This window comes from Lissotriton vulgaris, chromosome 1_1, assembly GCF_964263255.1.
Source record: "Lissotriton vulgaris chromosome 1_1, aLisVul1.2, whole genome shotgun sequence".
NCBI classification, from domain to species: Eukaryota; Metazoa; Chordata; class Amphibia; order Caudata; family Salamandridae; genus Lissotriton; species Lissotriton vulgaris.
This window is the reverse complement of record NC_141685.1, coordinates 1,441,861,329-1,441,933,417: the sequence shown is the minus strand read 5'-3', so window position 1 is coordinate 1,441,933,417 and position 72,089 is coordinate 1,441,861,329.

Sequence of the window (72,089 nt, the reverse complement as noted above, 5' to 3'; positions counted from 1 at the left end):
GTGTTCACTTATGCAGACATTCTACTCACTTATGCAAACAATTGATCATACTTATATCTACTAAGTTACACACTTACACAAACACCACTTTATTTATTCATATAGAAAGTACATCATAGTTAGTGTGTTATAAAATCACTATTACAAGTACAAGTATACAGTTATCCATACGTCACTCATACAATCACTGAGTCTTATGCATATATATATATATATATATATATATATATATATATATATATATATATATACACAAGTCCCCCGTTCTGGAGCCCAGGACCCTTCAGAGCGGCCTCACACAATGGGCACGGAGCAGCCCATCCTTACACAACTGTAGCACAAAAAGTGAGGCCCAATACTGCAGATGACGTTTATTTTCCAAGTTAAGCAGCACCACATTCCATAGTCTCTAACGTTTCGGCTCTACGCCTTGCTCACAGAGGGAATTCAATAACACGCAGGTGTGCTAGGGCGCGCTTTCTCAAAGGTAAGTCACATGACTGGAATTAACTTACTTCAAGTCCCATAGTGCATTGTGTGGATTGTTCATAATTCAAATGGAAATCTTCCGATATTTTTTCCTCCATCTTCTTGAATTTCTCCATGAAAATGACCTGCTCGGTTCTACTCTTTCCCTGAAAGTTTGGGGGTGATTCGTCAAGTCGGGGCTGAGAAAAAGGGTCCCAAAACGTGTTTTCCCCATGCAATTTTCCATAGGGACCTTTAGCCATAGTTACAGCCCGAACGGCTGAACGGAATTACACTAAATTTGGCAATGAGGTAGAGTTTGGTTCGCAGATTGTGCTTTTTCTCAAATGGTGTAAATCTGTTCAGTAGTTTCTGAGAAAATTGCAAGTAAAATCACAGAGATATCTGGAGACGGAGTTCAGCACGCGTTCAATTACGAGCGCAAGCTCCATACTGATTGGCTGTGAACTGTCTATCAACACTCAAAACCAGGAAGTGTTGGCGACCATCTTGTGCCTCGGTAGCACCGAGTCACAAGTAAACAGTAAAACAAAGTTGAGAATTAATGGAAGGGGGCAGGCTAGAAACATTCTGAACCTATAGTCTTGGTCAGGAGGTAGTACATGGATCTTTAGGCTCAATTTTTTTTTTAATAAAAAATTGCAGGGTACTCGTGCAGTACTTGTACGCAGTGGAAAAGGTGAAAAGAAACTAGAAGTCCGCTTTATTCATTCGGTCTCAGGGGCAATTTTTTTGCATAATGGGGGCTTGTAAGGTGTCCGAGCACTGGGGAACGGCACTCCTCTGGTTTTATTTTGAATCATGCGGTGGTTACGGTCCTACTCAGGTGTTTTTGAAAAAAAAATGTTTTGAGCTGTCTCTCTCTATCGCTACCCGTACACGTTGCTGGGAAGGCCACCTTTCTAGGGCAGTAATATGTAAAATTACCTTCCAGCTCCGGGTTCCTGCATTGTATGGGTTTTTTTAATTAATGTTGGGAGGGTGGGCTTGATAATACGTCCTTGTTAATTCCCATAGAAGCCTATGTTCTGGTGTTAACATGGGCTTCTATGGGAAATAACAAGGCTGTATTGCCAAGCTCATTATCGCTGTTTTATCAGCAGTTTCCTGCCAATAAAACGGCGATAATTTTAACACCGGTCCTTGATAATATGAACCTAAGTTTACTGGTCAAAAAAAAGAGCAATGGGCCATATTACCAACAAAAGGCGATACATTATCGCCGCTTTTATACGACCTTGTTATTTTCCATAGAAGCCCATGTTAACACCAGAACATAGGCTTCTATGGGAATTAACAAGGGCCTATTATCAAGCCCATTATCGCTGCTTTATCGGCAGTTTCCTGCCGATAAAAGTGGCAATAATGTATCGCCTTTTGTTGATAATATGCCCCTTCATTTCTATGATAGTATGTAAAACTTTCCTTGTTTTTTGTGTAGCAGTTGTACTCCACGCATGCGCAGCCTCGTTTCGAAGCCCACGTTTTTTCTTACTCTTCAAGTTGAACAAGCAAACCTTTCTTTATTTCAGTTAGTAAATTTGACGCTATCTTTTCCCGGGTCGTGTGTCATCCACTGCTGTACTTTTGTAATATATTAATAAATCATATTTTTTCTATATTTATTTGAAAGGTAGTGCTGAGGCGCCAAACGTTGATTACGTACTCCGTCCACCGCCATTTTAGTAGTTTTTCACCGTTATTTGTATTATATATGTTACTTAGAACTCAGTAGTTTTCAATCCTAGTCTTGAATATCTTACTATAGTATTTCAACATTATTTTTATTGTGGACCGTCATACCCCTCCCCCACAAAATAAAAGAAGTATGTAGTTTTTTTATTAACTTTTATTAAATCAATAAATGTAAACGAAACTGAATTATAACTACATTAGAAGCAACTAGAAAAATAACTTTAACAATGAACAATATTATAAAAAATTGTTAAATGGACTGCAAAAGATGTCCGATTGGTAATCTGCAAAACAAAAAAGAAAATTAGAGTTTAGAATTATGTAGATGTGAGTAAATGAGCTGAAGCATTACAAGTTTTGGTAACTCTACGGTTTTATGTGCGCAGTGTGCCTCGTACAATTCCAATCAAAGCTCATGTTAGATGTCCTTCACATCTACCATGAGCTTCGATTGAAATTCCATAGAGCATATTTTCAAACCCATTATCGCCACTTTAGGGGCACTTTCCTGCTGATAAAGTGGGGATAATTTTGTCGCCCAGGCTTGATATTATGGCCCTCTCTAATTTCACAAATAAAGGTAACACTACAGTTTTACGAGTGCAGTGCACCTGGTACATTTCACTTGTTATAGTGCTGCCTTCAAGTGGTGTCTATATGGAAGTGCCTACTGCGTTACTGACGCCTGTTATGCTGACTTATTTCTAATGCATTGCTATGAAGGCTTTGTAGATCTAGGCCTCTGTGCTTAACGTTGTATAAACACAGCGGTGCTATGGGAATTCCCAAGGGCATATTATCAAGCCCATTATCATCGCTTTATCAGCAGTTACTCGATGATAAAACGGCGATAATTTGAACACCGGTCCTTTATAATATGTCTGTTTGTATTCTAAATATATTCCGGACATTTCAGCGATTTATAAAAATGTTACTGCTATTGGGAAAAAAAATTAAATATGTAAATTAATACATTATATAGGAGTGCGTTCGTCTAACATATTAAGTCGCATTTTTGTATGTAGTCAGCTACAACTCTTTGACTCCTTCTGATGCGTACTCAAGTGTCACTGCTCACCTTTTATGGAAACGAGTTTCTTCATGATGTAGTCACGATCTTCAACAAAGAAGTCTCAAACGTGTTGCCGAGTCTTGATACCTCTATGGCTCATGACATACTCATGCTCTCATCATCATCATCATCGCAGGTTCTTCACCAGCTCAGTGCTTCGGGCACTACTAACTCAGTGACCAAAGAGGCCATGCATGTAGTAGTGGGCCCTTTGTTCGGTGCTTTGGGAACAACTCTAAAATGGCGTACAACACGTGCTCTCCGTCTTTTTTATAGATAGGGTCACGTGTGTAGTGACGGATGCCCTGAATTGGTGCGCTGTGGGTGTATACCAGCCATGAGGGAGTGGGTGAGTCGATCTTACAACTAGACCTGCAACTAAGAAATCAGTACAATGGAAGTTTGGGCCTTGTACATTTGTTGTGTTTTCCTGGAAGCGTAAGAGTGGCCTTCTTTTTTTATGTGACATTATAGAGTCACCATGTATGTAATCTATTTTGTGACGCATTTTATTGTACAATGCGTTTGAAAAACTAGTTGTGGTAGGGTGCTTTTTAAATTAAACTGTTATGAGTTTGTTGAGTGTAGAAGTATATATATTTTTTTCTATTTTGTATTCTATCATAATTGTGCTGACTTTTCTGCTTTAGAGTGCAGTACCATAGTACTATATTATTTAATAAAATGTACAACAAACTGTTGAAATCATGTTTGAAATTACAATGAAAGCATGTAAGCTGCTCTCTATGAGGAATAGCAATGCCGGCTCCCGAATGATGCAGGGAGCCGGCTGGTACCGTGGTGGATTTGGGGCTTTACCTACGGTCTTAAACGTTATATTTAAGGCTTGATGGATGGGGTGTCCGGTGATTGTAAAAAATGAGTGATGTATGCTATTTTTTTTTTAGGGTATATTTATTGTGCGCGTACAGTGCGAATTTTGAAAGTTGTTCCATAAGTGTACGTAAGCAAAAAAAAGTCTATTAAAAATAAATCTTTTACAGATATTTATCAAGTTTATGTGTTTATATCTTTGTTGCTTGTAATGAGACGGTTTTGCTTTATTGGTACTTATAAGTGCTTATGCATAGTCTAAATTTGTTGAGGAGCAGTGTTTTATACAGTGCTGAACTTTTGACCTCTGTTGACAGTTGACTTTTGCATGATCTGTTGGGGGTAGGGTGGAAAATTATGTCAGTTGGAAAGATTTGGAATGTTAATTCAATAGAAATGTGTGTTTTGTTTTGAATTAATGTGTGCAGGATTTTAATTGGTTATTTATATGTATGTATGTATGTGTAAAATGAGAGGGAAAATGTTCCATTTGACGGTTCTGCTGCAAAAACGGAACTAGAGAGATTCTGTACAAGAATATCCAGTGTGTGAGTGGTATTCTTCTTAATCTACAAATCAATTTGAAAGGGGAGTTGATAAATTGTATGGGAGTGTGTGCGGTGCATCTTTGTACATTAAGGAATTATGGGGTATATCAAGACAGGCGATATTAATATTGCTGCTTTATGGGTAGAAAGCTGCTGATAAAGCGGCGATAACGTTATCGCCTGTCTTGATAATATGCCCCTATATTTTTCTGTTGTTAAACGTTTTATAGTAGTAAATGTGTTTTGCTATAATGCATGCTGTTATGTTTTTTTGTTTAATATCAGTTTGTGCGTCTGTGTACATTAAGGGATTATGGGCCATATTATTAATAAAGGGCAATACATTATCGCCACTTTTATCGGCAGGAAACTGCCGGTAAAGCGGTGATAATGGTCTTGATAATATATCCTTGTGAATTGCCGTAGGAGCCCAGGTTAACACTAGAACCTTGGATGCTATGGGAATTTACAAGGGCCTATTATCAAGCCCATTATCTGACGATAAAAGTGGCTATAATGTATCGCCCTTTAATGATAATATGGCACTGACGGGCATATTATCAAGGACCGGTGTTAAAATTATCGACGTTTTATGGGCAGGAAACTGCTGATAAAATGGCAAAAATGGTCTTGATAATACGCCCTTGTTAATTCCCATAGAAGCCCATGTTCTGGTGTTAACATGGGCTTCTACGGGAAATAACAAGGGCGTATTATCAAGCCCAGACGTGGCCCATGGAGGGAGCTGCGGTGGGACAGGTGGGGCGGGGGAGGGGCACGGTGGGGGGTGATAAACAACGGAATCTGGTTGATTGTAGGTAAGTAAACAATTAAATTAATAAAACGAATTTCGGGCCATATTATCAACAACATAAGGTGCTACATTATCGCCGGTTTTAGCGGCGATAATGGCCTTGATAATATAACCTTGTGAATTCCCATAGCAGCCCAGGTTAACACCACAACTTACTGAGAATTTACAAGGGCCTATTATGGCCGCTTTATCAGCAGTTTCTTGCCGATAAAAGCGGCGATAATGTATCGCATTATGTTGTTGATAATATGCCCCTTCGTTCCATGCCCTGCATCGCATTATGCGATGCAGGGTGCGCTACGAAATTCGGGGCATATTATTAAGGACCGGTGTTAAAATTATCGCTGTTTTATCGTATTCGTAGGGTATGCTGAGAATGATTAGCAGTAGAAACTATGGTGCAATCACTCTCTCACTGTCATATCAGAGCACAGGGCGCGCTAAGAGAATAGTTAGAAGTGGTCACTTATTGGAGATCCGATTCAGCTGTGTGGCTTATTGTGCGATGTTAGCAGGCATCGCTTACATGATTACGGTAACTGAGCGTGTGGTTTGCTATAAAAAGTTGTGTTTACTCCTCTGCATGGGAAGCTGGATGTTTCCATCTGGCCGTTGATTCCGACCTTGAAAGAGGAGTCAACCAAATGAGCTGTATAAGAGTGCTATTGTCTCAAAAAGAGGTCGCTGTTATATCTGCTACAGAAACATTTGTCCTTCATGTAGCAAACACCCGCACAGAAGTGTATGCTTTATTAAATACAGACATGCCCTGGAATTTTAGGGAGTTAATTTAGACTAACTTTAATGCGTCCTCGAGTAGGGGGTTAGTTTACTTTTTTACATTTATAAGCATTGGCTTTGTGGCATCTGTAGAAACTATATTTGGTGTCTTGTCTGTGTTTTTTTTATTCAATTTTTTTCCAGCATTTTTTCCAGCATGGTGAATTGTGCTTAATGCTCACATTAGTTGCATGTGTGCTTGTATTAATTTGTTTAGTTAAATATAAATGCACATCGTGCAGCCGACAACAATATTTCTCGGTTGTTGCTGGTCTGCAACCGAATGCTTAGTTACTTTGGAGCGCTGCCTCTTGAAATGTTGAGTGCAGCTTTTGACTCGGCCCTGGATTTGTGTCTCTGCAGTACGGTGTCTCCCAACGCGGATTATGACCAGCTGATGAGCCCCTTAGTGGTTCATGACTTGCTCTGTTCTGGCGGGGGGATTATGGCCTTAGCAGTGACACATGGAATAATGGGATGTTGGAATGTTTTTGCAGCGGCGCATGACTTCTTGGCACGCAGTTACATTGAAGATGATCTGAGTTTTCCTCCGATGGCGATGGAGGCTCCGGTCGTTGAGGAACATGTATGTTCATTCTCACTATTGAATTGGATGGCTGAAATGTTTTCAGATGAGAACAATGCCTTCCTGTTGGAGGCTGTTGCTACATACTGTGCTTATACGCTAGTGGAATAAGACTGTTTGCTTTTTCTACCTGTTCTTTATTATTTAGTTACTGCTTTTTATCAAAGATCAAATCATTTTTTTTGCAAAATTGAACTTGACTCTGCTTTTTTGGCTTGGACTGTGCGTTCGTAATTTGCCCAGGTTTATATTATGTGCTTTGGTCAAGGAAATGTGTTGTGGGCTGACCCTTGCACTCACACGTGTTAAGTTAGCATGGTTTTATTATAAGCTTAAACGCCATTTTTGTTTTCCTGCTCTGCTTTGCACACAACACGCACTTGCAATATTGTTTAGAGAAGGGTCTTAAGTGCCATTTCTTTGGGAATGTGTTTCTTGTGCACTATGAGTTGGGTGTCCTGCCAAGGACAGAAACCAGAGAATCTGGAGGAGAGACTGCCCTTGAACGATTGCGCTGGTTCTTGGGTTGGCCTACAGTGGGGCATTAATTGGTATGGAGTAACTAGCTCGGGAGGGTAGATTATCCCCTAAATGCAGTATGAGTTGTCTGGATTCACCAGTAAGGGTGGGATCAAGTGGTGGCAGCAGAAGTGTGTCCAGTGCATGAAGTTCCAGTCCCGTTCCCAGAGTATGGTACCTGGTGCTCAGTAAGAGGGGTGCAGGTTGAGATTCAGGGGTAGTAGATACTGTCTCACCAGTCTGGGGGGGCGTGTGTGGATGAGTGGTGTGTTGCACTGGATGATTGGGTGTGAGTTCTCTGAAATCAGGAACTTGCATGGGGGAGTGACCCTAGAGGAATGGTACAGGTGTTTTCCAAGCCAGGGTGGTGGAAGATGTCCAGAGTTAGGTGCTGTTATGGTGAAGAGGTTGCAAGGCCTCACATCATGTCCCGTGAAGAAGGTGTGAGACTGGGCCGTGTTCCGTGCCTCAACCTCAGTCTTCAGTACTGTATGGTTCTTAGATGGAACTCCAGGAAAGGACCCTAGTCTGTCCTGTTTGACTGTTCTGTGGGGGGGATCTCCCCATGTTAGAAGATCTAAAGAGGCATTGGGGAGTGATTCCAAAAGGAGTGGCTGAGGTGTCTTCCAGCCCAGAGTAGTGGAAGAGGTTCAGAGTAGCCCAGCTAGGTCCCTGTATAGTGGCAGGGATGTAGGGGCTCACGTCCTGTCTCAGAGGAGAAGGAGTGGGTCGGACTGCGTGTGTCCAGGTCCCTGAAACCTCATCTCAAGCCTGGGTGGTTCTTTGAGGGAAGACCAGTTTGGGAGCCTAGGCTGTACTAATAGGCCATTTGAGGAGGATCTCCTAGTGTCTGTGGAACCTGGAGCGTCTGTAAGCAGAGCTCCAGCGGTTCTGGTGTCTGACAGTATTGCTCCATTTGGGAGGGTACAGAAGTCCAAATGGAGGGGTGAGAGGGGAAAAGAGTCCCCAGTGGGTCATGGGCCAGCCAGAAGGCTGAGCCGCCAATGATTGGCCAATGGTGACGCCACTTCTGTCCACACAGTCAGTTGGACAGGAGGTCGTGAGATCTGCGCCAGACAGACTGTCGCGCAACACATTAGTTATGTGTCACCCTCGTGAAGTCCTGGTTCACTGGGCATCTGACCAAAGGGTCGCGTCCCTGGGTTGGGGAGCCATGTTCAGGTGATTGCCTGACCTGGACAGCAGGGCAGCTGTAATCAGTGTCCTGGCCAGTTTGCCTTCTAGGGATACCCCTGTGAATAAAGGTGGGGCCCATCGTAAGTGAAGGGACCATGTTTTTCCCAGAATGGGTGGTGCAGGCCTATCCGGGATCTTTAGGGTCCTTGGTTGAGTGTGGTTGTACTACCCTGAGAGCTGGTGGGGCCTATCTTAAGTGAAGGGACCCTGTTCTACAGTGGGAGGGTGCTGAATTCTGGGAGGGGGTGCAGAGGGAGGGAGTACTCGCCTCTGACCCCAGTGCATCCGGGGAATATGGATCCCAAGTGGTAGAACAGTTGATGGAGAGAGGTCCTGAACTGGTGGGAGAGTTGTGTTCTGGAGGGTGCTTCTCCTGGGAGAGTGCGCAACCCCAGAAGTAGAGGTAGGGTGAGGAGACACTTTGCCTGTGACCTCTGGTCAGCCTGAGGGTGCAGACCCTAGGTTGAAGGATCAGTGATAGTTTGGAACTACACTGAGAGGGAGAGTGGAGAATGGCTATTCGGTGTCAGGGGTTACTGCCCCCCACTCTGTGGATTGACAAGGACCAGTGGTATCTGGATGGCCTAGGGCCTGGTCCTGGCAGTGGACAACTAGGGAGTACCTGTGGGGTATCTAAGGGGCCTGAAAGTTATTTTTCAGAGAGAACCACATGGACTCAAAGTGGCATAGAACTGGAGGGTGTCCCTGCAGTCCGGGCCCGCCTCCGTGTTCTATTGTTGCAAGCAGGGGAGCCCATCACGCTGGTGATTGGTCTGCCCTATGTTTTGGCTGGAAGGGGGTTGAGTTGGCCCTTTTGGCAGATTGACCCCTGAACTTTTGGCCTTAAGCTCTGAGATAGTGGTAATGATTTTAGGTCTCTGGGCACTTTAGCACTGTGGCCCAGTGTAAAGTGCGTGTGGTGAGATTGGCCTGCCCTCCCATAGGAATGCATGGGGTATATGTGTGTCCATGGTAATTCCTGGCATGAGAGGAGTTCAGGGGCGAGTTAAGTACGTATGAACTTGTGAAGATAAATGCTGCACAATGGTGTGCGCAGATTTATGGTGACTGGTGGAGAAATTCCACTTTTAGAAGTTTGCATTCCTGTGTACTGTGTGTCTGCCTGCCTGATGTGAATTGCATGTCTGGCTTGTGATTGACAGGAGCTGGGAGGTGTGGGTGGGTCCAGGAGCCGGGGGGAGTCAACCCAGTGGTGAATAGAGATATCTGCATGCAGATGGGCGGGAGGAGTTGCTCCTGAGACCTGAATAGGGATGTGCCTTCCTTCCACAATGCTGGCTCCGCCCCCTGTGGTGCATCTAATCACTGACCCCCCACCTGACAAAGGAGAGAGGAGCTGAGCAAAACGAAGTGCTCCAAAGTTCCCCATAACCAGTACTGACTGGTATCCCCAAGCCCTGTGCTGTGACACAAAGGAAAAGGGCATATAAATATAGGGGCTGTGACCCCAGGAAAATGTACACTTCTTGTTCCTGACCGAGAGGGGGGCTTGCTGCTGCTGGGGCCCAGGAGGAACCACCATGGGGGCTGCCTCCCTGCTGGAGGGCCCTGTGTGCTGGCCCCTGGGCCCAGCTATTCCCCTAAACTCCTCAAGGACTTATGCTCTTTACCCCAGGACTGTTGCTTAATTCAGGGCCTGGGAGCGTTATCTTTGAAACTGCCCAGCTGATGGAGAACCTGGGGGCTGCACTGCAGCCCTTGCTGGGGGTCTCAGGGGTGCTAGGGGACCCAAGCACCCTGTGAATCCACCTTTTTCCAATTTCTCAGTACCTTCTGGACCCCTCTCACCACTACCGTCTCAGCACTACTTTGAATAAAGTAACCTTGTCCTAATGATGACCTGGAATTAAACAGATCGAAACGCCGTCGACTATTCAGTGTATACTTGGCTTCACTGTGGTCTACTTAAACAGCCCTAACAAAGATATCTTGACTCTGTATAGGATCCTCATTGTTTCATTAACCACTTTTCAATCTTTGTATGTATTTCTTGTGCCGCTCACGCTGTTCTTCACCACTTTGAGTGTTCTGGTTACTTTTGCATGAACTGTATTGTAGTGCAAATATAACTACTTACAAAAATAATTTACTTCCTGATGAATCTTTAAGTGGTCTCCTTTTTTCCCTGTCCTGAGTGATTTTTTTCTCTCCTAGTACTTGCCCCCTCAAATGATTATCGGTTGAGACGTTGTCTTTTGGTTACAAACTCTACCCGGGTCTCAGCTGGATTAACAGGTTTACTCCTGTTGTTCAATCCATGGATGGTAATACAAACATATAAAACTTTACACGCAGCTTCATATTTCGATACAACATATCCAGCTTACCTAAAGAGGAAGCTGCTGGCCATTCGGCAAGGGGTGTTGCCAACCCTGGCTGACTACCCCACCTGGAGTCCAGGTGAATCAGTATACATGATTTAGATCCTTTATCCTCTCTATTTGGTGCCCTAAAGGAAGACATCATACATCTGGTTTGCTTAGGTGCTGCTCTAAAGGACTCCAGCATTTTATTGCCCAAGCACATTTTTAATGATCAGGTGATTCAAACCTGTTGGGCGGTCATAACGAAGAGTCTAGAACCCACCAACCCCCGGATCAACTGTAAACTCTTGGAATTTCTGCAGCTACATGGTAATTGACTCAAAAACAGTGTGAATAGCACCATCTATGGGATATCCTGGGTGAAATTAGTGGCACAATGACATTAATGATCAAGAACTAGATGACCATAACATTTTAGCATTTCAAGAACTTTCAAGTGGTTATAGAATTACTAGTGGATAGCTGGTTTTGTAGCATTTTGCATAATTCGAAGTAATGTTTCAATTTTGATATGCATATGCACAATGGTGCTTTAATTACTCCTTAATGGCTCAAGAGACAATATTTATTGATAAACAACTAACATAAAACCTAAAGATTATTTGCTTAATTTAAATATTTATATTTTAGTCTGTTGATTGCCATTTAATAATATTAACATAAATCCAAGAACAGTAGTAGAAGAGGAAATTACTAGGATAACTAGCAAAAACATATAGGGCCATATGTAGGTAAATGGCATTTACCGAATCGTAAATACCGAATTTTACCGATTCGGTATTTACAATTCGGTAAATGCCATGTAGGTAATTATTCTGTAAATATTACCGAATCGGTAATATGCGGTATTTACCGATTCGGTAATTGTCATAGATTCATATGGGCCTTGAGGCCCATAGGAATCAATGGCAATTACCGAATCGGTAAATACCGATTCGGTAATTTTAACGATTTGCCAAGGGGGACAGGGTGTCACTTTGACACCCTGTAGCACCCCTGATTTTGGCTTGTGTGCAGTGTGACACACATACATGCCCTTAGGGCATGTATGTGTGCCACATGGCACAGGTGTACATGCACAGATGTGCATGTACACAGAAATTCGTTATTTACCATGCCATTGTATTTCATGGTAAATAACGAATTTCTAAGGGCCTGTGGCACTGTTTCCAGTGCCACCTACATCCCAAAATTCCGATTCTGTACATTTACCGAATCGGTACTTTACCGATTCGGTAAATATACAGAATCAGTAATTTTCAGGCCCCCTACATCTGGAATTACGAATACCAGTCAGTAACGCCGAAATCGGCCGTTACCGACCGGTATTTTCCCACCTACATATGGCCCATAGTCTATTGAGTTTTAAAAGTTTAAAGAAATCTAAGTACTGTGTGTTATGCATTATTAGAAAGGCATTCAAGTGTTTTTAAAATATATAGTGCAATGCTGTAGATGCAGTTAGCTTGTTTCACCACTTTATGTTTCTGAGTTCTACTGTCTGAAAATAAAGCACTTGCAGAGAAATATTTGGAAAAAATTAATTCATTTTTCAAACTGTAGGAGCGTAAAAACATCCTCTCAGCTCCTGGTTGAACCAGCAAAGCACATCATAATATGGCTCCTAGGCCTTTGAATTTTCTGCCATAAAACAGAGACTGACATATTTTTACAGCTGAAGGTTTTTGCAGCCCCTGATATTAATTTTCTGTTCTTAAAAATACTTAGTTCGCGATTATTTGGTTATTTGAATGTGCATGACATTTACCAAATATGTTGTGACCCATGGCTTGCTGCAAAGATTTAATGACTAAGGTGATGTGACATTTGTGCAATATCATTTGAAGTATTTATGTGAAATTCCAGAAAAAATTTGCAAAATTACTTGCAATTGCACACACTTTTAGCACAAATTTGTTTCATGTAAAGGTCTTTCTTTTGTATTGATTGAACCATTTAGTAAGAGTCGCCGCCATCTTGGGGGAAACTGGGGGGGTGCGGACTAGTTGCCATTCTTCCCGCCCTCCCAGGAAGTTAAAACCCTGCCTACATCGCTCGCGCGCAGATCCTCTGTAAAACGTTCCTGAGGCGGAAGCCGGGAGATTGTGTCCTGCAATTTTAAATATTACTTGTTTTTACTTGCGAAGTACTTCGCGCTTGCTATTTTGCCTAAAGGGCTGATCTGCCCTAGCTCCACTGCGGTCCGATCCCCTGTCCTCGCGCAGCAGATTGCTTGCTGACGCCGGACTGTGGAGGGGCGGGCCGCCGTCTTGGGGAAACTGGAGGGGTGCGGACTAGTTGACATTCTTCCCACCCTCCTCACGCCCTATAAATGTGTATAGGACCGCGTCCGCGCAGCGGGCGAGCGCAGCCGGCGCGCCAAAGGCAAGCCCGTCTGCGCCCGTGCGTGCCAGTCCTGCGCCTCTCGCCAGAGATGCTGGTGAAATTAGGCCGGGTAAGCGAGCTTATTCTAGAACTGAGCTACTTAAATTACGCCCCACCATACTTACTGACTGTCACCCCCCCTTTGAGCCCATGAGCGGCCCGTTCACCTGTTCTTGTAACCTATTAAGTCTCCTGGCCCCCACTACTATAGGAGCCTTCGCTTCTCCCCTTCCACAGCATCAACTGAAAGTACTCCAGCTAAATGTTAGATCGCTACCTAAGCACTACGCTGAATTATTCGACCTCATAGTGGACGAATCCCCGGATATCCTTTTCATTACTGAAACTTGGATGAGTGATGATCTAATGACTATTTTAAATCTAGCACTTCCGCCTGGCTTCTCGATTACCCTGATTAACAGGGCATCTAGAGGAGGCGGTATTGCTGTAATTACTAAAACTATCTACTCCTGCTCCTTTGAGAAAATGAACTTAAACGGGGCTGAATGTGGACATTTTAATATCTCTATTAACGCCCATTTTACTTTTTCGGGGCTACTTATTTACAGACCCCCCTGGACCAATGTGTGGGTTTAACACCTCTCTTTTGCAAATTGTGGAAGCCTGCGCCATGAGATCAGCCAACTTTAGCATTCTTGGTGACCTCAATCTCCATTTCGAGCTGGAGCAAGAACCGATGATCTGCACCCTGATTGCTGATCTTGCAGCTTTCCAGCTCTCCCAATTAGTTAAAGGTCCCACACACAATGGAGGACACACACTGGATCCTATTTTTACAAACATTGAATCATCCTGCTCCTACACCTATTGCTTGGTCAGATCACTATATGGTTACACTGACCTTTTGTACAGCTACCCCTGATAACTGTAAAACCCAACTAGCCGTACGTAAAAGGCCCTGGCGTAAACTTCGTCTAGCGGATTTTCACGCTCTTCTGGAAACCGATCCTTTGAATCCCTTTTCTGACATTGAATCAGGCTATGACTCGTTTTGTGCTTGGCTTACCCAGGCACTGGACAGGCTTATTCCAGTAACCTGGAGTACGACACGTACCCAGGATGCCAATCCTTGGTACGACAAGACATTGGCTGGCCTGAAAAAGACTTGCAAGAGATATGAACGCGATTGAAGGAAAGACTACTCCACCGAAAAAAAAGTTGGCTATATTAAACAACTCAAACCATATCATAAAGCCATCTGTAAGACTCAGGCATTATACTATGCCACAGAAATAAAAATTAACCCTAATCCGGCCAAAGTGATTTTTAAAATTCTAAAAGAACTTAACACAAAGAAATCTGCTGTTAATGTTGTTACCTCAGCGGCTCAATGTGAAGAGATAGCCTCCATCTTCATGGAAAAGATTCGGGCATATATCTGGCTTTTACCCCTGAGACTCAGCCCAGCGATGACTTAGACACTTCATCCCGTCCTGTCTCTAGGTTATCTACCATCCCCGAAATACCTAATGAAAGGTTCAATCAGCTTACTAAGCTCATTAAATCGGGCTCTCCAATGCACCCTCTTAAGCCTGCCCAATTTTGAGACTCCTCCCTGCATTGCTTTGCTCCATTACATAGTATCATCAATGCCTCCTTTTCCACAGGAGTGGTGCCAACTAAATGGAAACAAGCTTGGGTCTCCCCTATACTAAAGAAGCCTACCTTAGACCCTCAGAAACCCGAAGTTTTAGACCCATATCGCTGCTCCCCTGGGCCACTAAGATCGCTGAAGCCCATGTAAACACCATCCTTACTAATGTTTTAAACTCCAATAACACTCTGGATGATACTCAGCACGGATTTTGTGCCGGGCATAGCACAGAGACTGCTCTCCTGGCTATGACGGAGCACCTTCGGGCTTCCCTGGACCATGGTCAAACAGCGGTACTTATCCTATTAGACCTCAGTGCCGCGTTTGACACTGTTTGCCACCAGACCTTGCTTCACCGGCTGGAAGAGGCTGGGATCACCAATATGGCTCTTGCCTGGTTTAGGTCATTCTTGACCAACAGGTCATTTTGTGTCTCCACTCCTCCCTTCCTCTCCAAGGCGTACTCTATTGGACAGGGGGTTCCTCAGGGCTCGGCTCTGAACCCAACCCTGTTCAATTTGTACGTCCAGCCTCTAGCTGCCGTCGCCAAAGCGTGGGACCTTAACATCGTGTCGTACGCTGACGACACGCAGCTGGTGGTCGCTCTTTCGGAAGGAAAGGACATGGACCATCTCAAATTCAACTCAGGCCTGTTAAGATTGGGCTGAGAGTAATTTCATTATCTCTGATGCACAATTTGGATTTAGGAGAGGATGGGGCAGTGGAACAATGTGCGGATCTCGATTTACTTATTGGGAAATATACTAAAGCTAAGCTTGGATCCCTTTATCTTTATTTTGCTGACCTCATTGGTGCCTTTGATTTGGTTGACCACAGACTACTCCTATCTACATTGATCGATCAGAGTGCCACCAGGAATATAATTCATTTAATTGCACACCTCTGTGGAAACCTGTCTTGCACAGTGCTGTACGGCCCCAATGGGGAATGTTCCCTCTTGTTTAAAATCAAGTGTGGAATCAGACAGGGATGCATACTAGCACTGCTCCTTTTTTCACTCTTTATTAACAGGGTAGACTGCTCCTTTTAGACTGTGCATGTCGATGCCTCTGTCGTTGGTAGGCATCCAGTACCAATTGTATTGTATGCTGATGACACTGCCCTACTATCTAGGACACCCATTGGTTTACAAAAATTGCTGGACACTTTTGGGCACTTTATGGTCTCCAGGAAAATGAAAATTAATAATGCAAAAACCTTCACAATGGTGTGTGGGAACTTGCAAAAATACAGAACCTTTTATATTGAGGCAGCCCTATTTTCTGATGTTAATTAAGTTTGCTATCTAGGTGTTTTATTCCGAAGCTGTGGATCTTAGGTCTAGCACGTTCTAAGCATGCAGCTGGAATTGAGTAGCATTTGCGAGGAAGTGTTCAGATTTTCTCATATTATCAGTAGTCACCCATTCAAGGCAATGATTGAAATTTATAGGGGGTCTTACAACCGATACTTTTGGGGGAGGTCTATGTAGTTACGCGCTGAGTTACTCACTTCAAATGGAAGAGACCCATTTCTTGTGTGCACCTAGATCTGCGTCATTCTTTATATCCCAAATACAAAGACAAAAAGCTTTATTTGTTAAGGAACTCCTACGGAGTTCCACAAAATGCATCAATACAGTAAAAAAGACAATTTTAAATACAATACAAAGAATATTTTCATTTTTTTCCTAAAATACAACAATAGATTAAAAAGTGCGGCAGAAGGATGAATTAGCTTTTTATACAATAATGCAACATTTTAAATTAACCCTGCAAAATTGGAATATCCTATAACAGACCATTTCATTTGGATGGGGATAAAACAAATTTTCAGGCCTCCTGGGCTGAATGAATATTACATTTAATAAATAATGGTCTTAAAAACAGATGCCTAGCCCTTTGTAATTCCGGACACACAAATAAAACATGATTAGGATCCTGGATTTTGGTATAACATAATTCGCAAATTCTCTCCTCTTTCAGGATTTTATCCCATAATCCAGTAACATCTCTTAAGGGCAACAGATTAATTAAATTAAGTAAGGTTGTGGACTTTTCCCCAAGGCACTACCTCAAACAAACTCATTTTGAGACTTAGATTTACTTAGAGCAATATCTCTCGCCATGCTAATCGAGCTTGCAGACTTCTTTACGAATAGCTTCAATGCAGCCTTTGGCATAGGAGAATTACTATTTAAACTGAGCCCAAATAAGTCTTTTGCATAAGCAAATGATCTAAGAAATGCTGAATGATCCTTTCGCTTGTCAAAGATTTCCACAATCAGGGCAGCCCTAGGGAACCCTCATCTCCCGAAAGGTGAGCGTTCCCCCACCTCAGGACCGCTGACAAAGCTAAAATAAAAGAAGAGACTAAACCAAATTCCAAGCCTAAAACATGTGGGGTGGCCAGAGAATTTAGATTACCAATTTGGTGGAAGAACCGGCATTCAGTCTTGTCAAAGGTGAGCTAGTAATTATTATCCAATACTTCTGCAGCATAAGTTATTAAGGGCGAAATTTTAACCTTGAATACTGACAGGACATGACCAAAATGACGTCTCCCACAAATTTGATAAAATCTGTTCAGAGCTCCAGCCTGGGAGGCGGCCTTACCAACACATTATTTATTATGTTCTGAGTCTCGCCCGTTTTTTGCAGAAACCTTTCCCAGATACAAATAGGAGTCGACCAATTATAATTCCTTATGCCAAATTAACCACTTATATCCTTTATTTATTCTAAGACCTTTCTTGTGGAAGATTAAGATTTTGCTTTTGGAAATAATATTTTCAAAAAATGACCCTCCTCATATTTAGTTAGGACATCGAGTCGAAGTTGCAAGCCAATAGGAGTTAAATCAAAAATTGCAACATCGTCTGAGTAAATTAGGGACGCTATAGACAATGAACCAATTCTAGGGGCATCCCCGTCACTGAATTTAATGTGGCCGGACGATCATATATATAGAGGGAAAACAGAAGAGGAGCCAACAGGCAGCCCTGCTTCAGCCCATTATCAGTCTCGATCCTGCAAGATACACCCTGTGGCCTCCCATCATCACTTGACACCAAGGCCCCAATTAGGATGGTGGGCGGACTTTGCCCGCCCACCATCCTCACGGTACAAGGGACCGCCTGCCATAAGGGCGGGGTTCCATGGGGGATATTAGGATGCGCCCGCCACAGTGGCGGGCGCATCCCGTATTCTCAACATTGTGGCGGGCGGTGCTGAAAGCACCACCCGCCGCAATGCTAAGAATACATCTTGTGCATTTCAAAACACAACGTGTCAGGCTCCGTGCGGTGCCTGTCACGTTGTTCTTTGAAAGGCAGGGGGGTACCATATGTACCCCCCATGTGCACCCCCACCCCCCGGAGTCCAAGGGGGCCCGCAACGGGCCCTCAAAGCAGACTCCGCATCCAAAACAGCACATTGTAATATGGCTGGCGGTGTCACACAGACACCGCCACCATATTGCAGCCTTTTCCGCACCAGTCACAAGGCAACCGGGGCAGAAAAGCGGCGGACGGTCTTTGCGTCCAGAACGGACCCCCCCAGCCATTCTAATATGGCAGGGGGTCATTTCTGCAGGGATGGCGGGCAGATCGCCACGGCCAGGCCTGCGGTGGCTACCACCAGACTGGTGGGGGCAATCCGCCCGTCATCCTAATGGAACCCCAAGTGTCTGTATGTAATTCTATCAAAAGGCCCAGAAGATGGTGTGGCATTCCAAGATGATGAAGCTCTCTTCACAGCGTTTGATGATCTACTTTATCAAATGCTGTGGAGAAGTCAATGAAAACCGTATAGACCGGCATGCTTCGTGAGAAAGTATATTTCTCTACAATGGTCTGGACAGCGTTCCGTGATTCTTTCTAAATCCTGCCTTTCCCTTTCCCATAGCGTGCAACAATGCAATCTGTCTAAAACTGGTAGGATGACTCTTTGGGCCCTTTTTATACAAAGGAACTATAATGCTCCCCTTCCAGGAGAAGGGTATGTTAGTAATTTGGAAGCAGAAATAAAACAAAGGTGCTAAAAAAGCTCCCCAAGCTGCTGGCTCCTTTTTATTAACACAATCGGAATTCCATCCGGCCCTTGTGCACCTGAAGATCTACAATTCTTTATGTAACCCACTACTTCATCCCTTGATGAAGGTCCATTTTCCAGGAGAGAAAACTCCTCTATAGAGGTTGTCAAAATAGGTTCTGTACCATTGTTTTTATATAATAGTGAGATATAAACCACCCACTGCCTTTCTGGGATTGGAATAGGCAGAGCCCTCTGTCTTAAATCGCAGTATTCTGAGATCAGATGCCAGTCTTTTTTTGAGTTTTTGGCTCTGGCGGCTTCCCTTAGCCCGATCCATTTGGCTTCAAACTCCCTTCTCTTTACTCTAAATTTGACGGTGGTTGATTTCCTGTTGTTTGCCAATGGAGAATTGTAAATGTTTTCTGATTAAATGGTTAATACCTTGGTTTAAAACTTTCAGCAGTGGCAAACCCTGGTTTACAACACAAGGGCCAGTTGAATCAGTACTTACATTTTTTATCTCCTTTATCTGTGCCTCGAAAAACTGTAAAATGTTTGGGGAATCAGAGCCCTGCCATTCTACATAACCTTTCTTCACCATCACACCTAACTCAATGGTATCTTTTGGGGTCCAAAGGAGCGGCCATTAGCTTTATTAAAGACCACCGAGCCCTGGTCCAGGTTCCTTTGGTTCAATGCGGGTGGCAATTGTCAAACCCAATACACTCTGGTCACTCCATATTGACGGAGATACCACAAAATGTTCACAGGCCCCAAACATTTGGTAGGAGACAACCACGTAGTTCAATAAGCTTTGTGGATGATGGGAGTTGAAAGTAAAATCTGCTGTTTTATCGAGCAGAACCCTACTATTTAAAATGACCAAGTCTGTGCTTCTGATAGTATCAAGCAAAAGTAGACCCCGTTTGTCCATTTTTATTTTATGAGGTAGGAGAGAATCTGGAATATGCCAAATCTCCTCTTTATCTGGATTGGCATAAATCTCCAGTGCAGAATTCGAAATTTTCGCATTCAGATCTCCCACTGAAACAACCAAGTGGCATTCTTCCAGGGTAGCTATCTCATGAATATATTAGAGAAGTGTACTTAACAAATGGTCAAAGTGTCTCCCTGGACGGATATATAGATTTGCCACCAGAAAGAAAATAAGGCTACCGGATTCTCCCAAACATGACAGCTTGAGGTAGATACAAAGATTTGTTGGATTGTGGAAGACTTTCTGATTCCAGTTTATCGTATTATTAAGCAAGATGGATACCCCCCGCTAGCGTGACCCCTTTCAGAGTGCTTGGCATAACTAGAAAATACAAAAAAGCCATCACAATCTAAATCTTTACACGCGCAGGTTTCATGTAAGCATTTAATTGAAGGATTCAGGGATTTTAGAAAATTCAGTTTCTCATCTTTATGACCTAAACTGCCCATATTCCCGGACAGAAGTACCACCCCCCCCACCCTGGCTACCTCAATGAACCACTTCTTTCTACCACCGGGCAGTTGGTATTCAAGGATTTTGCGACCCAACTCCACTGAGCCAAATCGTCATCTATGTCTGTGTCCTGATAGGTGCCAATGGCATCTGACACCAGGTTTATTGAACGACCCCTTTTATCCAATGACACCTTAATTTTTATACTGTTACCCAATGGGATCTCTGACTCGGGGCCCAAAGCGTCTAACATCACAGGATTACCGGGCCTATGTACTTTTGGGTACTGAAGTGTAGGGCACAAAGTGTGATATTCCTTAGAATCTAATACAGGCATTAAATCTAGCCCTCGTTTAAAAAAATTTTAACAATTTTGCAGGACCAAATTTGCCACAATCATAGAGCTAAAAACAACCCTGGAATAAAAGAGGTTCTCATGCAAGTTAATCTTCACAGATGAGATATCCCTACTTTTTACGAGCTTTAGTGCCTTTATCTCAGAAAAGAGCTTGAGAATGAATCCTCTATTTATCGGGCAGGATTCACCGTCGAATAGCCAGATAAAATCCACAGTGGAAGAGGAGACCTTCTGCACCCCAATATCTTTCCTTACAACACCATTTGGAGGGATCCATAGAGGCACTCGATCGCCAAAACTGACAGCTTGTGCCTCCTCATTAAACTGAGTAGTTAGATGCGATACTATAGTGGTGATTTGGTATCTGACTTTCTTTTACGCACTGTTGTTGTCCATGAGAAAGTTCTATTAGATCCCATCTGTGAGTTACCCCGTGCATGAGACCCCACCATTAAACTTGCTTCCACTCTGGCCCCAATGCTCTAGGTCGTGTCTGAGGTATGACAGCCCCACCTCCCTTTACAAACCCCCCAGTCGGAGGAGCTGGCAACTCACTGGTCTGGAGTTGATAGGGTACTTGTGGAGACTGTAACACTGGGCATGATGGAATATCTGCCATTCTTGTCACCCCCATATCCCCGTCTAATGTAAGGTCACTGTAGTCGGGTCCCTGGGAGTATCCTCCTCAACTGGCAATTTAGGACCTCCCTCCACCATTGTAATTTGAGGTTCACTCTGATTATCAGGAATCTGTGGGAAGGTAATTTTTCCGTTTTACATTCAGGGATTTGTCTTGTCTTTTTATGTTTCTTTTTCATATTATCCCCTTTAGGAGTTATTGTGAAACCTCCCTTCTTCCTAGCTTTTAACCCCCCTTTCCCTGATAAAGTAGGGGATGACCCTGAGAGGTGGATGGGGTGGGGCCTCCCCTCCATCTCTTTCCTACCTTTTTGACCCACATAGCTCCTGGTTATCTCATCTTTCTTGTTTTCCATACAGCCCCCCTTTTTTCCCTTGATAAACAAGGGATAAGGTTTTAGTGTGACATTTCCCAGAGGAGGCCCCACTAAGGACTCCGTGAAGAGTGAGCTTAATCAAAGCTCTTCCTTGCCAACAAAGGTTCAATGGGGGGGGTAATAGAAAAAGGGGTATTCCGGCTTGGACAGACACATCACTCAGCTCTCCCTGGAGAGCAAGAGAAAGAGGCCTAGCATCTAACTGTTCCTCCGATTGTGTACATATCTTAGGCGAATAGTTAATGATGTCAGATTTTGTTACCTTTTGCACTACGAACAACATTACAGAGATAATTTCAAGCAAATGATCTGAACTCAATACCAATTTCTCCAGTAAAGATAGAATGGAACCTAGCGTTCTTTCAATGTAGACCAAATATTCAGAGGGCACATCATACTTCTCATTTTCATTTCCCAGTATCACTTGAGAACAATGCAAGAAAACATTGTGTACAATAAGTGCAACATGATCAGATTCCACACAAGTACCTGTCAGATAACTTGAGCTACAATATAAGAAAGGCAATAAGAGTTGTCTGGGGAGGAGCTTACCATTGCGGTATTCTTCTCCCTGAATCTACTTTTCGAATAGCCATCTTTGCCAACTTGGTCATAAGCGACTTCCCAACCCCTTGATTATACTTCTATATCAATATCTGGGAGTGTAAAGTCTTCCCTTTGATCGATTTTTCTACAGGCAGTTGCCTTCTCATCCGTAACCAGAACAACCCCACCTGAGAGCACAATTACTGTTTGATCCCTTGTCAGCGTCACCCTGTTCCGAAGAGACGACAGATGCAGCCACAGGCATACTATTAGGTTTTTCCCTATTCACAGTAATGTTTTGATTACTCTGCTGGGTAAAGAGAAGTTCCGGGTTCCGTTTTGCACAAAAAGCCTGCGACAGAGACAGCAAATGAACCATCCGTAAGATCCTCCAAATTTGATTAGTTTAAAGAGATGTGCTGTATACTCAGCTGGCTCAGTTGGGTTGAGTGGCGGACGCGTAAACCGGGCCCATATTTGTACTTAGAGGTGGGTCTGATAGCTACCCACTTGAGTAGTCCTCCAGTACTAAATTTGTCTGAGTCGTCTGGGTCGTGGCCCCTTCGCAGTGCCTTGTATGACCCCCTGTGAGGTCACAAGGAATCCTCTGTGCTTCCCCTGAGGATAGATAAGGAGATGTCATTGGAATGGGCTTAAGAAGCAAGCCTTCTTAACCCAGTATTGCCTCCACAGGAGAGGACCGGGGAGTTTTGGAGAAGTAGCCAGTGATGGCGGGTTGAACTTCATAACAGAGATGCTGTAAATGTCTGGACCCACTATCCCATCTCCTTAATCTACCTGTATGCCTTGGAGACGAGGAAAGAACACAGCATGAGCTTAATTTTTTTTAAGACATCTCACACCGGCGTACTTAAATGACAAAAGGGACAGACTCTTGCCTCCACTCAGATTGCTTGCTGGAAAATGAACCCCAGCGGTGACTTCCTCTCTCGAATCGGCATGCTGAGGATGGAAGCAGCATCTGGACGGGGGTGAAACGGAACAAACAGAACAAAAAGAGAAAGCCCAGAGACTTCAAGTGTAATCGGATTGAAGGGCTTACAGACAAAGCTTCTTACCGTACGAGTGGCGGTAAGGACCCAAAGATGAGAGCACCAGACAGGCACGGCGAGGAGGCGAGTTCCAGACGCTGCTAATCGATTCTGGAGCCAATTCCGGAGCCTCCAGGCTGCTTCTGTAGGGCGGCGGGCTCAAACTCGCAGGTTAAACAGACTAAGAGCAGCTGCTCCAAATTCCCTGCAGCCCCAGCTCCCTACTGCCTACTGCAGCCCCATCTCCCTACTGACAAACACAGGCATGTGAGGCAAATAATAGAATAGGGTCTGCCTTCGGTGCCTTCAATCCGTCCAGGGCTACCCCACGCGCTCCGTTGATCTGAGGCAGATAGAGGTCGGTAACGGAGGTGGGAAGGAACCAAACCCGTAAGCCCCCTAGGTTTGCGCCACCCTACAACACCCTGCAAAGCTTTGGTGATCCAGTGAAAACAATCCCGCAGGTCAGAGGTCCGCAACCCGTACCTGCGCCACGCTCCAAAGCCACTCTTGCTTCGAGAGCGTGCAGGAAATACCGGTCCGGATCATCAAGATTGTCTGGACTTTCTTGCACAGATGGACTGCACATAAATCAGAACGAATCTAAGATGATGAACACCAGTAGTCGATAATCAGGAAATGGGAGTCAGGGCTACCTGTCTGGTGGTTGGGTGGTTCGGGAGATCAATATTTGTGCAGTGCAGTTAGGGGGGGAAGAGGAACATCACACCCTCACCTTGTGCATACAGCTTCCAGTATCCAGCTCCTCTCCTCTCCTTCTCTCATCTTCAGCTCCTCAGCACCTGGCACATAGGACCAGGCTCAATCCCACGCTGCGGCACAGGCTGTGGCACAGGCTGGTCCAAATCCCTCAGCAGCAGCTGCCTGCAGATTCCACTCAAAGCAGGAAGATGCAAAGCAGGAACATGCCCGTGAGCCACAGCGAGGTCGCAGGGTCGCAGGGGCCAAGGCAGAATTCCGCTGAGCACCGCAAGTACCTTGAGGGGTTCGGCGGTGGTAGTAGCAGGGTAAAGGTAGCGGGGGAGAAGTGCGCCGTTCTCCCCTTCCTCGCACTGCTCGCTGCTTGCCGCTCGCAATCTCACATGCAGCATCAAGTGGTAAATAGGCAAAGTCTCAGCAAGGTCTCTAGGTCTCGTGCGCTGTGCCTCGAGCCGCTTCAAGCAGCGTTCAAGCTGCTGCCACCATGCCCACCACCTCATCTTCTCCTCCTGCTGCTTGCGCTCATTCTTTATATCCCATAAGGAGGCAGGGTTACAATTTTTAGAGCACATATTAGCCTTAACACCTTCACAGCTTTGGCTGTCCCTAAGGACAAAAGTAGAAACAATTTTACCAAGTCCATTATATCTGACTGCCAAGCCCTCGACCATGCTCTGAAAATACCTTGGCTGTTTTATATAAATATTTTTGTTGTATCTGCAGTTTGTTTAATCCATCCTGACCAACCCTGCAAGAGTTCCTTCCTGAACTAAAGAAAGGAGTTTAGAACGCTTAAAGAATATAAGGGACATACCATAGCTTCTTATGTATCAAATGACTTGTTGGATGGGTGTCAACATTACCTGATTTGTGCGACTAACACCCAGCGTCCTGTTGTGTTAACTAGACTATGATTGGGCATAGTCCACCACCTTGTGTCTTTCCCTGAAATGAAAAAGCACCCACCAACAACAATACCCTGTCCTTGTGATGCTGTCAGCCCAAAGCACACTTCACTTTATTTCATTCTGCGGTTTTTGTGAGGGTTTGAGACAATATTACTTAAAACCCTTTGTCCCCGAGGGCCATATTAGAGATTATAAAGATGCTTTTAAATTTATTTTTGCATTTGAGAATCCTTTGGTTTGTGTTAGAACTGAACTATATACATGGGGTACAGTACATTTTAGGAAAAGTACTGTAATGTATTTTTATGTGGGAGTCTTTTAAGAAGTTTTTTTATTATCAGTGTTCTTTGTAAAAACTGATGTGCATTCATGGAGGATTACTGTTAATGTGTCCTTTTCATACACTTTCATGGCCTTCTGTCTTTGTGCCGAATACAGATTTTAATAGAAGCGAATGTATAAGACGTTTCCCAAACATTATCTGACCCATGAATTGATTAGAAGATCTAGGGCCAGATGTAGGTAGGCTTTTACCGGTCGGTAACAGCCGAAATCGGCAGTTAACGACCGGTAAAAGCCTTTTCCTATTTAGTAGGCTATTTACCTATTCGGTAAATAATGAATCAGTATTTACCGATTTGGTAATTGACATTCATTCCTTTGGGCCTCCAGGCCCATAGGAATGAATGGCAAATACCGAATCGGTAATTACCGATTCGGTAAATACCGAATCTTAACGCTTCTGTATTTTTTACCGATTAATTACCTACATAGGATTTACCGGATCGGTAAAATTCGGTATTTTAGAATCGGTAAAACCTATTTACCTACATCTAGCCCCTAATGACTAAGGAAATGCGAAATGTGTGCAGTATGCTTTGGGGTACTTTAAATTCCAGCCAAACTTTATAAAATTATATGTAATTTCACAAAGTGCATATCCATCATTTTTGCACCGATTTTGGGCTCAAGTTTGTTTCATGTAAAGGTCTCTCTTTGTTGTATTGATTGAACCATTTATCAGTATTTCTAATCATAGTTTCAATTATTTTTTTGATTTCTTTATAAACTGGAAATATTAACAGGAAATGAAACGATAATTATTTTCAAGCTGTTTAGAGTATACCACATTTTCTTCTATAAATGTTACCGATCTAGTTTATAATCTGAGAATGGCATCAACCTCGCCCCCCCCCCCCAACAGTGCTTTGACTACCTCCTTCTACAGCACTTTCCTGATGCCTTTGTTATCAAACTGAAATCCAACTAAAACGTTCAACACTTTTTGTGCCAACTCATAATTTAACTCCCTTTACATCATGACACACCTACACTCCCCGCCCTGTGATATGGGGAGAGGATGTGGTCTTACGGCTAGACTGCTGACTTTGGAGATGGTAAACCAAAGTTCGCGCCTCGGGGTCCACTCCACATCCTGCGATTCTTGGCAAAAACACTTAGGGGCTTATTTACAAGCACCTTCTGCTACCTGTAAATCACTTTTCCGATGTTAAAAATGACGCAAAAGGGGCGCAGGAGGCTTGTAAATAAGCCCACTAATGTCCCTGTGCCTACCAAAAATAAATGTGTCCCTGTGTAATGTAACTTGTGCCCTTGTAAAGCGCTCCAATACCTTCGGGTCGAGTTCCCGCTATATACATCTGCAAAAAAAAAAATCATTTTACTTCTAATTAGAACACAATTAAAATCAATGATTTGAAGGTAAAAAGGTCGTCTGGAAACAGAGTCCATAATGACATGGAGTCAAGTGGCTACTCTACTTCCAAAATTCTGTACTGGTTCTTTTTACGGAGGATCCACAAAGCAATTAACAGCTATACGCTTATGGGTGAGTAACACACATGCCTACGTTTTCCCGCCTGCTTCAACTCCACACAAGGATTCATGCCACATGAAACATTTTGTAGTCAAATTCTAGAACAAATATCACAAGTGATATAGCAATTTTTCGGGTAGGATCTCCTTATGTAGGTTGAATGGTGAATGGCCTAATTAGCTCTCAAACATTATACCTGCACTTTGTATCTCCATCACACCTTTCATTTGCCTTTGCTTGATGCTTTCATTCCCATCTTTCAAACATTATTCAAGTATTAGGGAGCACTGGTCTGCTCCTTTGGATGTTTTGGGTCACTACTCCTATTTTTGAAGGATGATGCTTAAGACATTTGGGGATTCGATACTACCTCTGATAAAAAAAGGGGGTTTCCTTTATATATACTGTACCCCTTTGTAATCGTTTCATCCCATCGCCTACCATCTATATATTTATTCTCCTTTGTCCTGCTTCTCTTCATATACAGAGTTTTTACAGTGTTACGTTACATTTTGCCCTTTTGCCGTAAAGTGGAGCCAGATAGAAATGACTGAAAGAATAATTATTTCAATTGGAATGCTGCACATTTTTCTCCTCATTGCAATGCAATTGATCATGAAAGAACACTTTGTTATCCACTTGGAAAGTTAATGAATAGAGAGGGTCCCTTGCTAGGTAGACAGAGGCTACTGCAACGCATTCCCTGGGACTTTTTAAGGCTTTCAGTTAAAACACAAGTCATATAATAAATACATCCTTCAGAGGCCAGTAAGAGAGCACAAACTATATATATATATTACCTACTGGCTATCGCCAGTAGGTATATATAGTTAGGATTTTTTCCCTATGGCATTTTTGAAAATTCTATGTCTAATAACTTTGGCGTTTGTGGACGGAATCGGCTGAAATTTTCAGGAAAATGGCACATTTTGTTTCTGAGCAGCCCTTGAAAATTTGGGGGGGTTTTGTCGAGGGGGGTCCGAGAAAAAAGGGGGGTCCCAAAACACGTTTTTCCCATGTTAATTTCCATAGGGCGGTTGGACTCACTTTTAGCTCGAACGGCTGAATGGATTTTCACAAAACTTGGCAAAATTGTAGGGACTGTTAGCCCGATGTGCCTTTGCTAGGTCTCAATATATGTGCTTCAGTGGATTTTGAGAAATTAACGTTTAAATCAAGATATATATCTGTAACAGCGCTCTGGGCAGCGATCCGGTCCGCTTACTTTTCGCGAAACGGAACTTTGCGCGCAGAAAGCTGATTGGCTCTTCGGTGTCTGTCAACATTCTAAACAGTCCGGAGCGGCCGCCATCTTATCTCTCGGTAGGATCGAGAGAGAAGAAGAGGTGAAAAACGAAGGGGGAATTTAATGAAAGGGGGCAAGGTATCCCCCTCTTGACCCCCTAGGAATGTTGTTGGGGTTATTAAAGGGTCCTGTGGGGAAAATAAAAAAAAAATGATTTTTCACGGTAGAAGCGCTTCACGGGCCGCGAACTGGGCCGCAAACTGGTAGCGAAACGGGAATTCGCCATTTTGTGCTTCGTTAATTAAATTACTAGGTATAAGGGGGTGCGGGAGATGTATCCTAATCCCCTATGTTTCCTGAGGGTGGCTCAGGAGGCTCATATATGTTGATACATCTCTTCCAGCGGCTGTGCGTGAGCTTTTTTTTTTTTTGCTGCGTGACAGTCCGGAGCGGCCGCCATCTTATCTCTCGGTAGGATCGAGAGAGAAGAAGAGGTGAAAAACGAAGGGGGAATTTAATGAAAGGGGGCAAGGTATCCCCCTCTTGACCCCCTAGGAATGTTGTTGGGGTTATTAAAGGGTCCTATGGGGAAAATAAAAAAATAAAAAAATTTTCACGGTAGAAGCGCTTCACGGGCCGCGAACTGGGCCGCAAACTGGTAGCGAAACGGGAATTCGCCATTTTGTGCTTCGTTAATTAAATTACTAGGTATAAGGGGGTGCGGGAGACGTATCCTAATCCCCTATGTTTCCTGAGGGTGGCTGAGGAGGCTCATATATGTTGATACATCTCTTCCAGCGGCTGTGCGTGAGCTTTTTTTTTTTTTTGCTGCGTGACAGTCCGGAGCGGCCGCCATCTTATCTCTCGGTAGGATCGAGAGAGAAGAAGAGGTGAAAAACGAAGGGGGAATTTAATGAAAGGGGGCAAGGTATCCCCCTCTTGACCCCCTAGGAATGTTGTTGGGGTTATTAAAGGGTCCTATGGGGAAAATTAAAAAAAAATGATTTTTCACGGTAGAAGCGCTTCACGGGCCGCGAACTGGGCCGCAAACTGGTAGCGAAACGGGAATTCGCCATTTTGTGCTTCGTTAATTAAATTACTAGGTATAAGGGGGTGCGGGAGACGTATCCTAATCCCCTCTGTTTCCTGAGGGTGGCTGAGGAGGCTCATATATGTTGATACATCTCTTCCAGCGGCTGCGCCATCTTGCCTTTTTTCCAATGCCACAATTTTGTCGTGCACGGCAGCCATTTTAGATGCCAGGCTGGTCCCAGGCTATCACCTACCCCTGCGGATGTAGTTTATGGCCTCAGCTGTAGAGAATTCAGACATGCCAACCCTCCCGATTCAGGCGTGAGACTACTGATTTCAGTGCTAGTCTCCCGCCTCCCGATTTCTGCAAGCAAAAACCCGGGGGCATATTACGAACAACTAGCGATAATTTTTGTCTCTAACTTGTTTAGAGACAAAAATTATCGCCGCACATCGGCGATTTTTATCGCAGATAAACTTTGCTATTATTGCAGAAAAGTCAGCGATATTCATGTATTATCGAGCAAATGCTCTTAGCCATGTTATCCACCTCCCATTGGATAACATGGCTAAGAACTGCTCAGGGCAGGTGTTAGATTTTGGAGATATTCGCGCTTAGCGCGAATATCTCCAAAAGTTGGTAATAGGAGATAGCGATGTTAGGGACTGTTTCCAGTCGCTAACATCTTGGCACGCCACTTTTCATGTCATTAGTGATAAGTATCACTGACATGCAAAGCGGGGCCCAAGATGGTCGCTATCTCCTTTTAGCTGTCACTAACTGGTGTTAGCGACAGCTTGGTAATAGGGAGATAATTTTATCTCCGCTTTCATGGCTTTTAAAGCCAAAAAAGCGGAGATAAACCCCCTTGATAATATGCCCCACGATTCCTTGGGGGTTTCAGCTGACAGGGCTTGGTATTGTGTTACATGGTAATTTTTCCAGGAAACGTCAGAGGGTCGATGCAGGGGTTCTAGAAGAGGTGATAAACCATTTAAGCCTCATGAACAAGCGCATGGTTTTTTAAAGATTTGTGAAGTACTCGGGGCGGCGGTGTGTGTGTGCCCTCTTTCAGGAGCGGGCGGGGGGGCACTGCCAGCAACTTGCCAGGTCAGGTAGTGTTCAACACGTGCATCACCCTTTCTCTGCCTGCTATTGCGCTCCATGCTTCGGAAAGGTAAGAAAAAGAACGTGCATTTGAGTTTGAAATGTCCGATCCTGCAGCAGCACACTTCCAAAGCCCACACATGACAGTAACCCGATTCAAGGCCCCATTCACCCGTTTTTAAAAAAATAGATAACACTCCAACAAAGTAAGATTATAAAACTTTATTAACTTTTAACTATAATGAACGGAACAAAAACTGTAAAAACATTTAAACATTTTTCACCCCAAAAAGCAACAATGGTCAGAAGCTGTCTTTTGTGCGAATAGTCCCAAGGCAGCACAACGTGCAGAGTTCTGGACGGCACCCAGGTGATGTCGCCTGGGTGCCGCACTGGTTTTGGGATCCTACAATGCTGCTCCGAAAATTGGTGTGGGGCGTCCCGGGTGGTGCGGGGGGAGGCCTCGTCAGTAGCGGTCTGTTGTGCGAATAGTCCCAAGGCAGCAGAACGCGCTGAGATGTTGATGGCACCCAGGTGATGTCCAGTAAACTGCCGCACTGGTTTTGGTATCCTACAATGCTGCTCCGAAAATTGGCGTGCGGCGGCCCGGGGGGGGGGGGGGCGTGGGGGAGGCGGCGTGAACGGGCCTCCCCAGGTGGCGGCCATCCAGCTGAGTTGCGCCCGCTCTTGCGGCTACAGCGTCTCGCTCACCATGTTGTTGAGTTGCTCCCACTCTTGCAGTGCAGCGATAGGCGGCTGCAACATGACTCTTAAAATGGCGGACGGCTCTTCGGTTTTGGGCCTGGTCCACTGAAATGGCCCTGGGACACCTTGGAACTCGGACGCTTGCCTGCTAGGGCTTGGGCTCCATTCTCGAAAAGCGTCCCCTCAGCCGTGAAGATTCTACAAAAGTCTTGGGGGCCCCCGACTCCCGCAGGCTTCCGGTGGGGAGCGGCTGCCATGATTGCTCGTGGAATGACCACGACGGAGCCACGAGATGGTGGTGCTCTCATGCTGACGCCAGCTTCAGTCTGAATGATCCAGAAACAAGGTGGGGCTTTCATCGTTTGGGAAAAAAAAATGTTCTAAACCAATGAAAAGTGTTATTTTTAGGTCATATGACCAAACCTTCCATCTTTAGGAAACCAAAAGTAAAATGAACCAATGAAAAGTTTTATAAACAAGTCACATGACCTGTTCTGCGGCATAGGGCTACAAAAAGCGTAGAAAATCCGTTGGCACGTGAGGCGGCGTCAGTAGCGGACCGATGTGCGAATAGGCCGAAGGCAGCACAACGCGTCGAGATCCGGATGGCACCGAGGTGGTGTCCAGCAAATTGCCGCACTGGTGTGGCCATCCTACAATGCTGCGCCGAAAGACGGCGTGTCCAGCTGAGTTGCGGTCACTCTTGCGGTACAGTGACTCGAACGCGCCGACATCCGGATGGCACCGAGGTGGTGTCCAGCAAATTGCCGCACTGGTGTGGCCATCCTACAATGCTGCGCCGAAAGACGGCGTGTCCAGCTGAGTTGCGGTCACTCTTGCGGTACAGTGACTCGAACGCGCCGAGATCCGGATGGCACCGGGGTGGTGTCCAGCAAATTGCCGCACTGGTGTGGCCATCCTACAATGCTGCGCCGAAAGACGGCGTGTCCAGCTGAGTTGCGGTCACTCTTGCGGTACAGTGAGTCGAACGCGCCGAGATCCGGATGGCACCGAGGTGGTGTCCAGCAATTTGCCGCACTGGTGTGGCCATCCTACAATGCTGCGCCGAAAGTCGGCGTGGGGTGCCCCGTTGGCTTATGAGGTGATGTCAGTAGTGGACCGATGTGTGAATAGGTCGGAACCAGCACAAGGCGCCAAGATCCGAATGGCAAGTCCTGGATGTTGAGTGCCTCAGTTGAGATTTCTGAGCAGTGCTTGTAAGATTGTCTGAAGCTTATTTGCACCTGCTGCAGCTTCACTATTGCCCTGGTGTGGCAAAAGGTCGCACATGACATAGGCGGCCGGCTCCCGAGGTCCGGCGGAACTTTTTTCCTTTTCCTTTCTGCTTCTTTTCCTACAATCCGTTTCATCTGAAGACACGACCAGGTCCCTGAATGTGTGCAGGGGGACGCTATTGATTGAATGAAAATGGCGGCTTGACACAAAGCTGACTCAAGCGTTGCTGTTGATGCTATACAGACAAAAATTGGTTTTCAGTTTGTACATTCTTCAGGATTTTTTTTTCTATCCAAGTCTGATTGAGAGTTTGTAGAAAAATGGCTTCAGATTTTCCACATACTACTCTTCAACATTCTTCCTAAATGTAACAATGTGAAACTCACTAGGAGAACGGCTGTTTCTGTTTCCTTTCAAAATGCTGCCAACAATATTTTCTGAATGGAAGACACCATCTTGTAGCATAAAGGGCCGAAAGGGGTTCTGGTCTGGCCGTTGGTTGGTGGAGACATTTTGACTATATCTTGGACTTGCCCGGCCTCGCACAAAATGGCGCCGGTATAAATGGGACTCGTAACTCCTTGCCCGCAAATGTATATCTAGAAAATGTTATTGTAAGTGGCCCTGTCTTATTTTAATTACAAAATGTACGTCCACCGATTCCGCAACTGTTAGACACCTTAGTTCTTGCAACCTAATGGCCCGCTCGTTACGTTCCTCTACAGTGTAAATGTCTCCTCATCATATACGATTTCAGTTTGCTCCGTGGCCGGCCCACGTGGTTATAGGCCCGTATTTGTATACTGACATTTTCACAATAAAGGTTTTTAAAACAAAACACGGTAGTAGTATTTACATTGGTAAAGTTTTTACTTTTAGTCACTGTTTTCGAATCAGTAAAAGGCAAGTGAAATAAAGCAGTCCAATTACATGACGGATAAAAGGTATTATATGTAGGAACGCAGTAAAGATCAATGGTCAAGGTCAGTTGTGTTTTCCACTCCTGCAACATAAAGTGATCGATAAGAATCTGATAATCAGGCGTATCGGCGACTAAGACAGCAGGCCGAGTATCTTTTACTCAACGGCTCCGTCATGGAACGAAGAAACGCCCTTTTTCTCGAAAAAGGAATATATTTTACTTGCAGGACAGTTGTACATTTTCCGGGAAAGTACATTAGCCTGGAATATTATAACATATGTTTTAAAAAAAATAATGTTCGAAAACAATAAAAAGCGTAATTTTTAGGTCATATGACCAAGCTTTCCATCATTAAAATAACAAAAGTAAAATGAACCAATGAAAAGTTTTATTAACAAGTCACATGACCTGTTATGCTTACGTTACGCGCTGCGCGCCGCGCCTCGGATCACTTCCGGGTGCGCTAACGCGGCGTGTCATATAACGCATTACACGACAACGTAGGTCAAGAATATAGTCAAAATGTCTCCACCAACCAGCGTTCGGAACACAACCCCTTTCAGTAGTCCAAAAAGTTCTGTTAAATGACAACAGAGGGGACAGGCAACAAGAACCATCAGTCAAAGAGGGGAGGGCAAGTTCTTCTCTTCCGGGTCATGTTGGGGCGCTACCGGAACTGATCGAATTGGTAGTCTACAGTGTTTCTGGATGTTTCAGACTAAAGCTGGCGTCAGCATGAGAGCACTTCCATCTCGTAGCTCCGTCGTGGCCATTCCACGAGCAGACATGGCAGCCGCTCCCCACCAGAAGCCTGCGGGAGTCGGAGGCCCCCAAGAGTTTTGTAGAATCTTCACGGCTGAGGGGACGCTTTCGAGAATGGGACCCAAGCCCTAGCAGACAAGCGTCCGAGTTCAAAGGTGTCCCAGGGCCATTTTAGTGGACCAGGCCCAAAACCGAAGAGCCGGCCGCCATTTTGAGAGTCCTGTGGCAGCCGCCTATCGCTGCACCGCAAGAGCGGGAGCAACTCAACTACATGATGAGCGAGACGCTGTAGTCGCAAGAGCGGGCGGTAAACAGCTGAATGGCGGAAGAGGCACAGTGTAGCAAAAGCGGGCGGAATGGCAACTGAAACGGTAAAGGGGCGCCCCACTACAGCTTGTCTTCAGGTCAAACGGATTGTGGGACAAGGTCCAGAATTGAAGAGTCATCAAAAGGCAAAAAGTTCCGCCGGACCCCGGGAGCCGGCCGCCTATGTCGGGGGCGATCTCCGGCTATACCAGTGCTATAAGACTTGGGGAGGGTGTCGGAGCCAAGCGTCTTCTCCGAGTCCGTGCCATCACACCGTCCCTCGGGGGCCTCCGTCAAGCGGTTTAGGGAGGTACCATATAACATTGTTTTCAAATGCAGTCAGGTCCACAAACGACCCTCACTTACTTTGAGAATAGTGAAGCTGCAGTAGGTGGAAATAAGCTTCAGACAGTCTTACAAGCACTGCTTTTGTAAACATTTTTTGTTTTTTTTGTATTTTTGCACAGTTTTATATATTTTTTTTGTTTTTGATGGAGGGGAAACAACAAAGCACAGGCATTGAAAAAGGCTCAAACTCAGAAGTCTGAACTATGGCACCCAACATCCAGGAGCTTGCCATCCGGATCTTGGAGCCTTGTGCTGTTTTCGACCTATTCACACATCGGTCCACTACTGACATCATCTTATAAACCAACGTTATGTAAATAGTTTTTTAATAAAATGTTTTACCCTGTTTCTTTGCTGGTGTGTTGTCTATATTTTTAATATTTGCATAGGGTTTGTCGTTATTTTGTGCGGGATGGGTGATGGAGCCGAGCTGTCTTGCAGCCCTCATGGTGTGGAGCTCAGTTCATCTCACTATTTTCGTATTTCTCATGAAGGGTTGTTTATAATATTTCTATTTTAGCGAGGTCAAAAAAAGATCCAATTAGTGGCCTACTGATTTTGCTCGATTACTTTTATTTTTTTACACGATTTTTCCCGATCTGCAAAGACTAAACAGAGTATTGCGACTTTGTGCTTGTTTGTAAATAGAGAATGATCCAAAGAGAACCAATTCAAAAACAGTAAATGCTTGGATAACAATCAATCAAATGGAGAGACAAGCAGGCACGACGGATTACAACGGGGGCAAAGGCCTGCGTTAACTACCGTTCACTATCTGCAAAGAGAGAGTACTACTAAGAGAAAAGAGGGGAGGGGGGGGCAGCGTTCAAAGCACATCAGCGTGCATAAATACGAAAATGTTTTTATCTATCACGTACTTGACATTTTAAAGCTTTTCATATTTGCTATTAAAAAAACCAATGAAATTCACAGAAAAAACCATAGGTTATAGTGGATATATAGTTAGGAATTTGCATTTACAAAACCTTGAAAATTCAATGAAAAAACCATTGGTTTTAGGCCATATATAGTTAGGGATTTGCATTTACAAAACCTTATTTTACTCGCATAAAACCATTGAAATTCCATATATAGTTATAAGCGCTAACTATATATCGCGCACCCGCAATCCACTGCTGATGATGTCACATATTACATCATTCATGACATGGTTAGTGACATCACTGATGACATCACTGATGACATCTCAAATGACATCACTGATGACATCACTGAAAACATCTCATTTGACATGACTGATAACATCACTGATGATATCATTCATGTGATAATACGATGAACCTCTTCAGACTCTAATATAACCTTAGATACAATCAGTGTAAACAGACACTCACAGACTGTCTCTCATCCATGGAGTTACTCACACACCTAGTCAGTTATGCAAAGAATCAATCACACCTCCATTTCCTCAACTATACAGTTATACAAACTTTACTTATTCAAACATATACTAACACATATTTACTCTATTATACAATCCCTGATACAAGTTCACAATGATCCATACAGCCACTCACACATTCACTGGCTCTTATGCACAGTTATTTATATATGTCAACTCTCACATGTACTGTGTTTTACATATGTACTTACTTTGACATGTAGCACTGAGATATCCATTCACTCACCAATACACTCATGCACACAGTCAACCGCCCATACAGCTGTTTCCACATGCACTTTTGAAACCATACATCTAGTGAATCAACTGCTCACACATCTATGCACAGAGTCATACACCTCCCAGCCACCCACACACACACTCAGTATCCCATACAAATACTTGGGCAACCAATCAATAACCCATATAGTTACTCATATAGCTACTTATCAACACATGCAACAGTTTACGGAACAACAGACATAATGATGCACAAATTAAGACAGTTTAGTCACTAACCCATGCACTCAGTGAGACACATTTAATCACTCACTCATACAGTCAGTCATGCACCTACTAAATCCTTCATCCAGACACTTATACATCCACTCATTCTTCAATATGTAAGACATATTTTAACTTTACAGAAACATACAGTCACTGGATGTTGTCATCAGTGATGTCATCAGTGATGTCATTTGAGATGTCATCAGTGATGTCATCAGTGATGTCACTAACCATGTCATGAATGATGTAATATGTGACATCATCAGCAGTGGATTGCGGGTGCGCGATATATAGTTAGCGCTTATAACTATATATGGAATTTCAATGGTTTTATGCGAGTAAAATAAGGTTTTGTAAATGCAAATCCCTAACTATATATGGCCTAAAACCAATGGTTTTTTCATTGAATATATATATATATATATATATATATATATATATATATATATATATATATATATATATATCGAACAAAGACCATCCCTGTTGCAAAACGTAGAGGTATTAAGCTCATAACAGAGTTTCCTTTTTGTTCTGTTCTGTATTTCTATATTTATTGTGGTTTTATACTATAACATCTGTGGTGTCTTTGGAGTTGGAAATTATCGAACCATTTTGTCGCCCCATGGACTCCATAGAACAGTGACATAAATTTGCTGTTACACACAGATTAATAAAGACATGTACTTTTGAGCTTCATGTGTGGAGTAGTCATTGGTGAGTACACAGGCTCAGGAAGATTCTACAAATAGCAAAGAGTTAAGGGAAAGGTAACACGAAGATCTACAGTGCTCTCCCAGAGAGTTTGCCGTGGTCCAGGGAATCAGCTTGTGCAGGTCAGACCGTACATACAAGCACTGCTCTGCAATGCAATATTAAGCCAGATGCAATACGGAGCACTACTGCTGAAGGCAGATCCAAATAAGCTTTCAAAGAGCAGTTATCGATAATCACAAATTGCAAGATAATGTTACAATTAGAAAACGATGAAGACAAAGGGCGAGCAAAGGGCTGCCAAAAACTGTTATTTACTTAAAAGGACATGAGTAAAATGATCAGGTAAGTTCTTAACGCCAGGCGTCGCAACCCGACGGGAATTGTGTTTCACAATTGCATGACAATCACAATCATCTCCACTATCTTGAGAATAGTGAAGGGTGTTGATGGATGAGAAGACTGAGGCAATCTTTCGAAAAGCCATCAAGGATGATGCAGAGGCCAGCACATCTCAAAGCCTCAGAGATTGCTCACATGAATATGGTTGAAGATGACCTGTTGAGGGAACCAGAAAAAGCTCCACTTTCAATGTCGAATGCAAAAATAACAATGTCAGCCACTCTCAAAAATGGCTACAATACTACAGCTTTCTTTAAACAACCACCACAGTTCGATACTGCGAAAAAGCAAAATATTGGTGATAGATGGACTGGTTGTATAGTGACATTTGATGATTTCATTTATGCACTTGAAGAGACTGTTAACACAAAGATTATCAAGTATCTAAAATACCTTGCTGTTGATGGTGTAGAAGAAGTCATAAAGGAAATGCTGCAAACTAATGAAAAAGTGACATATTTTCAGATTAACGAAGTGTTGAATCTCAAGTTTAATCTGATGGCAAATGTTGATTATGAATGATACATCTTCAATCAATAACACCAGAAAGTCAATAAAACCATTGATAAATTTATGGAGAGACTCAACACACTCATCAGACATTGTAAGTTGAGTGAATGTAATGATGACAAAGCTATGATAGTTATTGATGGATTCATGCCAGATTCATTTAGAAGCGAATGCTGAAAGAAACTCTCAGGGCCTGAGCACGATGGCGGGCAGATCGCCACCGCCGGTCCTGAGGTGGCGATCTGCCCACCATCGTGACCTGATTTACCCCCGCCATTAAGGGGTATTGCAGCGGATGCAAAGTGCTTTTCTGCCGGTTGGCAATCGTTACGATTGCCGGCCGGGCGGCGCTTGGCCACAATGTGGTGGCGGTGCTTAGCAGGCACTGCCATCCATATTATGATGGGTGGCTTCTGAGGCCTTTCCATGGCGGCGATGCTGCCATGGAAAGGCCGCCATGGAAAGGCTGGTGGGAAATTGATTTGAGGGCCCGTTGCAGGCCCATGGGGGGTGGGGGGTGGGAGCTGCACTTGTGGAGTACCTATGGCATGGGAATGCACAACATGGCACTTTGGCATTGTGGCAGGTGCTGCTTCCAGCAGCACCTGCCACAGTGTCAAAGATGCGGAATGCGACCGCCAGGGTGGTGGTCACATCATAATTAGCGTGCGAGAACGCCGCACGCCTGGCAGCCGGTCCCAGCACAGCTACTAACTTAGTCTGGAGCCAGTGTTAATGGCTGCCAGAGCTGAAGAGTGTGTTGATAGATATGCTGCTGACATGGGAGCCAGAGGTGCTCAGAATAAATGTATCATGAGTGTGAATAGGAACCCAAAACAAAAGACTGAAAGACAAAGTCATTTCTACTTGTAAAATGAAGTTGTATTTTAGACGTGGCTTTTCTTTCCAGAAACAGATATATAAAGGCTATCACAAGGAGAACCACATAGTGACTGTTTGTAAAGCAAAGGAAAAAGTAAGTGCATCATGGTGTAAAGACAAAACGGACACAAAAATGTTCCGGGAGCAACATTCGGCAAACACCCACCGGGCCAAGCAGTGACATCAGTTAACACAAATCGACACTGAACAAAGAACAAACTGAACAAGACAATCATCATCTAAATAATTGACAAACAGTTGTTCTCCATCAGTATCAAGTGGAAGTGATGAAAATGATTGTGCCATGTCAATGATTACCTCAGAAAAGCATATGGTTGCTGATTTGGCTGCTTTTGAAGAATAATTTCAGCCAAAGAAAGATCGACATGACAAAGCACAAAAGTCATTCAAACATTGTCCAAAGATTACACTGAAAGTTTGAGGTTGATTGATGCCTTTCATTATTGAAAGTGGTGCATCAATAAATATTTTGTCCGAGGAGAAATACAATGAATTATCTCTATTGCAGCAACTTGCACCGTGAGGTGCCTTCCGCATGGTGCAGGGATGTTACCAAACATGCATTTTACAATAGAAGCTTATGCTGCAGCCCTTTTCCGCCCGCTGCACAAGCTTTCATTATAATTTCATTATAAAATGCCGGGTGGTAGCATTGTAATACTCAGGATGGAATCGCCAACCTAAGGTCGGGTGATTTCCAGACCACTACAGTTGCAGGCTGGAAACGCCCATTACAACGCAGGCATTATATCACAATGCCTTTACAACTCAACTTTTACAAAGCAAGTGCCTTTACACCGCATACCATTACAACACATGCCATTACAATGCATTTCATTACAAGGCATGCCATTACAACGCATGCCATTACAACGTATGCCATCACAATGCATTATAAGGTTAGTAATGGAGATTTTTAAGTTTTAGGGTGGGTATATGTCTTGGGGTAGTTGGGCATAGTAATTTGTACCCCTACGCTATCCAACACTTTCCCTACAATCGCATTCACTGGAGGGAGAATAGTAAATTGTACCCCAATGCTATCCAACACTTTCCCTACTGTTGCACTCACTGGAGTGGGGGTAGTCATTTTTACTCCTACGCTATCCAACACTTTTCCTACTGTTGCACTCAGTGGATGGGGAATAGTACATTTTACCCTTACGCTATACAACACTTACCTTACTGTTGCACTAAAAGTATTAGGCCTTGTAATGGTATGCCTTGTAATGGTATGTGTTGTAATGGAATTCGTTGTAAATGTAGTTTAAAAAAATGTGTTGTAAATAATGCGTTGTAATTGTTTGCTTTGTAACGCCATGTATTCTTTCGGGCAGACGCAAATCCACCCAACATCGTAATCAAGACCTAAGTTTTGGTGTATCATCCACTGCAGAACTATTTCAAGATGTCAATCGACATACAGCCTCTCATAAATGTGTTCAATTTCAGTGTAGACATATTGTTTTTTGGAGCCACACACAAGGACTAAGATAAAGCTCCTACACAAGTAATTCTTTTACTTGGTACTTGCTGAAGCAGGTTTGAATTTGAATGCAGACAAGTGTGAGTTCCATAAGACAAAGCTAAACTTCTTTCGCCATATATTTTCTGATGGGATTAGGACTCCAGATCCTACCAAAGTACAAGCACTGTCATATGCTGATCTGCCACAAGATGTTTCTATGGTGCGTTCATTTCTTTGTATGGCCATTTACTGTTCCAGATACACAGATACATACTAGACTTTGCCACTGTAAGTGCTCCGTTGAGAGACTTGCAAAAGAATGTTCAATTTCATTGGTCACATGAATGCAAACAAGCCATTGAGAATGTTACTAAAATGGCACAAAAACGTTTAGCTGTGGTATGGGCTTGTAAATATTTCAATTTATTCCTGTATGGAAAACCTCTTATGATGGTAACTGATGATCAAGTGTTACTTACTATATTTGGCAATCCAAAGGCCAAAATGCCTTCTCACTTTGAACGAAGGGGACTGTAGTTACTATAGTAGAATTATGCAATTGCGCATTGTCTAGGAAAGGATCAGTACCCTTCTGACTACTTTTTCAGAGTGCCTATATCAGTTCATTGTACTCCAACCAAGACGGCTGAGGCCTATAATAATTTCATTGTAAAATCAAACACACCAACTGATAGATTGTCACTGCCAGGAGCCATGATAGTGACATGCTAAAGTTGAAGGATATAATAATGCATCAGTCATGAGACCAACGCACTTGACTGCTCACCAGTGATGGCGAATATATATAATACAAAATCTCAAGGATGAACTGTCCATAACTCAGGTAGGATTTATACTATGAGGGACGAGAATTCTGAGTCTGGAGAGTGTGTGCAACAGAAAATAATTGAAGTGGCTCATTGAGGATATTGTGGAATCGTTGCCACAACACAAGCTCTCCTAGACCAAGTCTGGTTTCCTTATCTTGATGAAATAGTTGAAAAATAATCAAAGGACTGTCATCTATGCAACTGCCTTTCTACAAAAACTACTCACCACACCTTGAACATGTCAGAACTCCTGAAGCATTCAGGGGAGGGAATAACCATTGACTTTTTCTGTCCATTTGATAAAGGACATCACCTGCTGGTGATTATGGCTGATTACACATGATATCCATTATTTCATCTACCATTCAAGAAAGAGTAATTGAAAGACAAGATGGAATCTTTGTGACATGGGGTGTTGCATCTTTATTGAAGTCTGACAATGCCCCCCCCTTTCAACATTCGAGAGATTAAAGATTTCTTCGAGCATTTGAATAAAAAGCACCAAAAGAGCACACCTTAGTGCCACAGCCCAAGAGCTTTATGACTATGCTAAAGAAAACAGTGCAGCGTGCTACTCTTGAGACGCTCAATTTGAAAACTGTGTTGAATTGTACCATGAGAGCCTATCGTTCAACACCTCACTCAGCCACAGGCAACAGTCTTGCAACTTTGATTTTTGGGAGAACAATGAACACCAAGTTACCTCACTGGATCAATGAGAGAAAAACAGACGAGAAAGCAACTCATGAGAAGGACTTGGTTAACAAGCAAATGCTGAGAGCATATACTGAGAAGAGACGACATGCGAAAAACATTGTCTTTAAGAAAGGAGGTTGAGTGCTCGCATGGCAGATGCTGAGAAGAAAATGTGATGAATGTTTTCAAGTGGAGTATACCAATAGACATATGATGACAGCCCAGCATCCTGGAAAGCCTATTACCAGAGACTCTTACCATTTCAGGCACTTAACTAATCATGTATTTGATCCAACTTTTGAAGGAGAAACTAAGTCTGTGTTGGAAAATTGCCCTCTCTGAAGGGTCACCCCAAACTTTTTGCCGTCCTCCTCTTTTTGCTGCACTGTTTTTGTTGGCCTTAGGACTCTTATCTCTTTACCACTTTTAATGAGTGCTAAAATGCATGTGCTTCTCCCCTAAGCATGACAACATTGTTGGATACCTGACTGGTAAGTCACTTCTAAAGTGGTCTATTATATACCCAGGCCTGTCCTTCAAATGTTACAAGTGGGCTGCGACACTAACTGTATCACCCAGTGAAGTAGCTTTTAAAACCTGTTTTAGGCCTGCTACTGCAGTGCCTGTTTGTGCAATTTGCTGCCACATCCACTTTAAAACAACTTGCCAAGGATTAAACTCCACTGGTAGTGACAATCAGCCTGTTTAATTGTTCACTACTTTTAGACCTACCCCTCTCATATGTCCAGCATAGGGAATTCCTTGGTATACTTTTGAGCTGTAATTCCTGAGTAGCCTTTTCATGTTTCTAATGTTTGGAATGGGAATAATAAATCGTCCTTACTAGTGAAGGTAGACTTAACATTACTATTTTAGAAATGCCCCTTTTTGAAAGTGGATATTTCTCTGCTCTTAGCTCTTTTTGTGCCTTACAGCCTGTCTCCAATACACGCCTGGGTTGGGTGACAGCTACACTTTGTGCCTTCCTTCTAGACAGCCACAAACACAGGAAGGTGATGCTTTTCCACATTCTGAGCACTGATCTGCATTCTTATGTGTCTTCCTAGACAGGAGAGGCTGACAGTTACAGTTCAACAGGTAGTGTCCTGTGTATACACAAAGCACTGATTTACAACACAGACAGCCTGGACGAAAGGACTAGGTAGAAAGTGATCCTTGTGCATATTGGAGAGCTGCTTTGAAGTCACCCCCTACATCAAAGGTACATTTAGGTAGAAGTACTGGGTCTCTGACCCACTAAAATCAGACACTTCTGGATCTTGAACTGATCATCTGTCAGAAGAACTGCTGTGCTGCTTAAAGGATTCAACTGGGCTGCTTTTCTGGAAGAACTGCTGAACTGCTTTTCTGCTTGTTGATCTTCTGCCAGCTGCTCCCTGACTCTGCTGAAGGAGATCTGGACTCTGCCTTTCCACCAAGTGATCTCCAAGGGCTTGCTGGCTTACCACCTGTTCTCTGAAGTCTCAGGGATACAAAAGACTTCCTGTAAATCTGCTGGTGCTGCTGAACTATGCCTTCAGTGTGTCTTACCCTTGCCTGAGGTTCTGCCTCCACACTCTGGGCCTCAGAAGTGAGTTCTGCAGCTCCTTACATCAAAACTGACACATTCTCACCACTGCATAGATTGGAACTGACAAATCACCCTTTGATGCAGATGCTGTTTGATGACAGTGGTTCTACAGCTTGTGCAGCCTGATGACTATGCTCTGTGTGGCTCAATGACTATAAATTACCTTCTCTTCAGCAAAGCTCAACGATGACACAGCGACTCAACTCCGTTCAAAAGATCAAAACACCGAGCCCTCAGCATCACCTTTTTGCTCCATCCAAGGTACTTTCTTATGACACCTATTTTACACACAAAGAGAGCGAGAACATTTTTCTTGTTGCATTCTCCCACAATAGACAAATAAGCACAAAATAGCAACTAGGCTCAGAAAGAATGGGGGCGAAGGATAGGAACCACTATTAAAGTGTACCTCGGGTATCCAAAAAGAATTGGAATAGACTCCCCACCCACTAATAGTGGCATGCTTTATCATCTACATCTATCTACACCGGGGTAGGATGATATATCCACGGCACACTCAGCCATACATGGGAGTTCTCGTATAAATACTGGATAGAAACAGGCATCCAGGAAAGAAAAGGACTGTTAAAAATGCCTCCTGAGTTCCAAAGGATTTTTTTTATTCTAGTGTACCAAGGGTATGAAAAAAAAAACAGAGTGGGGTTCGTTAAGGGAATTAGTGTCCCATAAAACCTCTCAATACGCCAACATATTTCAGGCCTCGCCAAGAGCTTATCCGGGTCTGGGGACTTCATGCATAGTTGTGAGGCCTTGTGCTCTTCCCTGCGCTTGATGTAACTTCTCATTTAGAGGTACCTGAGGAAATGCAAAGTAGATTAAGAAAAAGACAAACATTGAACCATTAATAGTGTACATATTGTTAAAATACCAATCATGCCAGAAGTCATGAAAGGGTGCTGAAAGCTCTAGGAATATAGAAGAATTCATAACCAATGAAAGAAAGCTATATAAGTGTTAATTATGATTCAAGTGCTGATTTTGACCCTCTTACAGACACCTGATCTCTCAAAATTTAGGGGCATATTATCAAGGGATTTATCTCTGCTTTTTTGGCTTTAAAAGACAAGAAAGTGGAGGTAAAATTATCTCCTTATCAGCAACAGGGTGCTAACACGCAAATTCGCATGTTAGCACTCTTTTTCTCTACGCTTCCCCTTGCATCTCTAATGAGATGCAAAGGGGGCGTTCCATAGAAAAATAATAGGAGAAATGTTGTTAAGCGACATTTCTCCTATTATCAAGGATAACGCTAACCCTGTTAGTGATAAAAAAGCAGCGCTAACCGCGGTTAGCGGTGCCTTTTTTTACACCTGGTATTTTCCTGACTTAGCCATGATATCCGATGGAAGGTGGATATCATGGCTAAGATTGTGAGCCCCTATCATCAAGCTAACACCAAACTTCGAGAGATTATCGTTGGTTTTCCAGCGATAATCTCTCATTTGGCAGCTAGCGGGAGGATTTTTATCACTTCTGAGATAAGCGTTGCTTATAGCACGCTATCTCAGTGATAAAAATCCACGCTACCCGGCGATAATTATCCTAGCGATAAGTGCTCTTAGCGATAATTATCGCTGGAGCTTGATAATATGGCCCTCAGTTGCCTATTTATCCAAAGGAACTAAATAGTGGTCCCAATTACCCAACTATAGTGCTGTGAAAGTGACCGCAGTGTTTTGAAATTCACGTTGTATACCACTCTGAAATTGCTGTAAAGCTACCATGTGTGTGTGTGCCACAGCAAACCAGCTGTAAAGCTATCAAGCATGTGTGTGTGTGCATGATACACTCGTACCTTTCCAATGCATACACATTCATGACTCAATCACACAGCAGGTTTCCGCTGCCACTTTCACACCTTACTCTATTATTGGATGTGTCGGAAATCATGCGTGTCTGGCAGGGGATGCTGTCCTGTAGTCAAACACTTAAAAACAATTCATTATAATGATGTGTAACCTAACTTTTAGTGATGATACCTGGTCATTATTAGCAGTTGTGTGTGTTTTCCTGAGTAATATTTCAGTGGTTGAATACACACTCTTTAATACGCTTACTCTTGGGATTGTAAAACCCTATGTGGTTATTCTAAAGCTTCATTAGGACCGCAATTCAATTCATATCATGGAAAATCCCATGATGGATGTACACTTCGTATATCCTATTTGTATTTGTTGCTCTATTACTGCTAAATAAGTTTGGTTCTGAGAGATTGCTTCAATGTTTACTGACCCCATAATCCGAGCTCCCACCAAAGTTCACAATGTAGATTAATCGTGATTGCTACGTGGTCGAAGTAAATACTCATTGGTCTCCTGTTACACTGATGTCACTACAGTTATTTGTGAGCGTTAAATTACACCTGAAGCGTAATCAATGAGGCATACCACTATCAGTGAGTATAGTTTACAGAGTGCCTCTAAAGTTGGTCAGAACTCCCGCCAAGGAACTGGGATTCAAGAACAAGGTTACTATGTAGTAAAGGGGACTCGCCGTGTTCGTAAACTCACCATTAAAACCATTTCAAAGCCCCCACCAAAGTATTATACATATGTGCTAATTGTCCACCCAAGCGGTAATAGTAATGACATTCATTTCCTGCTTCCCCCAGGCCCTCTGGCTAATGTGGTTCATTCCTTTCTTCGAACAGTTAGTCATGTTAAAACTGCTCATATCTGATCTTCAAAGGTTTGTTGTCAGCAATTTTGACAGATATTTTATCATTCAAACTTAAGAGTAAAGCTGTGAGCGAAAAACATATAAAAATGGAAGCAGCGGTTCTTAGGGGGGAGTTTATTTCCATCTCCTCCGCAGAAAACAGGGAGAGACAGCACAAGAAGGAGGAGCTGACTTCCCAGGTCCGGGAATTGGAACAGGTCCATCGCCGTACCGGAGCTCCTAGGGTGTGGAGGCAGTTGAAGGCTGCCAGGAAGCTCCTGTCGGCATTGGACATGGATAGGGCGGAATACGCGGCGCTGCGTCTAAAACATGCGTTTTACACGGGTGGGGATAGGTGTGGCAAACTTTTGGCAAATAGGCTCCGTATCGCGCACCAACGTAACGTGGTGAAGGAACTGCTCGGCGCTGATGGGGTGGCGGTCTATGATGACGCCGCGGTGGCAGAAACGTTCTGTAGTTTCTATGAGGCGCTCTACACGGGGGAACCCCCCTCGTCGCAGGATGCCACGGAATATTTGGAGTCAGTAGCCCTTCCGGCGCTGGACCCAGCACAGGCGGAACACCTCGAGCGCAACATCCATGTGGAGGAGGTGATATCAGCGATAGCCAGGCTCAAACACGGGAAAGCTCCAGGCCCGGACGGTTACACGTCCTTGTTTTATAAAACCTTTAGCCCGGTCGTGGCCCCTATTCTCACCCGCCTGTTTAACTCCTTTTTCGAGCCGGGAGCCATCCCACCGGACCTGTTAAGAGCAACGGTCTCAGTGATCCCGAAACCTGGGAAAGACCGGGCCCTCTGCGGCTCATACATGCCTATCTCACTCCTGAATGTCGACCTTAAATTATACACAGGGATTCTAGCATCTAGGTTGGCCCTGCATCTGCCGGGCCTGGTTGAGGCTGATCAAGCTGGCTTTGTGCCTGGCAGACAAACCGTTGATAACACTAAGAGAGTAGCACACATTTTGGAGAAAGCTTCGCGGATCCCGGGTGAACAGATGCTGCTGGCGGCGGATGCCGAGAAGGCATTCGATCCGGTTCACTGGCCTTATCTCGAGCAGGTGCTCCGGAAACTGGGTATTGGAGACAAATTCTGTTCGATGGTCTTCAATTGCTACAAGTACCCTTCGGCGACAGTGAGAGTAAACGGGTGCAGCTCCCGTAGCTTTGCGATCGAACGGGGTACTAGGCGGGGATGCCCGCTTTCCCCACTCCTCTTTGCTCTCTATATGGAGCCGTTTGCCCAGAGAATTCGCCAAAACCCGGATGCGATTGGGATCAAGATGGGGCAGTATATCCACACGGTCAGTCTTTATGCGGACGACGTCCTGTTGACCTTGGACGATCCTAGACGGGCCCTCCCCGCTTGTATTCAGGAACTAGACGCTTTTTCGAAAGTGGCTGGTTTTAAGATGAACATGGGCAAGTCGGTGGCTCTGGATGTGTCCCTGGCCGTGGATACTAGACAAGATCTGCAGTGGCTTTTCCCCATGCAGTGGTCATCATCCCTGGTGCCGTATCTGGGGATTCTGCTAGCGCCAACGTTGCCAGCGATGGTAACGGCCAACTATGCCTCTCTTAGCAGGAAAATCAAGGAGGAGCTGGGCCGCTGGAGTAAAAGCCTGCTGTCCTGGCTCGGCAGGATTGCAGCGGTCAAGATGACGGTCCTGCCCCAAATCCTGTACCTCTTTCGAGCCTTGCCGCTCCAGCCTCCTGTGGGCTGGATTAGACAGACACAAGCCGACATTGCTCGCTTCGTCTGGCAAGGCCGCAAGCCGAGGATGAAGAGGGTTCTTTCCACGCTGGCCCCGGAGGCGGGGGGCCTTGGTATACCGGACCTCCGGAAATACTTCCAGGCGGCGCAGCTGCGCTACCTGGTGGAGTGGAGCAGGTGGGAATCCGACAAGCATTGGCTCTTTCAAGACCAGGCGGTGGCGGGGCGCACCCTCCAGGAAGTTCCATTCTTGCGTCGGATTCATCGCCCCCCAACCTCTACGCTTCCTTCGTCACGCGAGTCCCCTTGAGGGTGTGGGACACAGTCAATGAGGTTCGTGAACTCACCACGTTCCCTTCGCCTTTCACGCCGATAGCGGATAACCCTGATTTCTCCCCCGGGATGGAACCAGGCGCTTTCTCCCACTGGAGGGCAGCGGGCTGCCGAGCGCTCTTCCAGATATATGGACCGGAGGGGGTGGTCCCCTTTCAGCAATTGAAACAGGAGTTTCAACTGCCTGAGTCAGATAGATTGCGATATATGCAGGTTAGGCACTGGGCGCTTCAATCTCAGGTGCGGGGCACTGCTGATCGCCAGATAACACCATACGAACGGTGGTTGGTGACCCGCGCCTCTGATGCTAAGCTAATCACCGACCTTTACAAATTCCTGCAGCCCCCTCCATTTCATTTCTATAACCCGGGCAGGAAACGCAGGAATAGGGAACTGGGAAGGACGCTTAGTCATAAAGAATGGGATCAAATTGCGCACCGAGCGAGACACTCTGCATATCATACAGGTCTCACAGAAACACTCACCAAGGTGTCCACGTATTGGTATTATACCCCGGAGAGGCTACACGAAATGAATAGGCATATCGAGAAGGAGTGCTGGAGGGGTTGTGGTCGGGTGGGGACCCTTACACATATACTTTGGGACTGTCCCTTGTTAGAGGCTTACTGGAAGGAGGTTCTCGACGAGATTGATGTTCATTTTGAAACTGAATTGCCACACTTCCCGGCGTATGTATTGCTGGGCCTCCCGAATGGCCTGATGTACCCGCTAAAGTCCCGCAGGGGCAGGCAAATTGCGATAGCGCTGTGTTCAGCGATACAGAACATCTTGATCCACTGGCGTACCACCACGGTCCCCTCCATCACAGGCTGGCTGCACAGGCTTTGGCATGTGCTGGGTATGGAGAAACTATCGCTTATGGTGGCGGGGGACGTGGACCAATTTGATGAGCTATGGCAACCTTTTCAACTACAGAATTTAGGGAACTCACCTGCCCGAGGTACCTCAGACTTCTGAGATTAACACCACCGGTGATTTCAACTGACTAAGGCGACACAAGATCTGGGCCCACGGGGAGGGGGGCGTGGCGGGAGGGCAGGTTGCGTTATAGCCAAGTATTGGACGGGGGGGAGATGGGGGGGTGTTGGGGTGTGTTGGGGAGTTTGGAGGGAGGGGTTCTGGGGGTTGGTGGGGTTGGTTTCTTGCATTATTGCCTTTCCTTTTCTGGTCTGCTTGATGGTGTCGACTGTATTCAGCCCTTCTAATTTTGCCATTGATTTTTCTTTTGCAGTAGCCTTGTCCACCATCGCACTCATAGATTTATGCTCAGCTCTTTTCACCTGAATGTATGTAACCCTAATCCTCATGTTCCCTTACCTCCTATGTTTTTTTGTCTTAATAAAATGCTTTAAACCTAAAAATGGAAGCAGCTGGTGTTACGCTTAGCACTAAAGTCAAGTGACCCTCAGGCCTTCTGGTTACTATAGGCTGTTTGGTTATTATCATATCTTGTATTACAATACCTGTTGTCAGACATTCAGAGAGGTAATCCAAACTCATATTTAAAAGGTTGAATAGAAGACAGTGGGTGGATACCTAAAGCGGAAGCAGAGAGTGCTGTTCTTGGTCCTAAACACACTCAGCTTTATGAGGAATTATGTCCATTGGACAGGTTCATATCTAAATTTTAGCGGTATTTACATCATAAAATTCAGATAGTGGGGTTGCTATGCCAGTTATGTTTGACATTCAAGTACTATGCCAGAGCACCATCAAGGGGGAGATTTGTTTTGGGTTAGGTATGACTGTGTGGAAAACCCACAGGCTAGGCATAGTTGGAGATAAAGCTTACTCATTGTGTATGAGTACTTTAATATCAGCACAGTGCAAATTATATAAGCCAGTGTTCTTTAAAACTAGTACTCAAAATTGTATTCACTACTATTCACTCATATCATAGTGAACCCATCATGGACCACTTCTGGGGATAATGTTTCAGACCAACTGTTCACAAACTCAATCAATGTAACACCTGTTTGTTAAGGGGGACATTAGTATATAAGGTGACATACATAATGTACATAGGGGCTTATTTATGAGCCCTTGCGTCACATTTGCGTTGCCAGTGCGTCACTTTTTGTGATGCACCAGCGGCATAAAAAAATGCACCTTGTTGCACCATATTTACAAAGTGACGCATCTAGGTAGATGCTTCACTTTGTAAACCCCTGCTCCACATTATACCTGCACGAGGTATAATTTATGCAGGGGGGCATTCCAACGTAAGAAAGGGTCATAGAAGTGGCGCAGTGAAATCTATAAGATTTCACTGCACCAGTTCTAGGACGCAAATGCGTCAATCTCTGTAAGACTGACTCAGGGACATTTCACATGGGACTTGCCCATGTGAAATGACCAATTGCTGGAGTTGCGTCACTTTTGTGACACACTCCAGCAATGAGTCATTTTATTGCCTACAGATACGTCAGAAACTCCTTGCGACATAATGTGTCACTGTAAATATGACGCATCCAGGATGTTGCAAGTAGGGCGCAATGAAAAGTGAGGCATCGCTGTTTTCACGCAGCGATGCGTCACTTTTCATAAATGAGGCCCGTAGTGTGCCGAGCCCTGTGCATTCAGATGATTTGGAAGAATCTAAAGTGGTGCGATTCAAGAACAGCCAAGAGTAACTGCCACTCTTTGATCATACACGGATAGCACATGGCTGCTATAGACTCTATGATTCATCGATCATTCAGTTGTGACCATGGGATTTCATCAATTAGACCTAAGCTCATACTCGGCAGCCTGCATATCAATCTCTGCTCACACCAAAAAAAGGTATTGTTCTGTGGATGTTGGTATCTTCCCAATAATGTACCATGTACAGTCATTTTCGGCGCTAGGCACTGAATTGACTTTAGGCGCCATCTTGGGTAGGGGAAGGATCGCGGTCTAGATGATCGCTTATCCCACCCTCCTCCCTCCCCTCACAGTGGATAAAAACATCAGACCCGCCCATCCGCGCAGCGGGCGGGCGCAGCGGGCGAGCCGGGGGCGCGCCGAAGGCGCGCCAAAGGCAAGTCCGTCTGCGCCCGTCCGCGACAGGACGGGACCAGGGGCCACCCCCCCTGTCCAATGCGGAGCAGAACGCAGCACACCTATGCGATATGACTCTATTTCACTGAAAAACTTAATGCCACCAATTAATGATACCTGTCGGCACTCTATACATCCCAACACCTCTACCGGAACATGTTCCCACTGCAAGTTCCTCCTGACCAGCCATGAAGGTAAATTGCACTCTGCTAAAACATATCAAATGTTTCTTTTAAACTGCCGGTCACTTACTAAACACGCAGTTCATATGTCACTTCTGTTAGAAGAGACCAACCCTGACGCAATATTCTTGACAGAGACGTGGCTAAAAGATGTGCCTGACCCGGACATTACTTCCCTTATGCAGCTGGGATACTCACTGCAGAGGGTGGATAGACCGGAAGGTAGAGAAGGAGGCTTAGGCATTCTCTTCAAAAACCAATATCTCTGTAGGACTACTCCGTACGCAATCTCCAACTGTGAGAGCATGTATTTTACTTTGGATTTCTCACCTACAGTCTCATTCTCCGGCGTTCTTATCTATCGCCCCCCTAACCAAATGGGAGAATTTGTGGACTCACTCCAATCTATTATCGCGGAGTCAGTGGCCAGTAGACCCTACTTCTCTTTAGTAGGAGACATCAATATTCATCTAGATGACCCTAACATCTCAACTGCCAAGGCGCTCCTGGATAGTCTGGCGGCTCTCCAGATTACACAGAAGGGCTTTGAACCCACACACGAAAAGGGCCATCTCCTAGATGGGGTATTCAGTAATGACCATAGACTGGAAGTAGGGACCCCCCTGCCCCTTACATGGACGGACCACTATTTGATACCTATACAGTGGATGCCAGCCATGCCACTCCAACCCCCCCCTCGGACCATCTTACAAGGAAGAGACTGGTTGAAAATCCCCTCGGAGCAATGGGCCAACTCTCTCTCCTCCGCTCCCCCCCAAACTGAGATAGACCCTGCAGCACAGTATGAGAATTATACTAACTGGATGTGCAAAGCCCTGGACTCCATCGCACCCATTAAAGCCCTCAAAGAAAAGACCAAATCAAGGAACTCACCATGGTACACTCCTCAACTTAAAGAACTAAAAAGGGTGTGCAGGAAGCTTGAAAGGACTTGGAGGGTCTCCCGTAGTAATGTAGACAAAACAATCCATCTGGAGACTATCAAAAAATATAAAACAGAAATCAGACGTACTAAAACCTTGTACTTCGAGGAAAAAATTACTACTGCCTCCAACTCTCCTAGAGAAATTTTTCAAATAGCTAAATTCCTTGTCGATACCCCTCCGACTCCCATTGACCCCAGTAAAGCCCAAAGTCGCTGGGATAGTCAGGCTGAATATTTTCACAATAAAATACAGAAAATTGCATCTGCTTTTAGCCCACCCAATTTGACCCAGGACGAAGGAACTACTTCACCTAGCACCGTGATTCACAAACTAGACGAGTTCCCTTTGCTAAATGAGGACTCTCTTGATGCCCTCATGCGGAAAATTAAATCTGGGTCTCCCACTGATCCGGCCCCCCCCTGTCAGCTAATAAAGATCAAAGATACCATCAAACCTGTCATCCTCAATATTATGAACGCCTCTATTAGCACAGGCTCAGTGCCCAATGCCTGGAAACGTGCCTAAGTCAAGGCACTACTGAAAAAGCCTACCTTGGACCCCGAGAATATGGCCAACTACCGACCTATTTCTCTTCTCCCGTGGGTCAGCAAACTGTTAGAAAAACATATTAACGCATCCATTACCCAATTCCTAGAAAACTATCATCTACTTCATGATTCCCAAGCAGATTTCCGCCCCAAGTTGGGAACTGAGGCGGCTCTTTTGGCGGTAACTGAGCTGGCCTGGAAACAAATGGATCAAGGCGGCACCACAGCAATTATGCTGCTTGACCTCAGTGCCGCCTTCGATACTGTCAACACCAGCATCCTCCTTCAACGCCTCGGCCTAATAGGAATCTCAGGGAAGGCCATGCACTGGCTTCAGTCTTTTCTGGAGAATCGCTCCTTTGAGGTTGTCGCGGGCACCACTCACTCAAAATCTGGCCCCTGGATCAGGGTGTGCCCCAGGGCTCTGCCCTGAGCCCTACCCTTTTTAATATTTATATGCAGCCTCTTGCTGACATTGTGCACTCGTTCAGCCTAGACATAGTGACCTACGCCGACGATACACAATTAGTTGTATCCATGAACCAATCTGGCTCTTCCCTGTCAAACCTCAGCAATTGCCTGGTAGCGGTCGCCCAGTGGATGACTGCCTCGCATTTGAAACTAAATGGCGAGAAAACGGAGCTCATGATGTTAGGCAACCCAACCATCCCTAGCCCTATGATGGACTGGCCCCCCTGCATGGGCCCCCGCCCCAACCAAAGCCCCATATAAAAAGTTTGGGCATTTGGCTGGACGCAAACCTCAGCTTTCTGCAACAAGCTACCACTTTGTCCGCCACCTGTTTTGGGCTTATGCGCATGCTGAGGAAAGTGCTACCACTTCTCCCCTTCGAAGCCCGTAGAATAATGGTGCAAGCCATCATCTTGTCCCGTCTGGACTATGGGAACTCCCTATATTTAGGGGCTCCCACCTCCACAATAAGGAAGATGCAGGTAACCCAAAATGCTGCAGCCTGCCTACTATTAGGCCTTAATCAACGGGAATGAGGTACAGCGTCTCTTAGGAAACTGCATTGGCTTCCTATTAAGGCCAGAGTGCTGTTCAAATCCATGTGTATTATGCACAAGGCCATGTGGAAGACCGCCACAACTATGATTTGCTCCATGGAAACCCCCACCTCCCCCACAGAGCGCTGCGTTCTAGCACAACATTCCTGGCTACTGTCAACAAAATCAGACGCACCAGATGGGGCGGGCGCTCCTTCTCCTGGAATGCCGCAAAAGCATGGAATTCCTTGCCCATCTCCCTTCGCAGTGAACCCAACCTTCTAAAATTTCGGAAGGAATTAAAAACCCACCTGTTCATCTAATCCTCTTTCACCTTACAATAGTCTGACTATACACAGCGCTACGAGGCCTCCGGGTTGTTTGCGCTTTACAAAACCCAATTAATAATAATAATAATAATAACTTGTGAATAGAAACTGGAACGTCAATTTGGTGGTCATCTTTTTTACACCTAAAAGTGCTCCTGTGTTTATTGATACATTTTCTAATTTTCTTTGTCATCATGCCTATATATTTCAGGCCACAGGAGCAGATCAGAACGTCAAGACCCAGGGTGTACTTAAGCCAAGATCCAATTTAATGCTTGGTGGGTTTGGTGCAGGAACAGATATTGCAATGAAAATGACCTACTACTGGATGGAGTTTCCACAGTTTTTCTCTGATAGGATTTGGGATGTTTTGTTTCTGTGGTCTTGTGTGGACCAGCAAGTCTTTTAGAGATTTTACCCATCTTAAAGGCAAAAATAGGCTTTTCAAAATAGTGAGGTCCTGAATTCAAAATCTTCAAGTGCCTTAAAGCAAGCCTGTTTATTTGATTTGAATATGTACCAGAAGTGGTGATACATATTATGTGGTTGGTTTTGGGTTTCTCAAATGTTTTCAGTAGTAGATCCCTAAAATTGTTCTGAGCTTTCTTTTTTGGCTTTATAACTAAATGGTGTGGATACAGTTTGGCCTCTATTTTATTAGACAGTAGCTCTGTGTGTTTATCATAATCACTCTTGTCTGTGCAGTTGCTGCAGAGTCCCAGGAAATGTCCAACCGGAAAGTTTTCCCTCAGTGCTTTTGGATGAAAACTATCATACCATAGCAAGTTGCTACAATCTGTTAGCTTGGGAAAGACCTCAGACTTCAGTGTGTTACTTTTTGCCCAGATTCTAAGGTCCATAAATGTTATGGACTTCTTATTGGTTGTGATCGATCGACGGAAGAAATTATGCCTGAAATTGAGCCATTTGACACAAGTGTGTTAGAAATTGGTGTCTGGTTGGCTAGGGTGGGCACCTAAGCCAGACAGAATCCACCCCTCTAGTCAGGACAAATTAGTTTCTCACCAAAGATAACCTGTGCTCATGTAAAGATGAATATCCAGTATTGGAAGTAAAGTAATCTGTTATTGCAGAACAAGCAGGTACAGCTCACATATTCAGCATCTCTCCTTCAATTGTCCTCCTACTCACATCATTCTGGAATCCTACTGTAGAGCATCATCCAGTTGCCATGGAGCTGGATCCATGCACTGCAGTCAGGATACCCCCATCTTCCCTCTGTATAATTAACAGGAAAATAATCTATGTAAATAGAATATATATATAAGGGTGTAAAGCACACATAATAAGTACACTTAATACAAAACAAGATTAAATATGTAAGAATACAAGGTACACTTATAAGTATACTATAAAGTAAAGATAATGTAAGTTTTTGCCTTTGGAGCCCAGTTTGATTTGAACCCAATCACCAACCTGTAGCTCGGCATCCTTGGTGGTATGTTTCTTCTCAAACTCATTTATATATGACTCATGGATCTTGCGTCACTTAGAACAAACTAAGGCAGGAGGCCATTTTCCACACACTTTTTTCTTATTCCAATCATTATTGTCCTTTGTAAAAGGTTCTCTTCCTCTAAGAATCCTGAAAGGGCTATAACTAGTGCATGTGGGAGTAATTCTATATGCCCAGATGGTGCTATATAATTCTTTCTCCCAATTTTTTCCAGCGCTGATTGTAGCTTGTACACTTCCCATAATGACTCTGTTAAATCTTTCTTTCAACAATTCTATTCCCTGCTGGGTGGTAAACAGGAGTTTTCTTCCCCAAAATACCATTCCTTTCTAAAAATTTAACAAAATGATCAGAAATAAGTTGAGGACCATTGCCACTTAGAATGTATCAGGGAATACCTTCACGTAAGAATAACTTTTCTAAAAACATGGCACCTTCGTTTGAGTCACATTTTCCAGTGATCTCGATCTCACGCCATCTGGAGTAGTTGTCGATAACAGCTAGGATATATTTCATGTATCCCTGATTGTCCGCAATAGGACCAAGCCAGTCTATGCTAAAATCCTCCCAAGGATGTTCAGGAATTTGTCTCAACCCCAGAGAAGGTTTGAAAACGTGTTGGGTTTTGTCTGAATTGGCACATGTAGAAAATTGCTGGACGAATCTTTCAATATCTTTGTCTACTCCAGGCCACCAAAAGGACAATCTAATTCTAGATTTAAGTTTAATTATTCCTAAATGGCCTTCATAATTAATAGATAAGATTTTAATATGTAGATTTGAAGGTACAATTAACCTTTCACCCCTGCACAAATGGTTAAAATCATCAATACTTAGTTCGTCCTTGATCTCCCAAATTGGTTTTAACTCTTCCTGTAAACTAGATTAATTGGGCCAACCAGTGATAACATGTCTGGAAACAATGTTTAAAATGTTGTCCTTCTCACATTCCTCATCCCATTCTTTTGTAGAAATAGCATTTACCATGTGATTGCCAACATCATGAACAATTACAACATTGTAATCTTCAAACATGAAATATAAATTGTCTTGAATAGGTAATTGAGATCTGCTGAGATAATCTGCAATCTGGTTCTTCTTACCAGGTAGATACTCAACTTCATAAATATATTCTAATAATTTAAGGCTCATTCTAGCCAACCTGGGAGTGGCTTTTAACATACCATCTGGTGTGAGTACCTTAAGCAGAGGTTTATGGTCGGTTCGCAAAGTAAATCTGGTGTCCCAAATAAACTTCCGGAACTTTTCCATGGCCCAGACTGTAGCTAGCATCTCTTTCTCTAATACTGAAAATGTATCTTCAGGAGAGGTCAGGGAATGAGATGCAAACCCAATTGTCACTTCCAAACCATTGTCACAAGTTTGAGACAGAACTGGGCCTAAACCTTTCCCACTAGCATCAGTAGTGATAGTGCTGTGAGCTGAACAGTCAAAGGCTTGTAAGGGAAAGGCAGACACAAGTTAATTCCTTATTTTATCAAAATCATTTTGCAGGACATTATTCCAATGAAATTCTTGTTTAATCTTAAGGAGTTGTCTGAGGTTAAAGGTTTTACTGGCAAAGTTTTTCACAAATTTTGAATAAAAATCTGCCATACCCAGGAAGGATCTTAAGTCATCCTTGGATATTGGTATAGGAGCATTTTCAATAGCACAGATTAACTTTTTCTTAGGAGAAATACCATCCCCGCTCACTTCATGTCCTAAATAAGTTACTGAGTTCATACCAAATATACATTTTTTGAGTTCAGTCGTCAGACCTTTATCTGCAAGTATGCTTAACACTTTGACAAGTCTTTCATCATGCTCTTCTTTGTTCTTCCCCATAATTAAAATGTCATCTTGGAAGTAAGTGACTCCCTTTACGTTCTTGAATAGTTTGTGCATTAGTCTTTGAAAGACTGCAGCTGGGGAAGCCAGTCCGAAAGGTATTCTAATGAATTGATAACATCCAAAGCGTGTGATGAAAGCAGTAAGATTTTTGCTGGAGTCATGCAATGGTATCTGGTGGTAAGCGGACGTTGAGTCAATTGTGGAAAACCATACTAAGCCTTTCATTTGATCTAATAGTTTGTCTATCCTCGATAAAGGAAACGTATCTTTTAATATGTTCTTGTTTAGATCCCTCAAGTCTATACACAAAGGAAGACGGCCATCCGATTTCCTTGCGATGACCAATGGGGCCAACCTCTCATCACTCTCTATAGGTTCAATCACACCTTTCTTCTATTAAATATCTAATTCATTCATCACAACGTCCTTTACACTTAAAAGAATATTCCTAGTTTTAAGACAAATAAGACTGGCATCATCCTTAAGTACAATTTTAGGTGAAAATCCAATTAACTTGCCCACTGCACCAGAGAAAATTTTGGGAATTGTTCCACTATTTTATCCATGACCTCCTTGTCACCTTCTTCCAAAACCATAACTTGGCTATCATTCTAGGGATTTAAAATAATACCCAGGGCTCCTTGGTCTATCCAACCCAGAACAGAAGGACCCACCTCAGCAACATATAGTTTACCTAACGATTTCCTACCTTTAGATTTAAAAACCTCTTCTACAAACCCAACCATCGGAATTTTCTCACCTGTGAAGGTAACTGGTTGAATATCAGGAGGTACTAAACTTTTGTTTAAGGTGTTAGCAAAAAACTCATCACGTTGATTGATAGTGTACGGGGGAACCTGAACATGGTACTATATTAATGAGGATACCTCCAATTTTAATGTCACAAGTGGACTTGTTTTAGGATTTTGAGTTGACATTTGACACTATGTCATCAGCATCACAGTCATCAATAATACAAAGAATGCCATCATCACTGGATGAATCGGAATTATTATTTACTACAATTTCAACTTCGTCAATACACCCAACTGTCTTTTTTCCTTACTTAGTTTTACTCTACAAGCTTTAGTGAAATAGCCTACCTTACCACAATAGTTGCATTTGGACTTAAGCGCAGGACATTTAGTATCATTTGCATATTGACCATTATAACCACATCTGTAGCAATTGGGAGACTTCTCGATTTTAGGTTTGTTGGGAACACTAACAATTTTCTTGCTAGAAGTTGATGATTTATCACTCTTTTTAAAATGACTGAGAAACTTTTCTAACAATTAAGCCTTCTTCTTTGTCTTTCAGTGCTACTTTCACACACCTTTTGGACATTTCTGCTTTCCTTACAATTGCAAAAATATTATTGAGGGGAGAGTCTCCAGAGGTCCATAATTTTTCTTGAATGGACGAATTGTTAGAATGCATGACTAATTGGTCTCTAATGAAACTGTCATGAAGTGTACCAAATTCACAATTAATCGCTAACTTTTTTAAGGATGATACATAATCCTCTAGGGATTTTGCTTACTTCCTTTTGAAGAATTCATATCTACTAATTCCTACACACACAGGAGGGTGGTAATGAGCATCTAAATCATCTAAGGCATCAAGGAATACATTCTTGCTATCAGCAGGTCTCACTTTTTTCTCCATTTGGTTAAACACTTTGTTTCTTTCAGGACCAAGACTATGGAGAAGCATCTTTTTCTTCCTAGATTGATAAAATGCTTCTTCTTGTTCTTCCTCTAAAGCCTCAATATAGTTTAAAAAATAGTCTTTCCAGTCTGACCATTTAATTAAGGGTTCACCAGAACGTGGTAAGAATGAGACAAGAGTATTTGAACTCCCTTGTGATGCCATTGTAAAATGTGAGTAGAAGTTGAATAATAAAATAAATACGCAAAATTAACTGTTCAAGAGAACAATATAATGACTAAGGTAAGTATGACACTAGTGACAGTCACTGAAAACGTTTGTAATAATCAATATAAAGTGTGGAAAATACCTAAAATATGAGATGTGCAATAACTGTTATAAGATGTGCACATCACCGTGTGGAGACCAAAAATTCCGATGTGCAATAGTTAATATGAGGTGTGCACATGACTGTGAACAAGAGAAATCGATGTGCTATAACCGCTGTGAAGTGTGCACATCACTGTGAAAAAAAAAAAACATTGTAATATGCGGTGTGCATATCACTTCAGAACACTGCTCAATGTATCCACTTTTTAAAATAAAGTACCTTAGCTTCCTTGAAGAGATCCGAAAATAAATAGTTTCCGATCGGCAAATCATGTTGAAGAGTAGAAAAAAATAGAATTTCCAAAATGGCGGTACGCAACGTCACATACGTGACCCGACGTGATCAAGCATACAACGTCAAATCCAAGAAGAAGAATCCTTGTGTGGAGCGCGCAACAGGAAGGTCGCATGGAAGAATGGCTCACACAAAGAATGGCTCAGCCACTCGAACAATGCGGCCGAGACGCACCGCTGGCAAGAAATACCGTTAGCTCAACTGTCAGCAGTAAAGTGATTGAGCGTACAGTTTCCAGGGAGATTAGAACAGGTGAAATGCTTTGTAAAGTGAACAATACCAGTGAATACTTTGGAAATAATTTAACGCCAATCAACACTGTAGGATGCGAAGCACTCCAAGTTCAGGCTATAACTAACTCCAGCTGTCAGCGATAACTTTTTGTAAGATGCACTCCACATTCAGGCTGTAAATCATTCCAAAATAGTAAGGTGTTTAACGATAACTACTGTTAAAATAATAAAGTCTTAAATTATCCTTGTACAGCTCAATCAAGTGTGCTCTACTCACGATTAAAACACAAGAGAATCCTTGACAACCAGCTGTTAAAAGTGGAATTTTCTTCTCTTGAGTTTTCATAAAAATATTGATGAGTAGTAATCCTTGGAGAGCAATTATATTAAACAATGATTGTGAGTCCAGGAAGAATTAAAAAAAAAAAAAAAACTATTGAAATTGCATGGGTCCACAATAATCTCTGCTTTTTCATCCCATAAATTGTCGCCAAAATGTAAAGATGAATATCCAGTATTGGAAGTAAAGTAATCTTTTATTGCAGAACAATCAGGTACATCTCACATCTCCAATATCTCTCCTTCAACTGTCTCCCTACCCACATCATTCTGGAATCCTACTGTAGAGCATCATCCAGTTGTCCGGCTCCCCTGATGACCCCTGTCCGGCTAAACTATGGAGCACCATAGCGGACTCTGTAGCGCCCACACTTCAAAGTATCTGGAATTCTTCCATCACGTCAGGAATCTTCCCTGACGTCTGGAAGCATGCCACTCTCCTTCCCCTAAAGAAAAAACCAAACGGGGACCCAGATGACCTCACGAATCTCCGCCCAATATCCCTTCTAGCCGCCCCGGGAAAAATGCTGGAAAAAGTGATACAACGCCAATTGAGTAAATTTGTGGAAACCAACAACATTCTCCATGAAACTCAATCTGGCTTTCGGCCCGGTTTCAGCACAGAAACAGCGCTCCTAGAGGTAGCCGAGTCAGTGAGGTGGTCGATGGATGCAGGAAGTTCAGCTATGCTGGTACTCCTGGATCTGTCGGCCGCCTTCGATACGGTGGACCACGCCAGATTACTCAGCCGGCTGGCAGAGATAGGCATTCAAGACAACGCGTTGAGGTGGATAAACTCCTATCTATCTCAGAGAACGCAGAAGGTGGCACTTGGGACGATTTCTTCCACACCTAAAACCCTCAACTGTGGAGTCCCGCAGGGCTCGGCCCTCAGCCCTCTCTTATTCAATATCTATCTGGCCCCCCTCTTTACGCTAATTGCCAACTGGGGTGTTAAGGCAATTTCTTATGCCGACGACACCCAGTTGGTATTTCCTTACTCTGAGATGACACAGGAATCCTTCGCAAACTTTAAAGGCTGTCTCCAGGACATTGCTCACTGGATGAATACTAACAAACTAAAACTAAATGCCAATAAAACCGAAGTTATCTTTTTTGGTAAGGGTCCCACCCCCGCCCCAGAGCTATGGTGGCCGGTGGAGATGGGCCCCCCCCCCCTTGCCCAGTCACTCGGCAAAAAACCTTGGAGTGAGATGGGATGATAAAATGTCTTTTACTTCCCATATCCAACAAGTGGCTGGTTGCTGTTTAAGTAAATTAAGAAACCTCCGAAAATTTCTTAAACTTCTACCAGAGAGCTGCAGAAAAATGGTAGTCCATGCAACTGTCACCTCACGGCTGGACTATGCCAATGGTCTATACCTGGGCCTCCCAAAATTCCTAACCCATAAACTGCAGGTAGTTCAAAATGCGGCTGCGAGGCTGTTACTGCGAATTCCTTTCAAGCAGTCAGTCTCTCCGCATCTTCGAACCCTGCACTGGCTCCCTGTGGCCAACCGGATAAAATTCAAAGCTCTGACGCTTGCGTTCAGATCTTTGCATGGCTCCTGCCCACTTTACCTAAAAAAACGCCTTCCAAGGTATTCCCAAAGCCGTGCATTACGGTCAAATGACCGTGTCCAACTGGTCGTCCCACGAGCAAAAAAGGCACGCCTTGGCGGTCTTACCTTTTCAGCAAACGTCTCCGCTCTGTGGAACTCCCTACCTCAAGCAATCCAGCAGGCTCCATCTGAACCTTGCTTTAAGAAGATGCTAAAGACCTGGCTCTTCTTCCAGCCTCGCTAGGTCTCCTATCTTTGCCCCTGGACTCCTGTGGTTCTTCTAGCGCCGGGACACCTCCTCGTGAGGTAGCTGTTCGCGCTTTATAAAATACAGTATTATTATTATTATTATTATGGAGCTGGATGTGTGCACTGCAGTCAGGATACCACAGCTCACTCTCTGGTTGCGCGGCACAGAGCAGGCAGACTTGCCATAAGAGGCAATGTGTAAAGTGTTTGCGCAACACACTCACACTAGTAGCACAATGAGTAAACCACAAAAGAGACATCACTCAGGATTATATGAACGTATAGTATACATTGTACATAAAACATAGACCAAAACAACATGAATCACAAAAATGTTGCATATTATGCTTATTCTGAAATAGTACTCGTTATCGTGGCAATGCAAGAATCACAAAGCATTATACATCAGCATCAGGGCATGAAATGCTGATCGGTTTATAAAACACTACAGGAATTGCCACAGTAGAGCAAGAAATATAACTTTCTTTAGGGAAAAAGCACCTGCATCACCAAATATTACCTTAAGCGCATCTGTAATAGGATACATTGATCCAGGAACATCTGCACTTAGCAGTAGTATGGTAATCACGATGGGCCTAGCCAGCGCACTTACAAATGCAAAAATGTAAAGCACAGGACAACCTGCATTGCTTTAAATTATAATGTGGCATTTCACAGTGAATTTCCCCAGTACTGCAAGTTCTTGCTCGGGTGCCTCCATCGAGGGCTCACCCTGTAATGCCACCACAAGGAGGATACCCCAAGGTACATTCCTGATGCAGGTGAAGAGGCACCCACAGTGAAAGATGGTGGCGAGCCTTGCTGGGTCCTCCACTTCTAGAAATGATAAAGTGGGCAGCTGCCTGCGCACATGCAGTGTAGCTTTGAGAAGCCCGGGAGCTGTGGGCAAATGAGGTGTCCCAAGTAACTTCTGAGATCAGCAATGCTAAAGTTTGTGCAGCCACATATGGATTTTGGCGAGAATGACCCATAACAAAGTGGAAATGGGAGATGAAGGTTTCCCCGATTTATCGAAGCCAGAATGCAGGGTCCTTAAACAAAGGCAGTGCCTGTACGTGAATGTCCCCTGGTGCCTGGTATTGAAAAGAAACACTGTCATCTGCAGGTGCATGACTCTACAAGATAAAACAGGCCCTGTGGGTCAGGCTTCACAGCACCTGAGGGTGGTTTGCAGAGATCAGGCCAGAAAGTGGCGGGGTGTTAGGCTGTATGAGGAATCCAAAGGCTTCCAGCTTCGGCACTCTCTGTGTGAAGGCTGCCATTCAGCATCAAAGCAGGTCACGTGAGAGTCACAGCGGCGTTGATACCACAATGGCTCTGGGTTGCCACAATAAACCTGCTGAGATGACGAGAGGCTTCCCTCAGCCCTCTATTATCACAAAGTAACAAACACAGGAGATTTCAGCTGCCACAGAGCGTGTGTGATTGTTGTTGAGTGGGCAGGTCTCAAGGGAAGCACAGTATGGTTGTCAAGCCCCTGGGGCAGCTCAGACACCATTTATTAACTGCCTTTAGGGGACTATATGGAATACAGAGTCCAGCAACCACAATAGGAGCAATGTGAAATCCTTTATGGCCCTGGGATTTCAAAAGAAAAACGGGGTACAAGGCAACAAGCCCTTGGAGAACACTTGGAGGGCACCAAAGCAGATACAGGGAGCAGCAAGCAGTAGGGGAACAAGCAGAAGAGCAGTCCAGTTGAGTCCTTTGATCCTTTGATCAGCACAGCAGGCAGCAGGGCAACAAACAGGTAAGCAGTCCATATGGGTCCTTTAAGTAGCACAGGAGTCCTTCTGCGAAGTGCTGATGTAGAGCCAGTAGCAGTTGGCTATAAGTCCCACACAGTGTCTAAAAAGGAGTCAGAGCTCCTGTACTTATACTCCAAAATGTCTTTGTTCAAGAGGTGACTTCAAAAGAAACCTTAGAATTGCACAGCGCCGCTTTCAACTCCAGTCCTGGCTCAGTAGCGCAAAAATTAGCCCATTGTGTGATGGCAGGGCACAGCCTATACGAATGTAAGTGTACCCAGACTCCCTCTCTCCCAACCCAGGGAGACTATCAGTATGCAAATGTAACCCTGTCACACCCATCCCTTCCTGTGTGCCGGTTGTCTGGAAAGTATGAACAGAGTGGAGCTGTCAACCAGGCCCTAGACCTAGATTTGGGTCAGGCTGCAAAGCACAAAGGGGCATGTTCAAAAGAAGCTATCGCTGAATTAACGGCACTTTATCGCAGCCAAAGTAATGATAAATATACCTCTCCATTCACAAGCGGGTGTTAACAGCCCAGAGCACCAATTTACCCGCAATATCAGCCTCAAAAAACATTGCCACAGAGGACTCCCAAAACTATCGCTATTGAGATGCAGAGTATGCATTCCAGTGCTAAAAGCCGTGATAACACGACACCTCAACATTCTCAATGACCAGTCAGATCGGGGATAACAACACAAAAAAGGCGATAAGGCACGTTAGCAGCAGGAAATTAACACCTGCTCTGATCTGGTGTATAGTCGAACAGCAGCCTGCACCACACAAGGGAGCCCAGCCAGGGCGACATCGGATGGGCAACAGAAGCCATGGAGCAACTCACCATACAGCCCAGACACTCAAGAGGGCCACAACACCCACCACCATCACCCCAGGACCCCAACCCCTACCCAGAACACCCCTGTACCATGACAGAGGCAGCACAGACAAAGTCAGTGGCCCCCCAGGAAACGCACCTGCCTCACAGACCCAACATCTGAAAATGACTTCAAATTTATAAAGCGCAACGAATGCCCAGAGGCGTCTTGGTGCTAATAGCTAAAAGGTCGAGTCAGAATGGATAGGGCGCATTAAAGATCTGCTTGAAAAAGCCATTTTTTTTACATTTACTGAATAAGGTAAGGTTCGGGCTGTTTTTAATTAAAAGAGGTAGGCTATTCCAAAGTTTTGCCGCTCTTACCAGAAAACTCCTGCCCCCCCCCCCCCAACGGACCTGCTTAAACCTAGGTGCTTGGAGCAGCTTCTGTTGTACTGATCTGAGGTTCCTGGAAGGGGCATAATACATTATTCTAGAGGTCAAATAGGAAGGACCTCTGCCATGGAGTGCCTTAAACGTGATGCAAAGTACTTTGAATGCTATTCTTTTCCGAACCGGCAGCCAGTGAAGTGCCACTAGCCGCTGGGCCACTGATTCGTGTCTGGGAATATTGAAGATCAATCTAGCTGCTGTGTTCTGCAGGCGTTGAAGCCTGCTCAAATGTTGATTTTGGATCCCAAGGTAAAGAGCATTACCGTAATCCAACCTTGAGATTGCAAGGGCAGTTACCACTGTTTTCAGGGCTTCAGGAGGAATAAAAGATCGGATCTTTCTGATCAATTTTAGTATAGCCCAGAACCTTGCCGTAAGGCAATTGATCTGACTGTCAAAGGTTAACCGACTGTCCAAGATCACCCCGAGATTTCTAACCTTGGGGACTGGTAGGGGGCAAACGCCCAACTCAGCGGGCCACCATTTCGGTGATCAGCCCAATGGATTAGTCCCTAGCAATAGGACCTCTGCTTTGCTGCCATTTAATTTTAGACAGTTAGATTGCATCCAGCTATTAACATGTGACATACAGATGTTAAAACGTTCTGCCACCTCATCTTCATTGTTGGTAATTGACACCACAATTTGTGTGTCGTCTGCGTAGCTGATTACTGAGAAACCAAACTGTCTAATCAGAGCGGCCAGAGGGGCCACATAAACATTGAAGAGTGTGGGGCTCAAGGAAGAGCACTGAGGCACTCCACAATGCTGATTGATAATGTGTGATCTTGTACCGCCTACTTCTACTCTAAAAGATCTTTCGGAGAGATAGGATAAAAGAAGTATTGTGGCCGAGCTATGAACACCCAGCTTCGATAGTCTCGATATTAGCATATTATGGTTGACGGTATCGAAGGTCTAACAATATCAAAGTGGCCTTCCCGCCTCCATCGAGAGATTTCCTAAGCTCTTCGCTTGCCGTAATTAGAGCAGATTCGATCCCATGTCCTTCTATGAATCCATTCTGAGAATGGTCTAACAAATTATTTGAAGTAATAAAGGTAGAAAGCTGAGTATTAAGAAGTTTCTCCAAAACCTTAGAGCAAAACAGAATTCTGGAGATGGGCCGATAGCTATTAGGATCAACGGGGTTCAGGTGTGGGTTTTTTTGCAGAGGAAGCACGGAAGCTATTTTCCATGCTATTGGGAACTTTCCGCGGTGTATAATTCCCCCAAACAGATCTTTTAGTTGAGTGCTAAGCTCATCGGGAGAGAGATGGAATACTTTAGGGGCGCAAGGGTCAGAAGGCCCTGATTTAGTGTCTGATAGTTTGTATAATTTGGTCCCAGCTGGGTGGGGAAAAGGAAAAACTCAGAGGGTTAATAGAAGGAACAATTTTTGCGGGAGGCCCATTAGGGATGTTTTGAAAGGGGTCACAGACTGCTTGCATTTTATCGAAAATGTCACTGTCTACTACAGGCTGAAATGGCCAACCATCCTACACATCCTGACCATCATCGCCTAACAGGCCTACGGCACCAACACAGCAGACAACCAACATGCCATCTCCGGCATCACAGATGTGTTGTATTCTCTGCTCTGCTGAAGTTGTTGTGTGCCCTTCTGCAATGTGAAGGGGAGATGCATGTTGACATTGTGTTGACATGTTTGTTGGTGAATTGTGCTGGTTTGCATGCAGACTGTATGGCAATGTACATTGAGATTGTTTGGTAGGTGCTGGATTCTTCTGCGGACAGTGTACATTTGGACTACATGACGGATGTGAGGTCGTACGCATACATTTCTATTTCACAGTTTCCAGCTCTGTTAGATGTAGTAGGCATGTTTCTGTGCATGTTGTAGTAATTTGACAACAATTAGATTAAGCATTAGCAGAAGACACCTTAGATCTAGCCGTTATCTTGACATGTAGCGGACTCCATTTCGTATTTACGGCAGCCATCTTGTCTGCCACATGCTGCCTCGTGCCGACCATGCGCTTTGTCCTATCTCCCTGTCCACGGCGCTTAAAATCTGCCCAGCAACAAGTTATATTTAGCATCCCTCACTTTTGCACATGTCAAGTAGGGTCCACATCTGTTAGTGATTAGTTCCAGATAGGAATGTGCTTGTCGACCCCCAAAACTGTTAGCTCCTCCCACTGATCGATTGTGCATCTCGATACTGCCTTATATGTACATAAACTGTGCTCTTGTGTTTGTACCGCCTTCTTTTGAGCCCCTGTGCGGGTATAAATAAACCACGCTTTCTTGGCTCGTGATGCTACTTCTTGCAATGCCAAAGGGTACTGTTTGAACCGTAGCACCACCTCATGCGGTGTAATAAATGTTACTTTTTCTATTCCATTTTCCATGCCAACTTCTTCCTATTGGTCTGAGGACTTTGTGCAGAGAAGGGCGAACCCCTTGCACTAGCGGGTCTGGCTGAGGCCTGCTACCACAAATTGGCGCCTGACACGTGGGGCTCATCGGCGACTCGGATGCCCGAAGGAGTGGTCGCGACGAAGGATTGGGATCTTGCTGCAGACGTGATCAATGCCAGAGGAGACCCGAGTCTTGGCATCCTAGGCGTTTTTCCCTTCTTTCCGATCTGACCATCCAGGTGGCGCCGGTCTTTGACTGAGATCTCTTCTGTCGATTCGATGTACAGTGGCCGTTTGGTCGAATTTAGAACTTGGCAGTTGGAACCTGGACACCATATGATTGGTAAGGGCCGTTCTACGGCACATACTACGAGTTTTGAATGCCCTTGTATGGTAAGGTAGCTTTAGGAACACTTATTGTGGCATATTTGTATTTGGTAAAGACCAGTCTTATTTGTATTTGTATTTGTATGATTTGGTATGATATATGCGTTATAACACATATAGGCAGGCAATGTAGAGATTTTTCTTCAATGAGTTAAATTTGAACGGTGCAACGTACTAGAAGTACCTTAAGTGCCACTTGGTGTATAATACTGCATATTTTGCTTTATTTTTGGCATGCCTGTTTTTAGCGCACTTTGAAGGATGTGCTGCATTTGTAATGGGACCCGACTTAGACTCGAAGAATCGCAACTGGCTCCCCCAGAGTGGTCTTTCTTCCATAATGTACAGCACGTTATGGAATAATTATACCCGCAAAGATCCTGAGTTACGTTGGCCTATGCATGGGTCATTTGATATACGAAAGATTGAGTATGTGGAGCGATGTATGTTTTAGCGGAAGTCTAGATGTGATATGTTTGAATGTATGCGTATGTGGGAGAAAGAAGTGCATGAACAAGCGAGACGTGAGCAAGCATTGATTGAGAAAGAGCAGCGGAAGAATGTGTATGAGAAAGCGCTGGAGTTGAGAAAGAAAGAAGTGAAAGAGCTGAAAGAGAGAGAGGAGAAAGAACACAGATTGCAGGTATCTGGCCAATACCCTGTCCGACAACCTCTCTATTCTGTCCTTAATAAACCTCAAGATGATTTTTTGTTATTAGATCGACCTCCACCTCCGTATGCCGATCCGTCCGCTCCATCCGAAGGTGGTGAGGATTCTGATTCAACGAAAGGCGCGGGACACTCGTTCTATGCTGTCCGCACAACGTGCAGCCGATATCAGACAAGCTGCTTGTAAAGCATTACATAGCACTGATCCTGCTTCCAATCTCTTAGCTAGTATGCAGGGGTGGTCGGAAAGGGAGAAGATATATTTCACTGAGATGTTTGCTTCAGAAGTTGTTGAATTATTTCAGAAATTCTCTCCAGATTTAGAACCTGATGATGTAGCAGTTGATTGTAAGAACATGCATGATGGTCTTTTTGTTTTCCCTCAGGTGGCTGACATGATTAGACGGTTGGTTAAATTACGAACTGATGCGGTTCACTTGAAGGAGAAGAAAAAGCTTGCAGACGAAGCTGCACAGAAATCTCAGACCGGAGGGTCGCAGTCTTCTATCTTCGGAACAGATGAGCTAATGGCGGTTATATGAAGCCCATGCGGAAAGCCGCGCCCTTGTATGTTCCCCCTAAAGGAGCGGGTGACAATGATGATAAAAATTCTGTTGATGCTAAAGGTTATTTTATTTATAATTGGGTCTATACTCCTTGGAATAGGGCAGATGTAATGGCGCTTAAAGCAGCATTACCCAATCCACGTAAAAGTCCAGCCGCTTATTATGAGGTAGTTAAAGTCGCTATAAATTCCTGTACTATGACTTTGTGTGACATTGATTTTTTTTTGGGTTGATATTACCACCGGATATGTGGAGGACCATTCATAGAATTAACGATCGTGCTACTTTTGGTGCGGAATGGAAAGAATTAGAACAATTGGATGTGGGGAGGAAACCCGCTCAAAAGCCACATAAGTTAATATTAGATCTCCCTGCAGCTATATTAACTAAGCTTAAAACAGTTATTCCCCCTAAAAAGATAGATTGGACTGTTTAGCATCGTGCAAACAAAAGGTAGATGTTTCACGATTTTAGCGGTCAGTCTTTGACAGATGACATGATCTTTTTATCGATAAATATGTTACGAATCTGTTACCAGGGATAGCTAGCTGTTTAAAAGCCCGTGAAAGTTCTTGGACTACATCTTCTCCAGAATCTGTTTTAACAATGGCTCAATATTATGAGCGTGAAGAATTAGAAGCGAAAGGCATTGAAGAAAATAAATCTAAAGATATGAAAACGAAGGTTATGTTAGCTCAAGTTTATGGTCCACCCTCTAGAGGATATGATAGAGACGGACGTGGATCTTTTAATCCCCCTATACTCGTTCGAATTTGTCTATTAATCAATGTGCGTATTATAAGCAATTTGGCCATTGGATGGCCGATTGTCCAGTGTTGTGTGCTCAACAGGGTCCGCGAGGTCGGGGACAAATGAGAAATTGGTCTGGTTATTCAGGGCCTAGAGGGAATGCGAATGATCGCGTTCGCTTTGACGCCAATGTACGAACTCAGGATAGGTTTAACACCTTTGATAGACGAAATCAGTATCAAATGTCCGATTATGTGCAGCCTGACCATTACGATTCTGTTCATACATAGGATTGCCTAGGATGGGGTAGGGAATCAGTTGAACTTCCAGTAGATCAGAGGGGTCCCTATGTTACAGCACATGTTTTGGGTTCTACTGATCGGTTTCTGGTCGATACAGGAGCTACTCGTAGCGCTTTGTCTAAGCAATTGGTTCCAAGGGCTCCCCTGTCTGGCGTAACCATTACTTAGATAGGTTTCGATGGAACACCTTCCCTTAGCCCACTGTCACAACCACTTGCATTCCATATTGATAAATTTAGTGCCAAAAAATACAGTGAGATGAGGGTCTAAGGGCCTATATTTATTGACCCCGATATCCCAAAGGCCCTATATTGAAACCGTAACTACAAAGAGGAATATCCGGGTCACAAATGAACAAGTGTGTCCTGAAACAGGAATCTAGGCAAAACATAGGGACTAACAGCTAACCAAAATAAGTAGCCAGAGGCTGAGAAATTCTCATCAGACCACCCAATTTGCGGAGTATCATCACATGAGGTTAGATGATGGATCCAAACAATGCCCAGCCCATCATATGGCGGTGCGGTTGTGGATACCAAATGTTGTCTCCAACCAGAGGTTTCTCAATTTGGGCTGCTGATGAGGTGCAGTGCGTGAAAGTGAGTGAAATTAAAATTGATTATCAGAACAAAAAATATGTTTAATAGGTATTGTTCTGGTATCAAAAGTTAAAACCATGCCTGGTAGTCTGACAATATGGCTACCCAGTGGTGCTGTGCAAGACGGTCGACATGTTTCAGCCAGGAGGAAGTATTATCCGGCTTTCTTCAGGACCAAGTAAGGGTGTAATGCTACTGCACAAATTAATTTCTTATAATAAGTGTTGTGCAAAGTACTTACAAAATAAAAGTGTAAGTGCTGTGGTGTAAAAGAGAAAATTCTCACAAAGATGAAATCATCCTACCAGGACCTTGGAGCCCCAATGTGCCCTGGGGATGTTAGATAGCGATTTCCTTACCCAGCTTTGTGTGGGTGGTAGACCTCACCTCGCCCGGCAACCGCTCGGGAAAACTGAGGCACTGCTCTATCTGTCGGTACCCCTCTCTGTCGCCTCAATACAGAATTTCACAGGAGGGTGAGAAAGCACTTATACGAATTGTACATTATCTCATTCAAGTTGGAGTTGTTGAAGAAGTTCCATTTAACATTTGTAACAGCCCGATTCTCCCGATTTTGAAAAAAGATACTGATACTAGAGTTTACAGGTTTATTATAGACCTTAGAGAGGTGAACAAGATCGTAGTACCACAATACCCTGTGGTTTCTGATATTACGACAATCCTTACTTTGGTTCCTCCAACAGCAACCATGTTCTCTGTTATAGACTTGAAGAATGCTTTCTTTTCGATCCCTATTCATCCTGATAGCCGATATTTGTTCGGTTTCACTTTGAATAATCGATCGTACAGATTTTGTAGAGTTCCTCAAGGCTATACCGAGAGTCCGAGTATTTTCAGTCAAGCATTGAAAAGAGAACTTGATTCCTTTGTTTTGCCTGAAAGTGTGGCTCTCATAGAATATGTTGATGACATCTTGTTGGCAGCCGATACCTCTAACAATGTGAAGCGTGTACTCTGTTCTTGCTTTCTTGTCTTGCTTCACATCATCATAAAGTGTCACAAAAGAAATTGC